At 31.7% G+C, this 67,956-nt stretch overlaps 8 protein-coding genes and 1 pseudogene across 8 annotated transcripts; 5 read left to right on the top strand and 4 right to left on the bottom strand.

The window, feature by feature from the left end:
- Positions 1-9,658: 9,658 nt before the first annotated feature.
- LOC111010558 (indole-3-acetate O-methyltransferase 1) lies at positions 9,659-13,744 on the top strand. The gene is made up of 4 exons (XM_022284018.2): positions 9,659-9,885; positions 10,433-10,855; positions 11,497-11,772; positions 12,982-13,744. The coding sequence occupies exons 1-4, from the start codon at positions 9,775-9,777 to the stop codon at positions 13,333-13,335; spliced, it is 1,164 nt and encodes a 387-aa protein (XP_022139710.1). The 5' UTR covers positions 9,659-9,774; the 3' UTR covers positions 13,336-13,744.
- Positions 13,745-14,576: 832 nt separating this feature from the next.
- LOC111010600 (uncharacterized) lies at positions 14,577-16,705 on the top strand. Its single transcript, XM_022284083.2, has 3 exons — positions 14,577-15,000; positions 15,266-15,424; positions 16,337-16,705. The coding sequence occupies exons 1-3, from the start codon at positions 14,722-14,724 to the stop codon at positions 16,448-16,450; spliced, it is 552 nt and encodes a 183-aa protein (XP_022139775.1). The 5' UTR covers positions 14,577-14,721; the 3' UTR covers positions 16,451-16,705.
- A 1,180-nt stretch (positions 16,706-17,885) lies between these two features.
- Positions 17,886-20,600, bottom strand: LOC111010351 (grpE protein homolog 2, mitochondrial). Its single transcript, XM_022283722.2, has 5 exons — positions 20,442-20,600; positions 19,052-19,531; positions 18,762-18,929; positions 18,524-18,652; positions 17,886-18,256 (listed from the first exon to the last, which is right to left on the bottom strand). The coding sequence occupies exons 1-5, from the start codon at positions 20,547-20,549 to the stop codon at positions 18,167-18,169; spliced, it is 975 nt and encodes a 324-aa protein (XP_022139414.1). The 5' UTR covers positions 20,550-20,600; the 3' UTR covers positions 17,886-18,166.
- A 2,754-nt stretch (positions 20,601-23,354) lies between these two features.
- LOC148208073 (indole-3-acetate O-methyltransferase 1 pseudogene) lies at positions 23,355-24,383 on the top strand (annotated as a pseudogene).
- A 3,477-nt stretch (positions 24,384-27,860) lies between these two features.
- On the top strand, positions 27,861-30,465 carry LOC111010498 (indole-3-acetate O-methyltransferase 1-like). Its single transcript, XM_022283954.2, has 3 exons — positions 27,861-27,974; positions 29,023-29,679; positions 29,888-30,465. The coding sequence occupies exons 1-3, from the start codon at positions 27,861-27,863 to the stop codon at positions 30,239-30,241; spliced, it is 1,125 nt and encodes a 374-aa protein (XP_022139646.1). The 3' UTR covers positions 30,242-30,465.
- A 2,162-nt stretch (positions 30,466-32,627) lies between these two features.
- LOC111010479 (GDSL esterase/lipase At4g26790-like) lies at positions 32,628-35,129 on the top strand. The gene is made up of 3 exons (XM_022283930.2): positions 32,628-33,165; positions 34,039-34,528; positions 34,815-35,129. Exons 1-3 carry the CDS (start codon positions 32,773-32,775, stop codon positions 35,006-35,008), a joined length of 1,077 nt encoding a protein of 358 aa, XP_022139622.1. The 5' UTR covers positions 32,628-32,772; the 3' UTR covers positions 35,009-35,129.
- A 3,109-nt stretch (positions 35,130-38,238) lies between these two features.
- On the bottom strand, positions 38,239-42,570 carry LOC111010361 (extracellular ligand-gated ion channel protein (DUF3537)). Its single transcript, XM_088120249.1, has 4 exons — positions 41,911-42,570; positions 40,440-40,889; positions 39,150-39,471; positions 38,239-38,589 (listed from the first exon to the last, which is right to left on the bottom strand). The coding sequence occupies exons 1-4, from the start codon at positions 42,301-42,303 to the stop codon at positions 38,453-38,455; spliced, it is 1,302 nt and encodes a 433-aa protein (XP_087976375.1). The 5' UTR covers positions 42,304-42,570; the 3' UTR covers positions 38,239-38,452.
- A 3,991-nt stretch (positions 42,571-46,561) lies between these two features.
- On the bottom strand, positions 46,562-48,276 carry LOC111010504 (uncharacterized). The gene is made up of 2 exons (XM_022283963.2): positions 47,930-48,276; positions 46,562-47,085 (listed from the first exon to the last, which is right to left on the bottom strand). The coding sequence occupies exons 1-2, from the start codon at positions 48,065-48,067 to the stop codon at positions 46,687-46,689; spliced, it is 537 nt and encodes a 178-aa protein (XP_022139655.1). The 5' UTR covers positions 48,068-48,276; the 3' UTR covers positions 46,562-46,686.
- A 7,579-nt stretch (positions 48,277-55,855) lies between these two features.
- LOC111010571 (GDP-L-galactose phosphorylase 1) lies at positions 55,856-58,788 on the bottom strand. Its single transcript, XM_022284032.2, has 7 exons — positions 58,038-58,788; positions 57,616-57,740; positions 57,478-57,537; positions 57,131-57,373; positions 56,857-57,042; positions 56,509-56,757; positions 55,856-56,426 (listed from the first exon to the last, which is right to left on the bottom strand). The coding sequence occupies exons 1-7, from the start codon at positions 58,153-58,155 to the stop codon at positions 56,067-56,069; spliced, it is 1,341 nt and encodes a 446-aa protein (XP_022139724.1). The 5' UTR covers positions 58,156-58,788; the 3' UTR covers positions 55,856-56,066.
- Between the last annotated feature and the right edge of the window lie 9,168 nt (positions 58,789-67,956).

The raw sequence follows: 67,956 nt of genomic DNA, 5'->3' as shown, positions 1-67,956 counted from the left end.
TGGTAGGTACAAATGGATTTTGTTCTTTTTGTGTGTTTATTTTATGTTAATTTATAATGTATTGATTCAAACAAGACGTTGTTTAGTAAAGTCATAAAATATATGATACTGTAGTAGTTTAATACACATATAAATTAGAAGAATATATAACAATATTGATTCTTATCAATCTCAGGAACGAGATTCAAGAATGGAATTAGTTGGTGGAAGGAGAGGAATATGTCTGGGGATCCACTGGTAGGGAGAAAAGAGATCACTTGTTTCTTGAACCCTTATTTAAAAAAATAAATCTATCTGATTGATGAGTCATAAGATAATTTATGATTCCGGTGGTTATTAAGACTATGAAGGAATAACCGAATTGAGTTCATAATATTGACCTAGGTCAGGTTTTGTTTCAGTCTCATTTGATAACAATTTTAATTTTTAAGGGAAAAAATGTTATTTATTAACCATTTCTTCTTTGTTCGGTTTTCTACTCCTTAACAAGAATGCACTTTTTAAATCTTATAACATGTGTCTTGGAGCGTCAGAGACGACCAGGTTATTAGACACATAATTTAAAATTCAAGAACTTGCTAAACACTTTTTAAAATCTAGGTATATCAACTAGACATTCTTTTAAAGTTCATCAACTTAGTCTAGAAACCAAACGTTAATTTAAACTTTAAAATCAAAATCGTAATCAAGCCTCCTTTGATTTTCAAAATTCGACTAAAAAATTAGAAGAAGTAGGATAACAAAATAAAGAAATTGCTATAAAAAACTACCTTAATTATGTTTTTAGAGTAAAAACAAAATAGTCATCAAAACGAGACTGGCCGATACGATCAAGGAGGGTATAATGGTAAATCCTTAGGGCATGGAGTTTGAAAGCCATAGGTTATTGTTATTGTTTTGTTTATATCTTTGTCATATCAAGTTAAAGCACCATAAATAAAATTACCAATTAGGCCATGTTTGGGAGTTTGGCATGGAAAATTTTATAATATATGTATGAGGTGAAGGAATTAAGGAAGGTTGTTCCTCAAAAGGATGCATGGGATTTTGAAGTGTCATAAATTGAATTTATTACTTGTTAATTTCCAAACATAGCCTTAGTTTTGAAGAGGATTTAGGGATCCTGTCTACTAGATATTAGTACATGATAATGCCAAAGCTATTACCCATTCAAATTAAATGCACTAATAAATAATATATAGGGATCTCTTTTGGCACCTAAAAAAGTTTTTTTTTTTTTTTTTTTACAAAAAGAAAATAATAATAAATGAATAAATTTATGGATGGGGTTACGAATTAAAGACACCCCATGCACTCAAATATGTCCAAAGGGGAATAAATATATATAATATATTCTAGTTTTTCAATATTTGTTGTTGGGATTAAAAAATCTGACTTATTAAATTGCTATATTAAAGTTTTGGTAAGTTTTTTTTTTTTTATGGAAATATTTATTAATTAAATTGAAACTACACTGTTGTTTTTTTTTTTTTTTTTTTTTTTAAAAACTAAGTTAATAAAAGATACCTTGATATCTTCTCATGCATGGTCATCATTAATTTCATTAATGAATTTTACAATTTAGAGACAATTAGAACTTAATTGAAAAAACTAAACCCTTAACAAAGAGAAATTGAAATTTTTAAATGAACCTTAGGGATAGTCTCTTGAGATGGCTTCGTGGCAAATACCATATAGTCTCGTGCTATCATTTACCATGAAATCTGGTATTGGAGTCCTATTATATCATATATCGCTATGAGTTCAATTAACATTCCATGTGAACATTTAAGATACGCGAATTTTAAACGACGAAAATTTACTAGAATCGACAACGAAAGTGAAATAGAATGCTGTTTTGTGAAACATTTTGGGAGTTGTGTGTGTATGTATGTAAGAGATGGCTACACTTTGTCCCCTCCATTTTTCCATCACCTTTTGTGAGGAAGGTTTTATTTTAAGCCCTAAAAAGCAAACCCACCAGAAAACAACCACTCATTATTCCATTAACCTTTTTTTTTTCCTCTCTGTCTCTGAAAATCTGCCATGAAACGCAGAGATTGAAAAACGCCATGCAAAAGAAAGAGAAAGAAGAACAAACTGATCTTTTTCTGTTATTCTTTTGACCGTTTTTTCCACCATTTTTGCTTCCCTTTTTCTGCCAACTTTGTCCCGTTTTGAAAATCACAATAATAAAGAGAGACATTTCTCATTTCCCCAAATTTTACATTTTAACTTTTTTCTTTTTATATTTTAAAAATTGAGAGATTTTCTCCATTATTTCGTTTTTAGTATTCTATTTTTCAAAATTATATTTGTCTCGCAATTTATTTACTATATATTTTTTAACCCTTCTATAACAAAGCAAAGAAATTCAAAGCTTAGGATTTGTTTGATAAAGGAAAATACTTGGTTCTTTGACGGCGATGACCAAATCTTATTCTCACTACAATTGAAAATTTGACAACTCATTAATTTTTATAGAAAATCTATATTTTTGTATTTGTTTTTCTTAGTTGTCAAACATTATTAAACATTATTTAATAGAGGTGAGGACAAGATTGCTCCTCACGATTAAGGAGCCAAGTATTTTACTTTGATAAACATTTTGTAAACAAAATTTCTTTGATATATTTTCACATTTCTCATCCACACATTTGAATTCTTATAGTTAAATTTTAAAAAATAAAAATTTATAGTTAAATTTTAAAAAACAAAAACAAGTTTGTGAAAACCATAAATTTTTTTTAGTTTTCAAAAGTTAGTGAAGATTTTTGAAAACCTTCTTAAAAGGTAGATATCAAAACAAAGAAATACATAGGTGAAAGTAAGAAAAATTAAAAAATCCAAAATCGAAAACTAAAACTCAAATAGTTATCAAACTGCACCAAGAAAATGATTATCAAACAAGCTCTTTAATTAACGGCACTTTCGTGACAATACCAAATTCAGCTTGAATAAGACAGTAGATTTATCACAAGATAAAAAAATTATAAAAATAACGTGTACGTAAAAACTTATATATATCAGTGATATACTTCATCAATGATAAAAAAAATTAATATCGACGAGGTACGAGAAAAAAATCGATATATTTTAAACTTTAAAGCTCATTGGGAGAGGTACGTAAGTTTGCATGGGCAAAGAACTTTTTTGAAAGTGGCGAAAAAAAAATTCTAAAGCTCATAGGGTTAGTTAATTAGGCGGTTAAAAAGTGTTAAAATTAGGAGAGAGAAAGAGAAAAAGACAAAAGGGCCGACCAACCACCGCCTTGTATCTCGTGCTCCGGCGACCATCACGGCGGCGATGACTTGAGGACAAGATTCCATGTCTTTGGATCAACCAATAAAGGGTTTTCTTAGTTATATTTTATTGATATTTTATCCATTTTTTTACGATATTATAGAAATGTCAATTCAGCTCTCGTGTAGATATCGAACTCGTAGACATATAAAAATGTCTGACATGTTGATAGAAACTTAATGCACTAGTCAAAAGGCAGACAAAAACAAAACTTAATGTGCCTTTTCTTCCCACTCATGAGTTGGATAGCGTGCAATTTCAACTAATTTTGACTACACCACCCCAACACATGCACACCATTTATATATATATAAATAAATAAATGTTAAATTATAAATTTGGTGAAGATAAAGAAAAGTTTAATAGGTATATATAATCTTTCGTGTGGATATATTTTATGCTTTAAGGAAAGATTCTAATAAGTTTATTTTTGTCTATACATGTTAACCTAATTTTCTAAATTATTTAGTCCATAGGGTGTTTAAAAAGATTTATTTACCGTTCTTAATTATTTTCTAAGTTAAAGATTACAAAGGTATATTTTTATTAGTGAAGAGTAAGAAAAGTTAATGAGAAATATAATTAAACTTTATTATGTAACACTATTCTTCGATGGCTGACATCATTGGAAGTGTGATACGTCACATTTATTCAAAACATAGGTAAGGTTTAATAAATAAATAAAATATTCAAAACGAACATAGTTCAGCGATAATTGACATATATCTCCAACCAAAAAGTTGTGAGTTCGATCTCCTACCTCACAAATTTATATATATATATATATATATATATATATAGAAGTCAATTGAATTGTAACACTTAAATAATTAAACGAATGTAAGGAATAAGGTTGACTTTATATGCTAAATTCACTGATTGGGAAAATCTTATGAAATGTTAATAATTTTGTTTTAGTTTATCCAAATAATAGCTAGCATAGAAACACTTGAAAATAAATAATTTCAATCTTCAATAATAGTTTTAGTACATGTGTCTAAATCCTCAATTGATCTGATGTCAAATCAGAATCTATATTGTAACATGTTTTAGGGTTCAAATCCAGTGATCCATGATGTCAACTATATGCTAAATTTCATTAATAATAAAAATCCCATGAAATTAATGTTCATAATTTCTTTTTGTTCAAATTTACAAGTTGAGTCAATAAAGTTTTAGAATTGTGTTTTATTTTTAAAATTTTCTTAGATCGTTTATATTATTAGCATTTGTACTTAAAAAAATTATAATGAGTATTTTAAGCTTTTAAGAATTATTACCATCGTGATCACCTAATTTAAAATAAGTTTAAACATTTAGAATTGTAATTGTTAAACTAACAGCATTAACACGTACATGAGGAACCTATTAGATACAATAAACTAAAAATTCGAGAACCTATTATAATCTTTTTCTAGTACATGAATAAAATATATATACACTATTGAAAATTTAGAGACAAACTTATAATTTGACCTTTTATTTTTAAAGCTGATTTCCCAAATACATATATATATATATAGAAATATTGTTTTTATAACACATCGTTTTAGTTTATGTCCTGATCAACAATTGATTCAGATATCACATCAAAATCTATAGATCTCGTAAGCATGACATGTTTTAGGTTCATATCACATCGCTAATAGAAACCAAGAAATTTGGAAATTCAATGAACATAGTGTAGAAAGGTGATAAAATCCTCTTTTTTCAATGAATGGTTGTATATTATAGAGGTTTAGTTTTGATATGATGCATGTATTAGGAGAACAAAAAGAGGGCCATGTCCTCTTAATTAAGGAAAAAATTGCCCTTTGGCTCTAGCCCTACCTTTTGTAGGTTTTGATTTTTTTCCACCAAAAAGTTAGCCAATAAACAAAGCCTATAACCCTAATTAATGATTATTAAATTTTGTTAGGTTCAAAATATGAACCTTGATTTCTGGAAGTAAGATTGAGATTGGTTGAAAATGTAAGTAATCACTAGTTTATTTTCTTTTGCCTTTTTTAAATTAGTGGAGTCACTTTTTATATTTGTCATTTATCTCACATAGAAGACTTTTTTTTCTTTTTTTTTTTACGAGAAATTATTGACTGTGACGGTGTTATCAGGGTATCCATCAATATTTTCATATATTCATGGATTCGACATGAACATGAGAGGTGAATGGACAATTTCATAGTATTTCGAAAAAATTGACCTAAATATATAAGATATCAACAAAATATTATTAATATAGACATAATATTAATATTAATAAATTTTAACTTATTTTAAAATAGTGAAATGCTTATTTTTTATTTTAAAAAGTTGTTATAAATTCTTTTTAATTTTATAATTTTTCAAAAAAATATGATATCGACATTTTATCGATTTTTTTTCTTGATATTTCCATCATCATTTAATTAAAATCTTGATTAAAAAATTTTGAATTCCAAGCACATATATATAGTGACAATTAATAACATAAATACTAAAATTAAAAATTGTTCTAAAAACATTCCGCAAACAAGTCCTAACTCTTTCTAAATTATGAAAAAAAAGAGATATATTTCAAGAAAAGGAAAAAAATAATGATTAGTTAAATATATTTTTCAAATCTTTTTATTTTTTTTTTTAAAATAAATGAGAAGTATAAAGTGATTGTAATCTTCATTGTTGTACATTTGAAGACATCAAAGAAGAAAAAGAACAAGAAATGTGACAACATTATATACTTACCTTTTAAGAAACATATATACAAAATTATTGTTATCTAATTTGTTTGCTAATAATCTTAATTACATATCAATTAAGTAATGTATTTTGACACATTATAATTAATCTTGCAATTATCCATTAATAATTTAATTGTTTGGGTAGGAGGAGAGAAATTAATTAATAATGCAAAGTTAAGTAATTAAAAACTATAGAATATATAAGAATTTTGGATACAAATTACACTTTTATTCATTACATCTCATAATGTTGTCAACCATATTGCATGCCAAGGTTTATCATTCTATGTATTTAAGATGAAGGTGAGAGAGAGAATACTCTATTGTTTCCCTATTTGGAATGTAGTTATAATGCTCTTTGGTTGGTGGGTGTTTTTTTTTTCTCTTTTTTTGGTCTATTTTTCAAATAATTTTATCTCTTGACGTACTTGTGATGACACAACGGGTAAAATTTTTTGTCGATGTTGTTAGGTTTCGATCTAGAGTTTGAATCTTTCTACACTACAAGAATCAAGCTTCTAGCAACGAAAAAACGGTCGTTGAAAGTGGAAAAGCGTCACTGGAAAATTTAGACGACAAAAAACAGTTTCATATTGTTGTGTGCCACATTGCTGAAAAGCAGTCGCTAAAACTCTTCAACAACAAAAAGGTGCAACGTAACGTTGCTAAAACTCATCAGCGACGAAGTCGATTTTCACCACAAATATTGCAACGAAAATTAAATTCGCCGCTTATTTTGGATTTGTTTTTTAAATACTTCTTAGTTATTGTTATACATTTGTGTTACAAATTGTAAAACTTTTTTAAACATTTGTTACTTAATGTCTCATTTTTTCATTGCATAAGGTTCATTTCTTTTTTTTTTTTTTAATAAACCTTCTACTTTAGTTACAATTAAAAACAGACGAGAAGAAAGTTTATTTTTATCCATGTACCTAAACTCAAATGAGTTAATTTTGTTAAATTCATAGGAATTACTCTAAACTTGAGTAAAGTGATGAAATTGATCTCATCATGCCAAGATGTTCACAAATCAATCAACATATTGCATAAAGTTCAATTTAATCAAGTCCTAAAAATGTTTAATTTCACTATCATTCAAATTTAGGGTTCTTAAGTTAAAATCAACCGTGGTAAATATATGGGCTAATTCAGAGAAAGAGAGAATTTAAAAACTTTTCCAAAAAATTTATCATTAATAGATTTTGAGATTATGTTTCCATTGGAAGTTCAAATCTCTACTACCTCTTCTTCATTTGTTAAAAAAAAAAAAAAACAAAAAACAAATAAAGAATTTTCATATCCATACTAATTAATTCGAATCCTCTCCAAATAAAAACTCACATTTTAAGATTTCATCCTCCATTATTTACCTCCACTTGTATTTATCGATAAATAAAATTTCCTAAGTCATAGTATTTTCATCCGCAATTCAAATCTTCGTACCTCCACGTTTGTCGTTCGAAAAAAACCTCAAATCCTTATATTTGTCAAATAAAAAAAAATTCTCTCTCCTCTCTTTTTGGTGTGAGAGTACATAATTAATTAAGAGGGTAATTTTACTCAAAACCCTCAATCATTTGTACACCAATTATTATAGAATTGCTGTTGATTGTCAGGCTAACACTTTAAATTTGTTAATTAATCCCTCTCTTTAGGTACATAATTACACCAGAACCCTCTCAATGAGCTAACACAATGATTTTTGTTAAAATTACTATTTGTAATTAATGACTGTTCTTGAGTATGGCTTCAACAGGGATTTTAATCAGTGTGCAACTAATTAATTAGTTAATTAATTAAACTATCCAATCCACTTAACTTAAATCTTATTGGGAAAAATTAAACACACCCATTATCCCCAAAATATATTCTTTCATTTCCATTATTATCAACTTCATTACCTCAATACCATAATTTATGTTCATATTTTTGTAAAAGTTAACCCCAATCTATCAAAGTTTGGATTATTAATGTCATATTTACACCATTATACCCCTTTTATAATTGGTAACTTTTAAAATTACTTTATAAAGTGCCAACGTAACCCTCTTTTGTAAGCCATTTATATAATTAAAGTGTCTTTGCATAATTACAACAATATTTTAATATAATAATTATGTTTAATCACTGTACTTTAATCTTAGCCATCATATAAAATGATTTTGAATTAACTTTTGAGGTTGAAAATCCTTCCTATAATAGAGTTTATATACACACCTCAACTAATCTCATGAAACTCATAAAATTTTAATATATTAAGTAGATATGGATATGGCTGCCGCAAGATTGAATATTATGTTATTCCAAAGTCGCTTTATTTTTGTCTGAATGACTAGCTATTGCATAGATTCTTTCTCAATCAAATATTTAACCAGCTAATTAAGGAATTTTCTTTTTTCCTTTAAATGAGAAGACTTTGTATTAAGAAAAGTTTTTACAAAAACTATCATAGACGATTCATTGGTTCAAAGGGAATAGGATATTAAGAGGGAACAAGTTCAAATTTTGTGATGATATCGCACTGCTTCTATACAAGTTTTCTCTGGAATCAATCATATGAGATTTTTGAATTGTCCTCGACGCCCCATAGCATATTGATTTCTTTATCCAATAATTTATGCTTATGCTTCTCCCTCTCACAACTCAAAAAACATTTTGTGGTGTAATGTTTTGGGCTCTCTTATATGTAACATGTCTCGTTGGAGCAGAATAATCGACTTTTTTCAGATTCATACAGATCCTCTTCCAACCTTTGGGAAGATGTAAAAGTCTCTGCATCTCAGTGGACGTCAAAGTCTCCCCTCTTTTGTAATTATGATTTAACTACTATTTCTCTTAACTTGAGAGCTTTCTTCTAAAGCCTTTCTTTTTTATGTTACTCACATACTCTAATGCAATGGTTCTCATTTTTCAAAAAATTGAAGTACTAAATGAAATTGTAAGTTTATGGTAAAAAAAATTTCCATTATGGTCACTTACCTATAAATTAAAAAAAAAAATCCATCTCAACAAGGCTCAACAAATATCTTCGAGAATTGCCAACAACTCGACTAGTAAATGAGGGGCTTAATTTGGGATAGAGGCATGATCACTATTCATTCGAAACCCATGATTATCTCTCAATAAAGTCATGTAATTAATTATTAAACTCGTTCTTAATTAGTACTGTTTATCGACCCGAACATCATTTTTATTCGAAACACATGCTAGTACTCCCTAGTCCATTCATTTTGATTAACAACTAATTAAACCTACCCTATATATATACATAAATAATATTATGCTTAGAGAAACAGTTAAGTTGATGATTAGTTTCTGTTTATTTAGTTTGCATTAGCAGCCAAAACTAGGCTTAATCATATTAATTAAGAAGAGAAGATATACACAAATATCAAAATCCGGCGGAAATCTAGGACTTTTTTTCACTTATGCATGTGAGCCCCAATATTTATATAAATTTGTATTTCTGCTCCCAAAATGTAACCTTTTTTCTTTATTAATTAATAATATACATAAATGAAAAATAACCTTTAATTGTATTTTATTTTTATTAAAAAAAAGTCGACATATTAACGTCCAAATATTATGATTTCTAGCCCTTCTGTTCTTTATAAATATTCAACTCTCTTAGGCCAACCACTTTTCATCCCTTAACTCTCAGCTTCCCTCTCTCTGCAAAAAAAAAAAAGCTTTCTTGAAAAGCTCTCTTTTTCTCCTCTCCAAGCTTAGAGATAAAGCTCAACCCCTTCCCATGGCTCCCAAGGGAGACAACGTCGTCGTTCCGAACATGAAACTCGAGCGAATGCTCAGCATGAAAGGCGGCAAAGGCGAAGCAAGCTATGCCAACAACTCCCAAGCTCAGGTATCCAATTACGATTGTATTTTCACGAATCATATGTTTTTCAAAACATAATTTGGCAGCCACTCTTAATTCAACGCCAGACTTTCTGTGAATGATAAAAAATTATTCAAGTAGCCTAGTACAAACGTGGATAACAATTTTACACCGTTGGATGCAGAAGGTGAACCACCAACCACTCCCAAAGTTTTTGTTTTTCAATGAAAACGTAACCAAAATTGACAACTCTAAGACCACGTACTCATTATGTTTTCTATTTTCAAAAAATCATCCTATTTTTTCAACGATCGACCACTCCAAGTTCAAGTACTCATTTTGTCTGTGTTTCCTCAAATAGTCCAATTTTTTTTCAAAACAATCGAAAGAATTTTTTTTTTTTTTGCAAGTTTTCAATCTTCCTAATACACACGATAATCTGATTCATCTTTACACGTCATTAATCCAAAATTTGAAATAGAGCAAAATCCCGAGATATCGTAATTGGAATTATTATAGGAATATTTAACAGACGAAGTAGTAATCACAATAAAATTTTCGTTGAAAATCGCAGGCTCAACATGCGAGATCAATGCTTCATCTTCTGAAAGAAACGTTGGACGGAGTTCATCTGAACTCGCCGGAAGTGCCGTTCGTGGTGGTGGATCTGGGCTGCTCATGCGGCAGCAACACCATTTACATCGTCGACGTCATCATAAAGCACATAATAAAGCGCTACGAGGCCTTGGGCGCCGACTCGCCGGAGTTCACCGCCTTTTTCTCCGACCTCCCTGGAAATGACTTCAATACCCTTTTCCAGCTCCTCCCCCCCTTCGCCACCTACGGCGACGGCGGCAGCATGGAGGAGTGCCTCGCCGCCGACAACCACCGCTCCTACTTCGCCGCCGGCGTCCCCGGCTCCTTCTACCGCCGCCTCTTCCCGGCCAGCTCCATCGACGTCTTCCACTCCGCCTTCTCCTTGCATTGGCTCTCTCAGGTAATTTCCCATTCTTTTTTTTTAGTACCAAAATTTTGGAATTTTGTTTTATATATGCATGGCGATTGACATTTGAAAAAAAAATTACAATTTTTTTTGGGGTTTAATATTCCCGAGGAGTATTGAATAAAGCTTTTAATTATTAGAATCTTTAAAAGGTAATTGCATGAAACGGCAATTAAGATAATTTTTCTTTTGTTTCCTTGTTGACAACATTTTTCATTTTTTATTTTAAAAAATTATTTAATGGTTTTATTTTTTTATATAAAAATATATTTTAGTTCTCATCATCAATTTTCATCAATTATTTAACAAAAATTCAAATATACGAAGCCCTAATCTATTACATATAAAATTGCAGCAATAAGTTAAGATTTAAATATTTTTTTTCTAATTTTCTCGCGATCTAAATCTTCAAAATTAAGAGATGAGTTAAAGATATAAGATTTTGCCACCGATAAAAAAAATTTCTAGTTCTATACTTCAAATATTTGTCTTATATCTATTTATATTCAAGTGAAAAAAAAAATTCCCTATATTAAATTGTTGTTAAAGAACTTGTAAAAAGAAAAAAAATAGTTTGATTTTTGTTTGGATGTGTAATTTTGAGAGTTTGGTGTGGGGCCCACTGTGGAGGGCAGGTACCGGAGAGCGTGGTGGAGGGGAGATCGCCGGCGTACAACAAAGGGAGAGTGTTCATCCATGGCGCAGAGGAGGCGACGGCGGTGGCGTACCGGAAGCAGTTTCAGACGGACCTGGCCGGATTCCTCCGAGCCAGGGCTCAGGAGCTGAAGAGGGGTGGGTCCATGTTTCTTGTCTGCTTGGGACGAACCTCCGTGGATCCCACCGATCAAGGTGGGGCCGGCCTCCTCTTCGGGACCCACTTTCAGGATGCTTGGGATGATCTTGTCCAAGAGGTAACCGTAACACAAATAAATATCAATTTGACTTTTCCAATATTAACCCCCAACCCCACTCCTTTTTCTAATTTTTACTACTATATGTTTGGAGTTTTGTGTCAATTTCATATTTTGAAAAGTAGCAAAGTTTTTATCAATTGGGTTGAAACTGTCTACGATTCCACCGACCAAATAAAAAGCACCAACTCATTATCATGTAAATTTAGATAGTTTCAGAAATATGACTAAATTATACGAACAAATTAAGACTGAACTATCATAATTTATTAGAAAATCATTTTTCTTTTTTCATAACATATTCACTTGAAAATTTAAAAAAAAAAATTCTTTTTAAATCGACGGATAAAATTTAGGTGCTTACCCAATAAATAGGATCCTTCATATCTATAACCATTTTAAAGTTGATAGCTATTTATTTTTAGTGGTGATAAGTATGAGACATCTATTCACTAATAAATACTTGAGTATTATTCTTAAATCGATAAACATGGACTACTGACCTCAAGTGGAGTAGTATATGTTCATGTCGATAAATCGACGAAATATTTAGTCAGTTTCTCTCTTTTTTTTTTTTTTCTAGAAGTGTTGGGATATGAAATTTGGAGGTACAAATGTCAAATTTATGGGGCAGAAATGTCAAATTTAGAGGGTAAAATGACAAGTATTGTGAACGTGAGGCATATTTTGCGTGCAAGAAATGGAAAACCCTAGACATAATGATCATAGCGGTTGATTTATTTTTGTTTCATTCTGAAAATTTTCTTACGTTAGAGGGAAGAAAAAAAAAGTATCTGCATAATTCCCCACCACTTGTTCATGTCAAATCCATCCTTTGGTAGACCAAAAAGCAAAAGCATATAGAAGAAAGTTATGATTGCGTGTTGCCGGTCTCACACTAAAACCTTATGATGGATATCTACTGGCCATGATTAAATCCCATCATTTCTGGCCGTCGATGCCCCCCCTTGACAAGTCCATCCAGCCGTCCGCTTGTCGGCAGGACAATGATTGTGTTGCTTGGTGGACCCCACAATATTGTATTATATGTCCGTGGAATTGCATGCATTTCAATACCAACATCATCATTTTCATTTCTTTTTTATTTCTTTATTTTTTATTTATTTCATCACATTTCAACTAAAATAATGGATTGATTATATACCTAGGGAGTTAGCAGAAATTTAAATTTGTGCTGGGATAATGCAGGGATTAATAAGTAATGAAAAACGAGACAGTTTCAACATTCCAGTGTATGCAGCAAGTCTTCAGGACTTCAAGGAGGTAGTAGAAGCAGATGGCTCATTTTCCATAAACAAGCTAGAAGTTTTCAAAGGAGGTAGTCCACTAGTGGTGAACCAGCCCAACAATTCAACGGAAGTTGGCAAAGCTTTGGTCAACACTTGCCGAAGCGTCGTGGGCGTGCTCATCGATGCCCACATCGGCGATCGGCTCAGCGAGGAGCTCTTCTCTCGAGTCGAACGTCGAGCCACAAGCCACGCCAAAGACCTTCTTGAGAAGCTCCAATTCTTCCATATTGTGGCATCACTTTCCCTTGCATAAACAAGGCCAAAAACTTGCCCATTTCTACCCTCTTTTGGTGTTTGCTTCAGCCTTTTGTGGATGATACATAGAAAAGAAAAGGGAATCAAACAGGCAAAAGAGAGAGGTCAAAGGGGCAGCTTTGCCATTATTTTTCTGGTCTCTTTTGAAGGTTTTTTTTTTTGTTCATTATATGACTTTGTAGTGTGATGTTATGAGTCATTTACTGACTTTTGTAGTTATATGTGTTTACAGTTGATGGGCTTTGGTTGTTGCCCTCTAATTGGCTTTGGAAACCCCCAAAAGAAATAGTAGAGACTAGAGAGAAAAAAGCCAAGTGTAACCCCATATATATCATGTCTATAAATGTCAAAAGTCTCTTTGAATGCAATAGAGAAGACTTATAAAGTAAATTACTTTTCAAATGGTCCATCACATTTCTCCTTTTTTTTTCCTCCTTGTTATCCCTTTTTCTTTCTACTTTTTGTCCCCCTCTTGACTTTCTTGTCGGATATTGTGGGAATTGTTTTCTTTGGTTTGGGCTCAAAGCCAAGGCCCATATATGCGGGACAATGTCGGCCCTCGAACCATTCCCTGAATTGGAAATCTCCATGGAATGGCTCCTCATTTCATTACTGATCTTGCGGAAGCTATTCACGCACCGCTCCACATTACTCAGATTACTGAAGTAGTTAAATCAGACAATTGGATTAACCCCGTAGAGAATGCTCCATAATCTTCTCCTTCAGGAGAGTCCCAACTATCCTATAATATCATAGAAAGTATTAGACATTTGAGATCGATATAGACTATGAGTACTTACATGATGTATAGATACAATTAGTTTTTACTTAAATTTTTTTCTTTTTAAATTTAATAATTGCAGGAGTAGGGAATCAAACTATCGATCTTATGGATAATGGATAATATTAAGTGTCTTATATATATTCGCAAATTGACTTTTTTACATAGATTAAATTGAAGTTTGTTAAGATAATTGATAAGGTGTTTTCGAGACTATCTGGTATGATCTTCCACCTTTATTGATCTTTTTTATGCATTGTTACAACAATATTTGGGTTATTTATTAAGGTTTATCGTCATATAAATTTTTATTTTATAAGAGTTTACTGGCATAAAATTGAATGATGTTAAATCTTAAAATATTCTTCTTTTTTTTTTTAATAATTAAAAAAATAAAATTCTTAGAAAATTTTCAAAACCAAATGAAGCTCCATAGGAAATGAATGCTTCTTCGTACGGTCACTTTCAAAGGTAAAGCAACCCAAAGTACGACGTCGTTTTGCATGGCGGTTCTCGAGCTCGCTCAATCTCCGAGTTGAAAGCTTCTCAGACTCGGCGACTGTGGCTGAAGATCGCAGCCAAATTATCGGGGTTTGATCGCCGATGGAGGGAATCGGATCCAGATTGGGCCGCGCCTCCTCCCGCTACGGTCCGGCCGCCACCGTCTTCAACGGCCCCGTTCGGAAGTGGAAGAAGAAGTGGGTCTTAGCTTCTTCTTCTTCCTCCGGCCTCTCCTACCAGCCCTCCTCTCACTCCCAATCCAACGCCCACAAGCTTCTTCTCTGCCGCTGGACGCCGATTCCTCCGCCTCCTTCCACGGAAACCGATGGACCCACCGCGCCGCCCGACGAGCCGCCCAGACGCAAGTTCCGTTACACTCCTGTAAGTTTAGAACGGTACCCAAATCAATTTATGCTCTCTGTGATTGTTGCATGTGAATTGATTTTGACCTAGGGAGTGTTGCGGACTTAATTGGGGGGTTTTCAGATTTTTGGTAGTGGTTATACACCAGTGATTTTGATTTCTAGTTACTGATTTTAGCATGCGCTGCCTTCTGGGAACAATTGATTCATCTCCTATTCTGTTCTTCTAGATTGGGATTTAACTACGGGGCAGACAATTTGGTTGTTTCGGTTGTGTTGTGCAGATTGCTGTGCTGGAGGAACAGAAGAATGCAGAATTGAGAAGTGTTAAGGATGAAGTTAGAATGAAAGAAATCGACCAGGCGGCGGTGTTCACCGCAACTGTGAGCAATGAGACTCATGGAGAGCTGAATGTCAATGAGGTTTTCAAGGAAGAAACTCAGGTGTCAATGTCAACTTGGCTCTTGTTTATTGTTTTCTTGTGAAGTTTCTTTGCTTTTGTTCATGCTTTCTCTCCATGGTTACCTTCTTAGTATTTCTAATTGTGTTGATTTTTGGGCTGAATTAAATTTTACCGGATTCGAAAGAGCAATATACAGATATCTAGATCTTTTCATCATTTTACTTTTCCTTACATCATGTATGAGAAGATACATATAACAATAACATGGTATTAGGGTTCTTTCTAATGTCCATTTAGATAGTTTCTTTCTCAATGAAAGTTGGTTCATTGAGATAGTTACATCTTCATGTTGTTTATCAATAGTCAAACAAGAAAATGAAATCTTACCTCATTTTTAGTGGCTCAATCATGAGTACTCCTAAGCATGCTTGACTTGGAGCAATAGGTTAGGTGACATCTTGGGGGATTTTTCTAGGAAGCATGTGTGTGAGGATAAAGTGTGTTGAAAGGACCCATGTTGGCTTTTAGGGACCGTTTTCACTCTTGCAAGCAACTCAAGTAAAGCATCTGGTGCAGCTTGTAGGGAATGTAGAGGAATACTGGGGCACCATGTGTCAAATCTGGATTCAAAATCCTTGTCTGAATCCTGGGTTTGGGGTGTTACAAAAAATACTTGGAAAGATTACAGGAGAGACGAATTTCTCTGTATCTTGCTGGTTTCAGGGAATCCTGAGCATTGAGCACTTGGTTGAGTTGAAGCCCTGTTTTGACCAATACGACAGACTCTTGGGACAAGATGTTGATTTTTATTCATATACTCAGTGAACTGGGACATAGTTTAGCAGATTAACATCATTACACTTATGGAAAAGTTTTCTAGTTCAGTACAAAATGGTAGAATCATCTCATTCTCAAGAACTTGATGAACCCCGAAACCATATTTTCTTTGCAGGAAACGAGCAAGATTCTGAACAGCCCACGCAATGCAAACAAGAACCGTTTAGATTTGGCATTGTGCTTGAATGGTGGGAACCAGAACCAAGAATCTGCTGGTAAGAGCTCTTAACATCTCAAAGAATACCGAGCTTAAGTCGGTTCTACCGCATGGACAATCGTATAACATGAATTATAGTCTCTAATGTAATAGTGTGTCATCCAGTAGCAGCTTGGAAGAACAAGTGCCTGTTTGTATATGATGTAGGGTTAGTGGGGGATGGATCAGTATATATATAATGTAGCAGAACCTTGTGGGAATTTGCTTGTTGTGGAAGGTGTAATATTCTCCCTGAAAAATGTGCAATCAGAATGCTGTTGGAAGAAACTGCCCAGATTTTTTTTGGGGATTTTCTTTCTTTTAAGGGAAGTATGTTCATAAAAATGTTCATATAAATGTTAAAATTGAAGATGCTAGAGGCCTTTGTGGACGATAAAGAGAAGCTGTCCAGTCTCATAAAAAGCTCAGAAGAAATTTGAAAATTGAAACTTGTAGACATGTTTGATGTCGTTTCTGTCTCTATTTCTTGTTATTTGGTAACCGTTTCTTGTTGTTTTGTTGTTTCTTATTTTATTAAGAAAAATAGAAATATGTTTAGTAAATATGCTTGTTTCTGGTTCCCTTAAATTTTATGTTAAAAAGTAAATTTTTGTATGAAAATTAATTTTTAAATTAAATATTCAAATTTGTTATGTTATATTTGCTTTTTTGAATTTTATAATGCATTGTATAGGTAAAAATTTGATATAGTGTTTTTATTTAGGTTTTTTTTAATTTAATTTGTATTTTATAAAATGTGACTTTTGTTGGTCCACACCTTTAAATTATATTTAAGTTTGAGTTTGATTTGGATTATATTCTTTTTTAAAATTTTAAATTTCTTTCAAAATACTATGCTTCAATTTAGCCTGTGAACTATTAAAATGCTTTATACTTTTATTTTAGTTCAAGTATTTTTAAAATCTTTTTAGAAGTTGTCATTTGGTCCATATTTATAAACTTTTAACATAAATTTTACATATAACGAAAATCCTTTAATATAAAATCATGATTACATTTTAAAAAACATATTAATCATGTGTTGTAAATAAATAAATCAAAATGATCTCTTTTTAAAAGTACAGAATATTTTTAAAATTAAAGAGACAAAGATGAACACTTTTGAAATATAAAAACTAAAATGAACATTGAAATTGTTTCAGTATTTAAATCTGGATTTCAGAATGATTTAATGGATTGTTGACTTTGTAAAATGCAAGATTGACGTGGAATGAACCGCGGTCTAAATTGGCTGGTAGAAGTCAGTTCGGTTAGCTAGGTTGGTTTTTCGAAAATAAATGTTCACCTCTAGTACCCATTATTATTGAAAATGTGTCGTGTTAGGCTTCATTCTGTATAGGACTAGATGGTGTCGTGCTCGAGGTATTAATTGAATCACTTGTTTAACTCCAAGATTGTCAAGGTATGAAATTACAAAGTTTAGGGTTAAAATTGACTCACTCGAGGATAAAATAATTAACCTTGCTCTATAATCTGCCATAGGTATGTTTCCTTATTATTATCAAACACATGGGAATTGGAAAATTAATTTCTTCTAAACTGTTATTAAGTAACTCAATGCTATTCTTTTATTCTCATTCTACTGGAAAGAGAGAATCATTGCTTCGTACCTCATGCAACATTTCCTGTCATAGAAATGGAAAGTTTTGAATAATCCAATCACAACCATAGCCATTTTCTTCATCAACATTTGACAGCCTTCCATGGTAGCTTAGCTTCTATGTAGACTTACACGTTATCACTTGGATTACTTTCCGCTGCTCGAGTCACACCAACTTCGGCTGGCCGAAGAACTCGATCGTATAGCATATATCCAGACTGTCATGAAAACATGAAAATCAAATCATCTCCACATCTAAAGCGTCTATATCAAACCCAAACTTCTAAAATAATCAGTGATGATCTCATGTTCTTGAAAAAAGTTGAAATAAAATACTTGTTTTCTAAAAAAAATACAAAATTTGTTTATAGCTCAGTCTAAAGGACAATTTTACCTTAGCATATCAACTAAATATCTCCAACTACCAGTCTACCACCCTGTTTTTATGAGAATAAGCAGAGTTGCAAATTGAGCTAAGCTAATACCTTTAGGACAATAGCAACAGTGCCATCTGGCTTAGACCCATCTGAGATTTGGAATACCGCGTTATGCCTATGTGGATCGAATGGCTCGCTCGTAGGGTCGAATTTCTCTACCCCGGACTTCTTAAATACCTGTTGAACAAGTGTCTCTAAGCATCACGACTATAGATTTAACTTGAGATTTCCTCTCGACATGTTGAGTAGCTCATGCTAGAAAATGGCAAGCAACATATAAATTTACCTGCACGAGTTGTTTCTCAGTCATATCGACCCCTTCTAGAAGGGTTTTTAGAAGAGGTACGGCGCCACTCGAGTCCTCAGATTCCTTAATTTTTGAAAAGCTGTCTTTAACCACAGACGAGGCTCTTCCCAAGTTGTCAGCAACATCCAGCAAACTCTTTGCAAAATTCTGTAGAGCAAATTCAAAGACATGTAAGTTCATGTTAAACGGACCGGTATCAGGAGGAAGGACAGAGTTTGAGGAAGGAAATGGAAAATTTAGAGCGTTCTAGAAAGGCCAACTCATGAAACCTGAATTGCAAACTTCTTTGAGTTCTCTGCTTCACGTCTTGTCCTGTCCTTAACATTCTCCATTTCTGCATAAGAACGGAGGACTTTGTCTTGCATTTTCTTAATCTCTTTGTGCTTAGACTTCAAAAGTTCTTCCTTCCGCGCCAGTGATTTTACCAGATCATCCATGGAAGGTTGCTCACAACCCTCGGAATCCGAATCAGAAAAGGCAGTTCGTATAGTGCGTCTTCTCCATTGTCTTGATTTCGATTTGGTGGAATGGGAGTTCGATGTAGAATTCAATTCTCCTGCTTGGTCAGAAACTTCAGAATTCTCATCTTTTGTAGGATCTTTAGTTGTAGAATAATTCTTACTTTGTTTGGCACTCCCCTCTTTATTTTCAGAAGATTCATGGGAAGTAGTAGAAGATATTCCAAATTTTTGGAAGGGGAATGGATTGAAGACTATATGATGTAATAGAGACACCTGAACTGGAGCAAACTGGAAGATGAAGCATATTAATCAGTAACAGGAACAGAAATCGTGTATCCTACAACTGTCAACTGAGAAGTATGGAGATGGACACGACACATAGACTCAACACGATACGGATACAAATACAGACATATTATTTTCTATACGGAAACCGAAGAGAATGTTGATTAAATATACATGTTTTATAATATATTATTTTTACGCATGAAGGAAATTTAAAGTCTATAGCTTATGCATTATGCTTACGGTTTGGATGTATTTTCTTTATGCGCGAGCATTCAATACGTGCCAATAAGTCTTGGACTCATATTCAATTGGCTATTGTCTAAACAGGTTTATTGTGTTAACCAGTATCTAATACGTGTTAGAGGGCCGGAGTATTTGACACATGTCGTACACGGACACATTACTCAAACTGACGTGTCCGTGCTTCTTAAACTGCCCAGCTAGGTAAAAAGAGAAAGATCAAGCTTCAACTTCAAACCATAAAAATAAACTGCTAAGGGTGAAATTTGAATGAAAGTACCTAAGCAGGGTAATGCAGGCTAAAACATGATGAAAAATGCAAAAACATGTTAAACAGGCAGCACTAAATCAACAACATTCATGCTAAAATTCACAAGTTCATAATGTTCAACCACACCCAGATCGAATCACCTCTCAATTTTTCTATAATGAAAATTCTTGGTTCTTATTTTGAAACCGAACTGAACAGGAAGCAATGATCACCCAAAGAGTAATGGTAGCTCAAGACCAAAGATTTCGCAACCAAATGAAAGAAGAGGCTTCATAAGGGCATATGATAACGAAGAAAACCAAAAATCTGAATCAGAGAGCATTTTCAAATGAAATCGCTAAAACCCTAACAAAACCCCAGAGAAGAGAACCTTTGAAAACACGGCTTTAGAACCTCAACCTTGCCGGAAGTCTCATGAACGAGACCGCGAAACTGCTTGGAGAGAATCGGCGAGCTCCGGCGCAGGCTCCTGGTGGAAGCTCGAAACAGAACCCTCGAAACGGACATTGGGAAGAAGAGATTGAAATGGCGGACGCTGAGTTGGGAAAACGAAATCGATTGTTTCAAAGCTGCAGAAATTCCAAGCCCTTTCCAACTTTTTTGGAAAATTTTGGGGAAAACGGAGGCGGCTGCTCGGAGAAACAGGGATCTACAGTGGCTGTTGTTTTGAGCTATTTTTGTTTGAAGCGGTTCTCTGACCTTTTTGGTTTTTCTTGTTTTTAATTTTTATTTTTTGGTTTTCTATTTTTAAAATATAAAAATTATATATATTTGATAACCATTTTTTGTTTTTTGTTTTAAAAAAAAAAGAAAACCAAAACATGTTTCCTAACCATTTTTTGTTTTTTTTGTTTTTAAAAAGTTAGAAAATTGAAAATATATATTAGAGAGAGAAAATTTTATGCAGGGTAGAGATGACAATGGTATAGGTGCGAGTGAGGATGCTCTCACTCATTCTCGTACTCATGAAAATTTTTAGTCTCCGTCTCCACTTCGTTTTTGGGTCTGAGAGATGTTCTGAAAAAAAATTATCGGTTTTATAATTCTTTTTAAGTATTTTTAGAATTTAAGTATAAAAAAAGTGTAATAAATATATATTAATTATTTAAAAAATGGAATCGGGGACGGGGACAGGGTCGGGACATGCATTTCCTATTTTTGGGACCTGACCCTATGTAAATTTTTGTCTTCCCCGAATGTAAGTACATGAAAATACAAGTTTAGAGATATGTAAATAAACTTTTGAAGGATAAATTTTAGAGAGATAAATAAAAAGATTTAGAAAAAAACCGTGAAAGAAAAGTTCAAGACAAAAAGAGGAAAATTGTAGAGAAAAAAATAAAATCGAGAGGAAAAGATATGTTAAAGAAAAAAAAGAAATTATAAAAAAAAAGAACATGAAAACAAATTTAGAGATAATAGCAAAATTCAAAATATAATTTTTAGAGAAAAAATAAATACAAAAATAAATAAAAGTTAAAAGAAAATTAAACGAGAAAATAAAATATAATTTTCAAATGAAAAAATACGAAGAGAGAAAAATTATAAAAGATGAAATTTTAGAGAGAAAAAAAGTTAGTAAAAATATTAAATTTTTAAAGAGAGAAATGAAACTGTTCTGTAAGAAAACAAATACAGAAAAATTTAGAGAGAGATAAATAATAATAATAAATATGAAAATTTTAGAGAGAGAAAAATAAAATTTGTAGAGAGAAATTTAGTAATAAAAAAATTTTAGAGTGAGAAATAAATTTTTTAAAGATAAATATGAGAAATGAAAGAAAAGTTGAGTATTAGAAAAAAAATCAGATTTTGAAAAACAAAAACTGTTTTTGAAAACTATATATTTTTTAATTTACATAAAATTTCAAAAATGATTTTGAAAAAAAAAATTGAATTGGTTATCAAACAATCCTATTTTTGAAAAACTAAAAACTAAAAATAAAATAGTTATCAAATGGGCCTAAGTTAATGGTTATTTATTAATTTAATAATTATTATGTATTTATTGACTTATAATTTTTTATAAATATTTATGACTTTTTTTCCGATATTTCCATAGGCATTTTTATTCTATTCACAATTTGATATTTGAGTTGACATCAACATTTTTATATATATTCATTTATGAAATTTTTTTTATACTATTGAAACTTTGACATTTTTGTTGACATCAACATTTAAATAAATCCTTACTTTGTTCTTCGATTCGATATCTTTGTACTGTTTCAAAAAGTTTGTACTCTTTCAAAAGGTTTAATTAAAAACTTGATGTTGGAGAGATTTTTAATTTGGTCCCTATAATTTTAAATATTTTAATTTGGTCTTTTATCATTTATAATTAATTTTAATTTGGTCTCTATGATTTTAAAGTTTAAATTTAGTTTTGTAGTTTAATCAAACATCATGTATCATCCTTGTTGTTATTATGTTGAACACATGACACATTTTTTATTAACATGGTAATGAGAATGTATTTTGCTAATCTGAATATAGCTTCACTAGTTAAAGTATCTGTCTCCATCTAAAATGTAGTGAGTTCTAGACAAGTTATTATAATATGTTCTTACTTTCATCTCCATTTCATATATATAAAAGGTTCATGGGTCGTTGTATGATTTTATCAACCATATTAGTTATACTTAAATGTTAATTATTGACAATAAATTAGATCACACATGCTTTTTTTTTTCCTGTTAATTCATAGCTCATATATTTCATCTTTTCCAAAGGGTGATACTTCTAAGTATTTGGTAGTGTTTCTAAAACTTTTCAAAATCACTCTTCATTATCTAATCAAATTTTGGAAAGAATTTTAAAAAGTACTTTTAATTGGCTAATACGTAGCAACATCATTATTCAAAAAGTCATCTCTCAAATTCACTTGTTTTTGGTTTTGGTGGATAAAAAAAATTAGATTAAATTATAAGTTTAGATTTTATAGTCTGACTTATTTGATACATATATTCGGTTTTAAGATTTTTACTTTGGTAGTTATTGTTAAATATATATCCTTGACCTTATAATATGTTACCTAATTTAAATACATGATATGCGTTCTTTACACGATATGATGTTAGTTGATTGTATGTGAACGATATGGTCTTAGTTGATTGTATGTCGAGATTTAAATTCGCGAGTTTTCGAGTGACCAAAATTAAAACTAGGATCCCATAATCTAAAAATGGATTTGAAACTATCCTCAATGTATGATTTAACAAATTATTTATAAAAATTTTCAACTCATTGCAAGAAGTTCAATTAGTCTTTTTTTTTTTTTTTTCAATTTGCAAAATTATATAAGCTCGCCATGCAAGAGCAATGCTTCATCTTCTAAAAGAAACCCTCGATATCGTCCATCTGAACCTGCCGGAACTGTTGTTTACAGTGGCGGACCTCGACTGCTCCTCCGGGAGGAACACCATCACCACTGTTGATTTCATCGTCCACCACATAACCAATCGCTACAAAGCTTTGGGTCAACAACCGCCAGAGTTTTCCGCCGTCTTCTCCGACCTCTCTAGCAATGACTTCAACACCCTTTTCTGGCTCCTCTCTTCAGCCACTGGCAATCGCCGGCCCTACTTCGCAGTCGGCGTACCTGGGTCATTCTACCATCGACTTTTTCCGGCGAGATCCATCAATGTCTTTCACTCTGTTTTCTCCTTGTTGGCTCCCTCAGGTGCCGGAAAGTGTGGTGGACTGCGGATCGGTGGCGTACAACAAAGGAAAGGTTTTCATTCACCGGGGAAATAAGGCGGCGGCCGCCGCCTACAAAAGGCAGTTTCAGGCGGACCTGGCCGGATTCCTCCAGTCAAGATCGAAGGAGCTGAAGAAGGCTGGGCCGGGGATCCTCTTTGGGACCCACTTTCAGGATGCTTGGGAAGATCTTGTCCAAGAGAGGTATGTAATTATATATATTATGAAATTTCACCATTTTTAATTAAATGCATGTGAAAGTTTTTAGGGTAAGAATCAAGATTAGATTTTCTTCTAGGAGAGTTCAGAGGAAAGCGATAAATCTTTTGAAGTATATATAACAAGGGCCTGTATTCATATATATATATATGTTTAAGGTAACGTAGGAGCTGATAACGAGTGAAAAAAGAGCATAGTTTCAACCTCCCAGTATATTCACCCAACTTACAAGATTTCAAAGAAGTGATTGAAGGAAATAATTCACTCTCCATAAACATGCTTGAGGTTTTCAAAGGAGGCAGCCTATTGGTGGTAAACCAGCCTGATGATGCAACTGAAGTTGATCGAGCTATGACCAACACATGTCGAAGTGTCTTGAGCGCTCAATTCTTTCACATTGTTGCATCACTCTCCTTTGCTTGAGAAAGTGATTTCCTTTCTTCTTGTAACTTTATAATTTTCTCCTTTCTTGCTTTCTTCCTTCTCTTCTATCTCTTATGTTGTGTGATTTTCGTTAATTAATCCCTAAAGGAAGGTAAATATGGGAAACCCTCTTATTTTCACCTCCCCTTTTTGTGGTTAAATAATATCTTTGTGTCTATACATATACGTATAAAACTTTGGAGAAGGACCTTAAAATGAATAAAGGGTTTTTATTTTTGTACTTACCCGTAACATCTTTTATATTAACAGCTTAGATAACATATATTTTCAAATCCAATGGAAAGTAGTAATGACATTTGAAGTGTGTTATGTGATAATAGCAGGTGGATTATATTTTTTTAATTATGATATAACAAGTTCAATTTTTTAAATAAGAAAGACATGCATGGTATAGGATATTAATCTAATATTCAAATTAACATGTTCAAACCATATAAAATACTATTTTTGAAAATGTTATGTCACCATTATGCTACACAATTTTAAGGGCATTATTAAGTAGACATGTTTTGATTGACAAAATTTTAAACACAGACATGTTTTGATGGGAAAATAGTGTACGTTGTTGTAGGCATGATTCTAAATATCCATCGATACGTCGATATTTTCATCGACATATTCATATTTTCATGAGTTCGACATTGACATTTCCATCGCAGTACAAGAAAATCGACAAAATATGAAAAATATCAATAAAATGTCACAAATACATATATATATATAATATTAATATTAATTATTTTTAACTAATTTAGAAATGGAAAAATGTTTATTTGTTAATTTAAATATTTTTTTAAGATTTTTTAATTTTTCTAACTTTTACAGAAATATCCATCGACATAGACATATTTCCATGAAATTGAGACCTCAACATTTCCATCGACATCAACTTTTAAAACCTTGACTATTGAGTTATGCTCGTTTTGCCACAAATATTTTAAAAAATGTCGATAAAGATAGATATAGACATCATGTCCATCTTACTTCTAAAAATTAATGTTATAAAAATAAAACAAATATATGTATATAATAAGTATTTAAATTGACAAATAAGTATTTCAGAATTTTATATAGGTTAAAAATTAATAATATATTTTATTCATATTAGTGATTTTTTTTTATATATTTTGATATTTTTATCGATGTTTTGCAATACTGTGAAAATGCAAATTTGCCTTTGATATAAGTCATCGACATATGAAAACATTGATTAAACTAATGTTGACTGAAATATAATACCAATACCATGAAATGGAAATAATATTAATTTTTATATACTAAGCTTTTTTCTTTCTCAAATTAAAAACTCTCAACAAACTTCATCTCTACTTTGTCTAGGTTTAAATATTATTTCAGTCTCTATATTTTATGTTTTTTAATCTTTTTCTGGTAGTTTGTAAATTTAAACTAAACATAAATTAGAGAGACCAAATTTATAACTTTACAACCATTGCAATATTAAATATAAAACATGATTCTTAATGCAGTGAACGTAGATCGAGCACGTGACTTCAAATTTTCAGTATAACGCTCTCCCACCCAAGCTATCTCTACTTTCATAAAATTAATAAAAATAAATAAATAAATAAAATTTCATAATAGGTGAATGAATTTTACCTTAAATTTTCAATTTCAATAAAATTGGATTTACATTTGGACAAATGTTGTATTTTGTTTGCAAATCTTACCTTTTTGTTATGTTTTAAGAATTTTTAAAAAGTACTAAAAAATAATAATAATTGTTATAAAAATATTTTCACTTGGGTGGATTACAAAGATAGGTATGGTGCAAAATTTATGGGGGCATCAAAGAAAAATAATAATAAAGTTGGGATTTTATTTGAATTTGTAGGTTTTGAAAGATTTTTACAAAGTAAAAATTGCAAGAGGTTTAATATATTATGTTTCATGGTTTAACTCTAATTGGATCAATTTATTCTCCTTCTAAAAGTTTCATTACCATCTTAAATACTTTGATTAAACTTTTCAAATGTGAGATTAAAAAAAATATCAAATATATAACAAGTTATTTTGTGATTGTAATATAAAAAGAAAAGTTACAAATTAAAATTAGACTAAAACTATTGATTGCTACAATTTAAACATAATTAATATCTTCAACTCTCTTTTACTTCTTAATCAAACACGCGGCATTGCTCGGGCTTTCGCTTGTGCCAAGGAAGATGTCTTTTTTTTTTTTAATTATCTCGTGAGCAACCTGGTCACGTTTGTCGAGCCCACTTTCTTCTCGATCCATAGAGACAATGGATTCGAGCCTCGTCAGTCCGCTCAAGGTTATGGAGCTGCTAAGACGTGGAGGACCGCTAAGTTCGGTGCTTTTCCCAGGTTGGAGAAGGGCTTAATCATCGCTTTTATTTGATATGTTTATTCACCACTAGACTTCTTCCTCCCTTTTGTGCTTCTACCTCGACGCAACTTATCAATTTATCTGTAAACTACGGGGAGCTCTTGTAGCCCATGCCAGATTTATCGATATTCATGGAGTTCTATCTCAAAACCAATTGGCAATGAGAGGAGTAGTCCATGTTTATTATAAACCTATGTAATTAAGGTCCCTTATTTTATCAATGTGGGATCCTTAACATGCCCCCTCAAGATCGTGGCTCTTTTGGCTCATCAATCTTGACCGGATCTCATTTTTGGACCGGATGCTCGATATCAATATTCATTGGGTTCATTCTCAAAACCAATTGACAATGAGAGGAGTAACTCAACATGATGTAAACCATGACTACCATCTCACCATTTCAAAATGGTATGATATGATATTGGTCTGCTTTGGACATAATTTTCACAACTCTAATAAACAGTTTCACCCAAAAGATCTCATAACAACAACGATGTTGTCACTTACTTATATATCGGTCATGATCTTCCTCTTATTTAGTCAACTGAGACTTTGATCTCATTCACAACAATAAGTTTCACCCTTTTCAACATACTCAAATCTTCGCTCATCACATCAGTTATTTTTTTAGACTATTTCAATTCAAATACATGAGTAGAACTACGTTCAAAACTTAACAATTACTAATTAATCTATACAGTTATTATGACTAGTTCAACAGTAAATATACCGCTTTCTTATTTTGAGGTCAAAGGTTTTATATAATCATATTTATTATACTAAAAGTAGACTTATTGTTATCTTATATTTAAAACCAATAATGGAATAAGCAACAAAAAGTTGACATATTTTAGCTTCTTTTGATAAACTAAGTTATGGGTAGTTTCTCATTAATGGCTCATATATAGAAATACAATATCAAAACTCCCCAAAACCAAAATTAGCACAATTTAATTTTTACAACTTACTTTTTCTTCTTTTTTTGGTTTCATTTTATAACTTATTTCAACTCTTGTATTGTAGGCCACTCTTTTCCATCCCACAGACCAATATATAAACTACACAAACACAAACTCTAATCTTCAACAATGGCTGCTAAGGAAGACAATCTTGTTTCTTCTCAACACACCAAGATTGAGAATGTGTTTTCTATGAAAGGAGGCAAGGGAGAAGGGAGCTATGCCAACAACTCCCAAGGCCAGGTTCGAGAAATTTTCGGGTTATAATATAGTTTTGGTCTCCTTCCTTATAAAGTGTAAAGGTCTTGTTTCTAAAGTTTAATGAGTCTTTAGATCGTCATTTGATTCTTTTTCATTAAACCGTTTAAAGGAAAAGTGATATTACTCCGTTTTTTTTTGTTGTCCGACATTTATGACTTTGATCCTCTAACATTCTTTATCTAGCTAATTTCTTCTTGATAACTATTGAGAATGCAAGTCATATATAATATCTTCATAAAATTAGGCATTGACCTGTTGAGCTTATAATATATATATATGAAATGGAAAGTATATTATTAATTGTTATACTTAAAATGTTAATCAACACAATAAATTAGATTACACATTCTCTTTTCTGTCAAATATTTCTAACTCATGTATTTCATTATTCAAAGGATGATAAGCATTTGTTAATGTTTCTAAAATTTCAGGAAAAAAAACACTATTAGTTATCTTTAAAAAATTTTAAAAAGTACTTTTAATTGATTATACCTCCTTTTGCCTTTTCAAAAAGTCATCTATCGGACTCATTATTAATCTCTGGCCACATTTGATTAATTCTTATTTGATCGAGATTTCAGTGTCTATAGATAAAATATTTAAGTTGAATTATAAGTTTGGTTCAAATAATTTGGACTTAATTTCAATTTCTCTTTGTAGTTTAAAAAGAATTAACTAAAATATAGTTTTAAAAATTTTAACTTAGTATTTATGGTTAAATATCATAAATAGTTGTCCTTGACCACCCTTATACAATTAAATACATGATATGTTTTTTACTAAAATAATAATAATAATGTCGATATGTTTTCTATTTATGTGACACCAGCTCGTTGATAATTCAAAATTTGTGAGTTTTCGAGTGGGTAAATATTGAATCTTTAAAACGAGAGGGACCAAAATTAAAACTATAATCTCATGTTCTATAAAGATGGATAGTGCTCAAACTATTTAACAAATTATTTTTAAAAATTTTCAACCCAATTAATTAAATTAGGTTTTTTTTTTCTTTTTTTGCAAAATTTTATAGGCCCGTCATGCAAGAGCAATGCTTCACCTTCTCAAAGAAACCCTCGACATCGTCCATCTGAACTCGCCGGAGCTGCCATTTACAGTGGCGGACCTCGGCTGCTCCTCCGGGAGGAACACCATCACCACCGTAGATTTCATCGTCGACCACATAACCAATCGCTACAAGGCTTTGGGTAATCGACTGCCGGAGTTTTCTGCCATCTTTTCCGACCTCCCCAGTAATGACTTCAACACCCTTTTCCAGCTCCTCCATCCGGCTGCTGGGAACCGCCGGTCCTACTTCGCCGCTGGCGTACCTGGGTCGTTCTACCACCGACTTTTTCCGGCAAGATCCATCAATGTTTTTCACTCTGTTTTCTCCTTGCATTGGCTCTCTCAGGTGCCGGAAAGTGTGGTGGACGGCGGATCGGTGGCGTACAACAAAGGAAAGGTTTTCATTCACCGGGGAAATAAGGCGGCGGCCGCCGCCTACAGACGGCAGTTTCAGGCGGACCTGGCCGGATTCCTCCAGTCAAGATCGGAGGAGCTGAAGAAGGGTGGGGCCATGTTTGTTGCTTGCTTGGGAAGAACCTCTGTGGACCCCACCGACCAAGGTGGGGCCGGAATCCTCTTTGGGACCCACTTTGAGGATGCTTGGGAAGATCTTGTCCAAGAGGTATATAAGTATATATATATTATAAAATTTCTCCATTTTTCAATGAATGTCATATGAAAATTTAAGGGTAAGAATTAAGATTAGAGTTTTTATGGAGAGTTTATAGGAAAAACAAAACATTTGAAAATATTAAGGTAAAAGAAAAGCATTAAATTCTAAAATATATAATAATGAGAGCTTGTTTGGTTATATTTTTGTGGTAATGTAGGGATGGATAACTAGTGAGAAACGGGATAGTTTCAACATTCCACTATATGCACCAAGCTTACAAGATTTTAAGGAAGTGATCGAAGCAAATAGTTCATTTTCCATAAACATGCTTGAGGTTTTCAAAGGAGGCAGCCCATTGGTGGTTAACCAGCCCGATGATGCAACTGAAGTCGGTCGAGCTATGGCCAACACATGTCGGAGTGTTTCGAGCGCCCTTGTCGATGCTCATATCGGGGATCGCCTTAGCAAGAAGCTCTTTACTCGAGTTGAACATAGAGCCACATGCCATGCCAAAGACCTATTTGAGAAACTCCAATTCTTTCACATTGTTGCATCACTTTCCCTTGCTTGAGAAAGTGATTCCCCTTCCTCTTGCACTTATAATTATCTCATCTCTTGCTTTCTTGTTTCTCTTGTTGTGTGGTTTTGTTAATTAATCCCTAAAGGATGGAAGATATGGGAAAACCCCATTATTTTCACCGTCCCTTTCGGTTGGTTAAATATATCTTGTGTCTGTACATACAATAATTGAAGGAACTTAAATGAATTAAAAAAATGATTTTGTTTGTCTACTTACACGTCATTATATTAATCTTTGTTAATTAGTATTAATATTTTACGCAACATTTTTTTTTCTGGATTTCCCAAGATGTCTTGTGACTTATGCACGGTGGATCTTAGATGATACTACAAGACTCAAAATCTTTGTCATTGTGCAATCCTCGAAGACCTTACACAACATATATATTTTCAAATTCAATGTAAATTAGTGATGACATTTTTGAAGTGTGTTGTGCGATAATATCTTATTTGGTGAATTTTTTTAATTATGTTAAAACAAGTTGGATTTTTAAAATAGAAATACATGTGGCAGTTATACATAATCTAATATTCAAAGCATGTTCAAATGATATAAAATATACTATTATTTTTAAAAATGTTACATCACACTTATGTTACAAAATTTCAAGTGTGTTATTGAGTAGACACTTTTGATTGAAAAATTTTAAATGGATAGACACAAGTTAAACTTTAAAAACATATAGAATAAAATTGAAAAATATTGTATACTATAGGGACCAAATAATATATTAATATATTTAATCAATTGTAAAGGTAGACAACACACAACATCCTCAAATAAAGACGTCTTTGATGTACTGACTCTTTCGAAAGGTACCACTTTTTCTAATGTGATTATTGTTCTCTACAAGTTTGTCGGGACAAACTGCAGTTTTGATACCAACTAACATTTTTCTTGTTGTTGGGACGAAATAGGGTTCTAAACTTTTTCAACAAATTTTGGCTTGTCCTTCATATAATGATGTTATGAAGCGAACTTAATTATTATTATTAAGCGAGTAAAGGGTTTTCTTCGCTTGTTGCTCGATTTTTTCTCACTTCCAAATGTGATCATAAGAGACTGGATTGTTTTCATTGCGTTGTACTAACTTTTCATAGATCCCAAACATCATCCCACCAATTAAACACAAATTGCATGAGCACAAACTTCTAAACTTCATTACTTCCTCTTCTTCTTTTCTTTTACGTATCATTAACTTCAACAAATACGAGAGTGGAGAACGAGAGACATTCAATATTAACCGAAAAAGATAATTAGTATTTTATCTACTAAATTATGCACAAATGAACCTTCATAAGAATTCAAACTTTGTACCAATCGTAGACTCCAAAATTTGAGAAAATAAAACGCTTACGAATAAACGAACCGTTATGGGTTGAAATTAGGGATAGAGTCACACGTAGCCTCGGGGCGCGTGAGAAAGAAGCCTCAGCTAGCGTAGGGCTGAGTACATTCCGTAAAAAACGTGAAAGCGTATAATAAATCCAACGCGTACTTTCCGCGCGTGAAGCAACGTTGCCGAAAGACAGAAAAAAAAGGGCATTTTTATTTATTAGGTTTGTTAAAACAGCACATATTATTTCGCAAGCTCAAGAAAAACAGGTAAATCACATAAATATCGCAATTCCATCCACGTATTAATTAAAATATTATAAAATTTAAAAATTCATAACAAGTATTTAAATGAAGGGACGTGCATTTTAGCTTTTTTTTTTATAATATTTTTGATATTTTGTAAATATTGAACCTATGAACATATAAAAATACAGCAGGTGGATGTAAATTTAACATCTTTTCCTAAGTCTCAACAAATTTCATTGTCTTTCATAGGTTAAACCTTATTTTACTTTTCATTTCTATATATATTTTGGTTATATATTTTCTCAAAAAGTTCACATTTTTAGAGAAGAGGTTCGTTTTCATCTCTATATTTTTAAATTTCTTTCTTACTTCGTTTTCTATGTTTTTTTTTAATGTTTATTTTGGTTCGTGTACTTTGACCGATGTCTACTTTAATTTTTTTTGTTACTATTTTCTAAATTAGAATAAAAGTATTATACGAATCATAAAAAAATTTTAAAGATTTATCAAGTGCATTATTTCGTTGAAATTGTGAATCTTTTTTAAATAATAGAAAAAGCAAAAAGAAACAACAAGTGGACTAAAACAGTCAAAATTGACATTTTTTAAACTATAAACCGAACATATACATTTTAAAACTATAAGAACTAAAATGAACATTTTAAAAATATATAGGTCAACTTGCCTAAGTTGAGTTGAAATAATTACATAGATCAAAAGTAGGTCTTTCAAAAGTATATATAATTAATGACCAAATGACCGAAACATATTAATTTAGGGACCAAAATCGATGTTTCGAAAGGCACCAAGAACTAAAATGGACAAAAGTTATAACACCGACATGAACCCTTCGTCTATATCAATCCTCTCCCTCCCCCTCTTTCAAACCATCCATAAAACTTCTCAAAAAATCACCTAAAAAAAACTTTTCAAGAACAATGCCAAAGACAGCCTTCTCCTCTTCCTCCATTTTTCTTCTACCTTTCTTTCTCCTACAAATACTCAACAACAATGAAGAAGTTGTTCATGGCAGAAAAGTTTCAGCCATCATAGTATTTGGAGATTCCTCAGTAGATTCAGGAAACAACAACCACATTTCTACAGTTCTAAGGAGCAATTTTCCACCCTACGGTCAAGATTTCGATGGTCGGAGACCCACGGGAAGATTCTCTAATGGCAGAATCGTTACCGACTTCATCTCAGAAGCTTTTGGGATCAAAAGGACCATTCCAGCATATTTGGATCCTACTTATAATATCACTCATTTTGCTACTGGAGTTTGCTTTGCCTCTGCTGGAACAGGCTATGATAATGCCACTTCTGATATTTTTGTAAGTTCTAAAATACTCGCTATGCTCATGTTGTCGATTCGAAAATTTGTACAATTGTGCCTATTTAGTTTTGATACTTAAAAAAATCACTCATAACTGTGTCTATTGAGTTCTTTATACCTTAAATTTTTTTTAATAAATCTCTAAACTTTCGTGGGTGTGATTATTGTTGTCAATGGTCTTTGTTTTAAAATTTTTTTAATAAGTCCTTTTAATGCTAGAATCACACCATAAATTAGGCCGACACAACTTTTTTAGAACAATATGTGGGTGGGAGGTTCTAACGACCTTTTAGTCGATGATACAGGTTGGTAAATCCAGGATTGCACATAATCCTTAAATAATACACAATTTAATTGTGTCATGTTACGTTGGTATTAAATAAGTTGACATCAAATCACTGATATCTTAGACATAAAATTGAAAAAGTTCAAAGTACTTTTGATAGCCATTTTATTTTATTTTATTTTATTGTTTTTAAGAATTAAACTTAAAAGCACTCCTTGGATTTTGATAGCCATTTTATTTTATTTTATTTTATTGTTTTTAAGAATTAAACTTAAAAGCACTACTTGGATTTGATGTGTTTCTTTAGGTTTGTTATCTACTTTTTAAAAACGATTTTAAAATCTAAGTCAAATTTTGAAAACTCAAACAAAAAAATATAACCTTTTAAACTTGTTTTTATTTTTTGAAATTAAACGTGTTTATACCAAAAACATATAAAAAAAAATTGAAAGATCAAGCATAATTTTGAAAAACATAAAACAAAAAGTGAAATGATTATCGCCTTATTATTAGATACGGGTCGTGATATCTTTGTCTAAAATTACCAAAATGACCCAAAAAAAAAATTTCAAACCTTGTTGGCAGTCAGTGATCCCTCTATGGAAGGAGCTACAATACTACAAAGAATACCAAAACAAACTGAGAGACCACCTCGGCCCTTCAAAAGGCAACCAAACCATAGCTCAATCGTTGCATCTCATCAGTTTAGGAACCAACGACTTCCTCGAAAACTACTTCCTCCTCCCGCGCTGGTCGGTGCAGTTTTCGGTGGAAGAGTACGAGAATTTCCTGGCCGGGGCGGCGGGGATGTTCGTGAGGGAGCTGCACGGGCTTGGCGCCCGAAAGATGTCCATCGGGGGGCTGCCGCCGATGGGGTGCCTGCCATTGGAGAGGAGCTCGAGAGTGGTGTTTGGAGGTGGATGTGTGGAGAAATACAACAGAGTTGCGAGGGATTTCAATGGGAAGTTGATGGAGTTGGTGGAGAAGATGGAGAAGGAATTGAGAGGGATTCAAATTGTGTTTTCCAATCCTTTTGACATTCTTTCAGATATGATTGATCATCCTAGTAAGTTTGGTGAGTTTATGCTTCAATTCTCTCTCGGATTCTTCCTCTAAATTTGTTGGTTTTTAAAACATCATATCAAGAAGAGCAGATCGGACGTTTAACTATTCATTGAGAATAGTTTTTCCTTTTCAAAAAAAGATGTCTTTAACTATTGATCTATGTTGGACTAATCTCGGAATTAGAGTTATGCTTGAACATAGTTTAGTAGTTTAGTAATTTTACCTCTTTTAAAGTTATAAATTTGAATCTCGATCGAGTCTCACTCTTTTTTTTTGTTTTTTTTGGTTGGTAACAGGGTTTAGCAATTCAGCAAGGGCATGTTGTGGAACAGGCAGGTTTGAGATGGGTTTCTTGTGCTCCAAGATTAACCCATTTACATGTTCTGATGCCAATAAGTATGTGTTTTGGGATGCCTTTCATCCCACACAAAAAGCTAATTCCATTATGGCAAAACATATTGTCCAAAATTATCTATCCATCTTTCTCTGAATACCCTTTTGAGATTAGAGATTGTATCTCATTTATATATGCCTACTGTAATTTTTGGTTTTATTTGATGTTATTGAAGATTTGATAAACTTTAGTAAAATGTGTGTACTCATCCATCAAATTATTAATTTCTAAAACCAAAATTTCAAGCAAAATTTCATGCCTAATTACATATATCTTTTGATGAGCTAAAAAAATATCATTTCACAAAGAATTAAAAGTTATTCCAAAACGACACACTTTTCGTCTTACAGAAGAGATTTTGACTTCAATAAGTATCGTAAAAAAAATTCTTGGTAAGAAATGGATTTGTTAAAATGAAAAAGAAAGAATGCATAGCATATATATCACTAACTTGGCAAACTAACAAACCACAAAAATTTCCCTTTAGAAACTTTATTAATCATATGGCTTACATTTGCATACAAATATATGCTTTTTGTAGAAAGGAGAAATGAAAAATGGCCAAAAACACTCTCTAAGAAATATTAAGAGAGAGACACCAGATCTCATGACCCACCAGATTGAAAAAGAAAAAACAGTCGAGGACCACAATCGATCAAGACATTACTTACCTCTCTAAATGTCGGAGATCCAAATCTCCATCCCTCGTGAAACTCAAAAAAGAAAAAAAAAATTGATATGAGCCCAACGAGTCAAAATATCACTTACGACGTCCCTAAATACCAGAGATTCAAATCTCCATCCTGCATTGAAAAAAAAAACTTATATAAGCACAACCAGTCGAAACATTACTTACCTCTCTCCCTAAATGTCAGTGATTCAAATCTCCATCCCTCAATACACAACTCGAAAAGGAAAAAAGACCGACATAAGCACAATGAGTCAAGACATTACATAACATCCTTAATATTAGAGATTCAAATCTCCGTCCCTTCAAAAATGTTGCAATCTTTCAAGCTTCAAACTTTCATGGAACTTAGCAATAAACTCCTCAGCCCTTTCATCCACAGCAAGATCATCTTCAACAAACTCCCCATTTTCACCCCCTCGATCTTCTTCCCCCTCAACTTGCAACCCATTATTCAAAAAGCTCCGGTACACCTGCAGCCGGTGGCAGCTGCAGCGGCAGAGCCCGCGGTGGTCTCCGGCGGGGTCGGCGGTGCCGAGGCGGCCCAGAAGGCGGCGCGTGGTTCTGGTTATGGCCTCGGGCCTCGTAAAACGGCTCAGCTTCGATATCACTTTGGAGGCCAAACGGTTCCAAATTTTCTTGGGAGGTGGAAGCATATTTTCCCGAGAAACAAACAGAAAAATAAATGGATGGAGAGAAAAAAGGGTTTGTTGTGAAGATATAGGAGGAGGAGGGGAATTAGGGTTTTTGGGATTTTGAATGGGAATTGTTTGCTTATAATCAATTTTGAGATAAATTGAGATTTTGTTGTATATATGGCATGTCTGTGCGAAAATATTTTTTGAAGTAATATCTAGGATTGCGTTGGATTTTTTTTTATTATGAAGTATTATATTAGGTCATGCAAATATATACAACAATTTTTTAAATTTTATGTTAGATTGTAACTTAATTATATAAGTTTGGTTTTATTTTTCTTGAGTATATATTGTGATTTCTTACCATTGCCTTTTAATAACCATAATAAGACTTTTGTGGTATTTTTTTACGTGGTAAATTTGAATTTATAGGAAAGTAAGTAATATTTTGACCAATTAAATTATGTTCATGTCGGTAATAAAGTATTTTTCTTTAATATTTCATAAATACACTTCCCTCTATTTTCATTTTTTTTTTTACTTTAACAATTGTAGGAGGGTTCAAACCATGTAGAATGAAGTTTTGCGAGATTTTGCATATGACCCCCAAAAAGTCTAGGCTTAAGAAAGACATTTGAAAGAAATAAGATGGTATCTTTTTTCTTAGGCCAAAAATTGGCACCTATTTTTCTACTTATAATTATTACAGCATTAGGGTTTCTATATATATTTAATTTAGTGTTTGACTTAATTGTATAGTTAGAATATTACTTCCATATTTATAATTGGGAGTTGGGACAACGTTTTCCGGAGGGAAGGAAACCTTTTTAGGAAAATGAGCATAAAATTAAGCCGTATTAATGTAATTATCAACTTAAACATAGTTTTAAAAATCATTTTGTGATCCTAAAATATATATATATGTTCATGTCATCTATATACAAGATTTTAGCTATAAGATGGGTTATCTAAAATAATTCTTAATTTGTAAACTAAGTCGTCAAACTAAACAAATTTACCTTTTAATTATTAAAAAAAAAACAAAATAGATTTGCCTAATTTAAGTAAATATATTAAAGAGATATGTTAGGAACATTTTGTACTTTCGCAAGGGTTCTTTTCCTCCTTTTCAAACCATCGAGAAAAAGGGTTATTCCTGATGGTAACGAAAAAATCAGGCAAAACTCCCTTGGCCCGATTTTTTCGAACCGTCGGGCTAAGAGATTTCTTCCAACGGTTTGTGAACCATCGAGACAAATGTCTTTTTCTCGACGGTTTTTGAAAACCCGTCAGGAGTATCATTCCTCGACGGACTTTTTTCAATGTAAATATTACGTCGGACAAAGTTGCTCTGTACGATTTCTGGGTAAAAATCTTATTTCTTATAATGGAAAGAGGTGTTGTATGCGCGTGAAAAGATAGAATGTATAGAAGGTGTTAATATTTTTTTTCAATAAAAACAAAACAATCATTTTTTTTTTCCTCAAAACTAGTTATTTAGAATAGGTTTTTTTTCTTCAAATTCTCACTTTTTCTTCCTACTTTATTTGGTTCTCTCTCTTAAGATTTTTCATTTATCTCTAACTATTCTCTAATATTTTTTTCTCTATATAGAATATTTTCCCGTTCTCTAACTTCTTTCTCTTTTTGTTTTTTAAATATCTCTCTATAAATTTATATTATACTTTTTTTTTTATCTCTTGATGACTTAACTTTCACTTTGCATAAATAAATTATCTTTCTCTACTCTAACATATCTTCTTTCAAACTTTTCTTGTTTTTTAAATTATATAACTTTTTTCTCCTCAACATTTCTCTCTCTTATAACTTTGTTTCCTTCTTTCCTTCTTGAAAATATCTCCTCATTTTCTCTCTTGTTTTATCCCACTTTATAAATAAAACAAGTAATAATAATAATAAAACAAATAATAATTAAAAAGAAAACATTATCCAAACACACTGAGGAAAAATGGAAACTGCAAAACGGAAAGAAAAGAAAAAGAGAAAAAAAGACAGTAAATTTTATAATATTAACAGAAACATGGAGCAAACTTAACAAAAAAAAATACACAAAAGGGTAAAAGTAAAAAATAAAAAATAAAAACCGAGGAGGGGACCAATAATAGAATACAATGCAAATTACAATACAAGGGATGGAAATGAATAATTACAATAATGGGAAAATATAATATATTAATATGATGTAATTAATGTCTAAGAAAAACCGATGGTTTTACCAAGCAACCAAAGAACCAAGGATAACTCTATTCCAAAGATGGTGTGGAGCGTACTCCTGTCCAGCGTAAACCCGTATATCGTTATCCCCGCTCTGTTGTTCTCGAAATACGTCACTGCATGACATCATCAATTTCAAACCTCAACCCCTCTATCATTTTTCAAAACTATTTGCTACATTTTTAACTTTCGTCCCTGTTCTCCAGTTAAATTTACTTATTATTCATTCTCTTTTTGCCTCGTAATCATTTCGATAGGGCAATTAATGGTCGACTCAATTTCACATTTATTGAAAGTCACCTTATGATCAATTAGAATTAGGGAGGTTCATTTTCTCCTCGAGGACCTGTCTAGACGAGATGAAAAATTCCTGTTTAAATTTATCGTAGGACAGGGGATGGGAAAAGCTTTTTCCGTCACCTAAACAGGGCATCCCTGTCCCCTGCCCGTCCCGCCTCGTCCATCCCTAGTTAATCTGAACCAAACTCAAATCTAATTTTAATGGACCAAATATGTCATTTTTTAAATTTAAGAATAAAAAAAAAAGACCAGACTTATATCTCATAGATCAAAAATGATGATTTTTTAAGCTCCAAAGACCAATCGAAACCTATTGCAGCTAAAGATGAGAATTTAGTTGAGAAAGAAGTAATTAGGATTAGGAATTTAGGGTTACCTAAGGCCTGTCTCTTTTGGAAGGAGATGGTGCTGTAAGCGTAGGCCGGGATCAACTTGGTGTTGTCCAGATCATCTTCTTCGTCGCAGCCTTCATCGCTGTCCGTTTCTGCTGCTCCGCCGTGGCTGGGGGTCACCGGAAACACCACTTGCCCTCCACCCGCCGCCATGGGTGTCTCGCCGTCTGTAACGTCGAAGGAATCCAACGTCGCGCACACGTGCCACTTGGCAGCAAGCGACGTCACTGATTGCGCTTTGTGGGTAATTTTTGTAGCACTTCGTAGCAGTATCATCAGACTTGTAAGAAGCGTCATCGAACACAACTGCACCCAAATAAACAACAAAATAATAATAACTATTTTTTTTCTTTTTACCTTTTATATCTTAAATTTTGGGTTTTAAAAAAGTTGTTTTAGTTTAATTTTTATAAATCCTAACATATTGTTAGACCTCAAATAATAATAATAGTAATAAATATAATTCAAACCATATAAGGTTTAGAACCCATTACTATCTTTATACACTTTAAAAAATATTCTATTTTGGTTTCAGTTTCAAAAGCTTTATTTTGGTCTCTGGAATTTCAGGTTTAAAATTAGTTAATTTTTTTTAAATATCGAATAGTTTGGAGATCTATCATGTACAAATTGAAAGTCCATGGGATTATTAATATTTTTAAAAGTTTAGAGATATATTAAACACAAAATTAAAAGTTTAAGAATCTATTAAACACAAATTTAACATTTATGTTTGCATTGCAAACATAGCAAAAATTCAACAACTAATTGCAAATATAACGACTATTTTTTTATTTGCAAATATAGAAAAAATTGGAAGCTCAACCCAAACCGAAAAAATTAAAAAGTAACACCCTTAAAATAGGCGGTTTTATGAAAATGATAAAAACTCTCGATCTACCTAATATTAAGTATATTAGTGATACTCTTGATATTAGGCAGAGATCAATTAATAGTAGTTATATTAGTGATATACATAAAATGATGTACGACACTGATATTCTTGTTATGTCAATAAAAAAAAACTACAATTTTATTTAAACCAAAATATTCAACTCAAAAATATTTATCGATAATGTAAAATATATTATTTATATATATTTAGTGTGACTGATATTCTTGATATTAAGCGTATTAGTTATATCATTGGTACACCTAAAATAAAGTATATCATTGATATATGAGATATATCAATAAAAAACCTCGAATGATTATAAAAAAATTTGTGAATGATATACGTATAATAAACAAAGTAATCGACGGGGTAATATTACCGCAAGTTCGCCGGCGATGTAAATGTTGAGGTTGGAAGAGGACTTGGTGGTGATGAGGAGGGAGGCGAATTGGCTGCCTGTGACGAGGACCAGGGTTAGTAGTATGAAGGCGCGGTACCTGTGGCTGATGATCCGGAGATGCCGCCGGATCCTCAGGTGCTCCGACAGCACCGACCCCACGTCCGAGTCCACCTGGAACACGCTCGCGAAGTCCTGCAGCCGTAGGATCTGCAGGTCGCAGATCAGACGGAACAGAATGCATACCAGGAAGATCACCGTCGTCCTGTACAGCCACGACAGCAGCTCCATCGCGCACGCTACTACGTCGCTCACTATAACATTCCCCAGGAATGGGATCTGCGACGCGCCCGACGCGTACCACCATATTTTGTACGCGCTCTCCGCCGCGAAGCATGGGATCACGAACGTTGACAGCACCCTCAGCGATCTCTGCCAGTCCAAAACAAAAATTTTCCAATTTTTTTAAAATTATTTGTTTTTATTTATTTTTATTTTTGGTTTTGAATTAAATTAGAAATTTGATCCTCATATGCCACATAAATCAAATATACCTCAGGTACTTAATATATGAGGATGGCTCAATTAAATTTAACTCAAATAATTGCACTAAACTCATAATTTAACGATCATATAGTTTTTTCTAACTAAATATTAGATGTAGTTAAGTTGATTAACCCATCTATTTTGATTAAAGAATCGTGAGTTTAAATTTTCAGAAATATCTTGTTAAAAAAATATATTTTATGAAATTTTAGAATTATGATAAAAATAAAAGACTTTTAAAGAGAAAATATATATCTTTTATGAAATTACCAAGAAAAAAAGTTAAAAGAAAACAACTTTTAGAAAACATGGTTTCTTTCTCTTTATCAATGATATTACATTACAAATGATGGAGCATGATACAAACTTACAGCTAATATAGGGAACATAATGATATCTAAATCATTATTTTCATTTAACTTGTGTTCAGATCATAAAAAATATATATAATTTGGTTAAGATTTTTAAATTTGTTTTGTATAATACAAAAGGAAATTAGTAAATAATTATTATTTTCAAAAGTATATTTTGCAAAATAAAAATTAATTAAACTCTAAAATAACATCTAAACCCTTGTACTCGATTTTTTTTTCTTTTTCTTTTTTTTTTTTTTTTTTTGAGGATATAGCATCTGAATCTTTTTAATTTTTTTATCTGAAAAAGGAAAAAGGGAAAAAGGGAAAATACCGCAATCAAATACAAAATTCCCAATGAAGTTAGACAAACATTCGAATTGACAGAAAAATAAACTAAACCAGTAGATTTGTCCAAACGCCAATAATTAATCCCCAAAATCATCAGAAATTCAACCTCTAAAAATCAAATTCCAGAAACCACAATCCAGAAACCGAACGAATAAACTCAACAATCAAAATCCAGATCCGAGAGCGATGAATCGAGAACTTACATTGAGCTTGATCGTGTATCCTCTCCTCACAGTTTCGCTTTCATCGCAGAGCTTATCAAAGAACAAAAACCGCCTGAGGCCGTACCTCCGGATGAAATTGGAAAGGCAGAGGAAGGAAACCGTGGCCACACAGCTGAGCGACAATTGAACAACGCGATCGAACGGCCTGGCGTGATTGCTGTCGCAGGAGGCGCAGGCCAGGAGGAAATGCGACGTCGCCGGAACGATTACCGCGAACAGGAAGAACATCGACCACGACAATCCGGCCGTCCAGATGTCCGATTGATCCACGCACATCCACCGGAGGTACGATCTGAAGCTTCGCAATTCGTCATGAGCGTGAGACGCCGACCGCTTGTATCTGTTCATCAACGCCTCTCCGTTGTCTCCCATGGCGACTCGATTCTGTTCTTCCTCCGCCTTCCGATTCTTCGATTTTTGTAGATGAGGATTGCTTGATCGAAGATGATGATAGGGAATTTGGATTTTCTTTTACTTCACTTTTTTTTTTTTTCTTTTTTGGTTGGTTCTGTGGGAATTCTTGAAGCTTGATTGAAGAGAAGAATGAAGAAACTGTGACATTAGAAGAACCCTTCTGGCTTTGGGGTTTTTTTTTTAATTTTGTTTGGGATACAAAAAAGAGGGTGAGTGGCCTAAAGCTGGGAGACGAGTGAACAAGGAGCACAGCCAAGGAATGAACGACACGTGGTGTTATTTAATTGGTTTCTTTTTTCTTTTCATAATTGTTTATTGTTGAAGTCTCCTAAATTATTATAATATCCAATCGAATTAATACGCCCTCATTTAATTTCTATTTCTGTGTAGATTTACACATGAATTTTTAATTTGATTAATTATTTTTGAACATGCAAAATTATTTCATTAAATCTAACCTTTATAACTCTATTAGCCATACATTATTGGAAATTACACAAACAACTCCTAAACTATAAAATTTGATATAATCAAACCTTCCAACTATAGAATTATTATAATTTAGCTCAAATTCGAAAATTATAGTAACTTTAAAAGTATTATCCTAAACGTAATAACTACAATATTAATTAGTACATAACTTCGAGTAGGGATTTATTTTTTAACTATGGTGTGAGTGGTTCGATTTCTAACAAATTTTTTGACCAAAACCGATGTCAAACGAACATATCAATTTTAGTGAGGGAAAAAAAAAAGAAAAAAAAGACCGTTAAAACCAAAATAGACTAAAAATCAACAAAATACACCAACAAACAAACTATCAATTTTGGGTGGGTGGTTGATTCAATTTGCATCAAATCAATTTTAACATTAATATTTTATTTTCTAAAATTGATAAGTGTGATTAATGCAATTTCTCCTCAATTTATTTTTATTACTGGTTGGTCTTTATTTTATTATTCCGCTAGTCTGTCTTCTTATACTACAGTTATATTGTGTCAAATTATCACTCATTCGTCCAATCAACTCATCTCACTAGATTTAAACAACATTGTTTGAAAAACTTAGAGATATAATTAAAATAGTATTCAATTTCTGAGATTAATACAAGTTCACAGATTAAATTTATAATATTTATTTGAATAGAACTGATGGATGATCCATCATATGTTGAAGTTTATTAACATTCTAGAAAAATAAAATAAAAATGGTGGGTATGAGTAATGAGTAATACTATAGTTTTATTACACTAATTTTCCATTATTTAAAATAAAACTTGTAAAAAAAAAGGAAAAAAGAAAACCTAAATAATTTATTTTAAAAAGAATCAAAGAATCATAAAGCAAATTATGTCCAAAATCTTTTTATAATTAGTAATGATATGGTATAATATAACATTATTCGCTGTGATTAATTTTAATGATGCTTTAAACCATGGACTTCCACATGGGCATGTTGGTTTACAATAGAAAATTTCATGTAAAGCAAGAACTAATATAAAATTATAAATTATAATACGCAATTAGACAGCTGGTTGAGCGCCCAATAAAAAGCCACCACGTGGGATGCCACGAGATCGATCGACCGGTCGAATTTTTCTTCGTATTATTTATTTTTCTAATTTTAATATAAACAAAAATGTCGGATCCGTTCACGTGGCGCCTTTTCATTGGACCACTAACTAATTTTGGTGATCTCAGAGGGGCTGATTCGGTGGGTCAATGCGCAGTTTTGTTGACTATTGAGGAATTGTCGTGGGAATTCTTTATTGGTTGTTTATTTCTTTCCTTTTTTTGGCTCCAATAATTTTAAATCAAACTTTTTCTTTAATGAATTCAAATATTCATTTGATTTCAGAAATATAGAAATTATGATGTTTTGTAACCTCCCACAAACAATGATAAAGGTTATAATTAAGTAGAGAGTTCTGATTCAACTTTTGAGGTATATGAAACTATTCTCTCTGAGTAATAGATTATTAAATTGTGACTAACTTGAACGTTGGAGCCTTTTTTTTTTTGTGCATGTTATGTGCATTTATCGATTGTCCTGGTCTAAGCTGCCGAGTTGGTCAATTAAATTTTGATGTTTATTGATATTTCTAGAAAAATTATAAAAATAAAAAATTTATAACAAATATTTAAAAACAAATAAATACTTCACCTCTTTTTAAATATCCACTGGTGTTAAAATTATTTTTTAAATACCAATATTTACAAAATTGGATATGATTTATGAAATAGGCAAATCATAAGGGGTGGAGATTTCGAATTTAAAATATATATATAAAATTTTGAATTTCAAAGTGATATCCAATGTACCTAAAGAAATTATATTTAAATAGAGATAGTTAGTAATTATAATTAATTAAAATTTACAAAATATAATGTAAAAAAAAAAAAAACTAAATATGATAGCTAGCTGCATAATTTATGGAGACCTTATTTAAGAATTAGGCACTTTAAAATAAGAAGGTAGTAGACAAGGTTCAACAAATTAAATTAGGGTCTATCTTCTAACTTAAAAGTCTTTACTATAAAATATTTTGGTTAATTTACAAATTTGGTCCCTAAGTTTTGAGGCTTTTATCTATCTTGTACTTTAAATAGTGTGTAATAGATTTCTAAATTGTTAATGTCGTGTCTAATAAGTCTGAGTTGATAAGTTTTCGAATTTTCAATTTGTCTAATAATTCATCAAACTTTAAAAAGTAGTCTAATTAGTCAAAGATCTATCACACACAAAATTGAAAATTTAAGAACTTAAAATTTATAATTGAATGTTGATGGACGTATTAATTAAAGACACATTTTAAAGTTTTAAGAACTTATTATGTTTGTACTAAAAAAAAATTATTATTTTTTAGGAAGGAAAACCTAACTGCCACGTGGAGGACAACGATTCGCTATTGGGAAAAAGAACTAAAGGAACATATTATGGAAGTCTATCTCGGAACCCTCCGAGGTGAGAGATTTCATCATTCTTCATCATTTCCTCCAAGGATTAACTTACTATTGCAGGGAACGTGTCCGAGTTCGATCTGCTCGAACCCGACACGTCCGACCTCTAATCCAACCAAGGTAACCGCCTGTCGTAAACCGTATCAGAGTCTAAACCTATAAATACAGGGCCTCATTTCACCATCAAGTATTGAATTTCTCCTGAACTTAATATTGAGTCTGAACTGTTTATTGACTTGAACGTGGGAGATTTTGCCCTTTTGTGCAGGTCTTCCCTTAGAGCTTCAGGTCAGAGCGAGCGCCGAGTTCGAGCTTGACTCAATTTGACGCATGCAAACTCTTGCACAACCCTATTAGATAGACAATATTGAAAGTTTAAAAACCTTATTAAATACCATTTTTAACCTAAAAATTTTAAGTTATAGATAGATATGAAAATAAAAAATTAATAGATGATGAAAGACACAATTGCAATTAATTAAGCCCACAAGGCATAAAAAAATCTATGTCCCATTTTTATTTACCATTTATAAATAAATCTAACTATTTTAGTTTTTGATGTGACCGTCTTTACGACATTTACTATATTTCATACATTTTAGATATAACACTGTTCTTTTTTTATTTTGTTGAATAGTTATGAAAAGTTGAGGTGACAATACCATATGGTGTGACACATCAATTTCTATATATATATAGAGGTGGGTAATAGATATTATAGGTGTTACATCAACTTTCTTGTATAACTAAAAAATAAACATATATATACCTTTTCTCAAAAAATAAAAAAAACACATATATTGACCTAGGGCTAGTTCACTTCCTGTTTTGTGTGTTTTCAGTTATGGGCCAATGGGCCATCTCATATGGGCTTTGTTTTTACTACAAAAATTAGTTTTAGTAGATCATATTACATTTCACAAATATTCTTTTAAATATTTATAAATCTAGATTTTCAAGATTTAAATAAAATTTTTTATTTCTAAATTTACCCTCAATAAGTATTATTCAATTACATATATTATTATATTTTAAAATATATTCTTTCTCGGTTGAAATTTGATGGTTATTTAATGGAGATATCTACATCAATGGTTAAATGATAATATTTTAATAAATAATTAAACAAATATATAATAACCATTCAGTGCATTTATTTACTTAAATTTCCATCCTAAGATTTAAAGTTTAGGGTATAGGTGGCTTAATAATTTTAACATGGGCAACTAAATCAAAAAAATTTAAACAACAAGACCAAATCCAAAAATAACATATATTATGGTTTTTTTTAATATCATATTCACTCATAAATCAAACAAATAACATAACTATAACCACAAAACAATTGTATTGGTGACCGTTCCATGTTAAGCAAAAAGAGCTAGCTGCTCCGGCGATACAGCGGCGGTAGCCGGTGACGATCCTTGGGCCGATGCGGCGGCTTCCACCGGCTCTCCGACGGCCGCCGTGGATCCTGGCCATATCCACACATGCCATAGATGCAGCGGATGCGGAAAGGACATTTATGGCCACATTTTCCACAGTTAAACTTGCTCTTGTTTGTGTTCACACACAGCCCTCGGCAGCACTGCCGTGGAAACGAGCACCGTCGGCCGCAGAAACCGCAGTTGTTGACATCGGAGCCGACGTCGACGCATCGGTTTTTGCAGCACTTCATCTTCTTCTTGCGCTCCGGCCGCCCATCTTCTCCTCCTTTCCGGCAACTCTTGTGGGAACAACCATGCTTTGGAAACCAATTCTTGTAATCCTCTTCAATAACCTTGTGAAATGTTCATCGGAGAGAGGTGAAATCTTTAGGATTTTGAAAATTTAGGAAAAGGGTATTAGTGAGTAAATTTGTTTAAAAGAATAATAGTTAGGTGTTCACGTACCAACTACGATTAAACGTTTTAAGAGATAAATTGAGAAATGAGAGAATTTTTTGGACAGGCTTAATATTCATTTTTTTTCATGAACTTTCAAAATCTATGCTTTTAATTCCTAAAGTTTAAAAAATGGTTCTAAATCGTTGGCTCTGTCGAACTTTGTCCGTGCCGCCATCTGGATGACGCTACTGTCTTCTTGAAACTCCGCCCTCTTTGTTCTTTCCCCCTTTTCTTACATGGTTAATTGTCTGGAAAACAACTTTGTCGACCTTGTCTATTTCCAAATTGAAATGAATGAGAGCTCCCTCTTCATTACAGGATTGGAGAGCTCTCCTCTTCCCTCGTTTCATATCAGAGACTATTTAAGAACCATTTTCCAAACAATAAAGATTAAAAATGTACCTCTTTTAAAATTTGAATAACAAAAGAGACACTAAGCTCAAACCACATAGAACCGTAATTTTTTGTTTTCCTAAAAATCAAAGAGTCGGCGGTCAAATTTGAGTGGTACTAGAGTAGAGGTATATATATCAACATCTAAATAGGACTTGCTTCATCTCTATAAGTGATTAATATTATTTTCTCCCCAATTATTATCGTTAATCACTTGTCGGGCTTTGCACCCAACTTCCAAACGCACAAACGAGGAAAACTTTTAAAACAACATGAACAAAAGATTAAAATTTACCATAGCCCTATCCACGCTAGCATTTAAGTTTAGTAGTGATTTAAACAAACCTTCTTCCTCAACCACGGCGAGGGCGCAAGTACAGTGGCATTATTTCCAAACCTCCATCCATCGAACCCTTCTGCTCGAACGAGAAACGAGAGCTCGACGAGAACCAAAACAACACCAACGGCGACGAATGGATGCATTTAAAATGGAGGGTGTTTTGGGGAATGGCAAGAAGGAGAGGTTGAAAAGAGATTTTATAGATTGGGTAGAAGATTGCTTGTAAAATGGTAGAGCCATCACCGAGTACGTGATGAAAAGGAGTGTTTTTTGTTGGGTTGAAGACGCGTTTTCATTGCCCTTTTTTTTTTATTCAGTAACGGCCATGGCACAAGAGCTTGTGAAGAACACTCTCTTGTGTGTGAAAAAAGGGGGAAAATAGTTGTGTTCTTGGCTTTTATCTTTTTGTTTTCACAATCTTATGATATGGGGTTTTGGTATTGGAGGTGAAAGTTTACTTTTTGTTAAATTTGTTTGAGTTGCAAGTATGTTGTCCAAATTTAGAAACAATATGTAGGGGTTTTTTTGGCCAAATGATCCAAAAAATTCAAGCTATAGTTTGATGAGATTTAACTCAATTTTGAGCAAGTTTTTCTAATCAATTTTTTATTGGGTTTGATGAAAATTTAATAAGATGATATAATATGATGTTGTTGAGTGATTTTATTTAATCTTTTCAACCATATTTCATAATTGATGAGGATCTAACAAGATGTAGGGGAAAAAGACAAACTTTTGCAGTACTTTGAGATTAAAAAAAGGAAAAAAAAAAGAGTACGAGATTAAAAAGAGCTGAGGAGAAAAAAAGATGAAGAAACAAAGATGAAGAGAAAAAGAAAACGAGAAAGTGAGAATGAGTGAAAGAAAGAAGAGAGTGAAACGGGAAAAGGAAAAAAAAGCGACATCTAGAAGTGAGAAGCTCAACCAATCGAAAAGCAAAGAACGAGAACAAAAACGAAGCTGGAGCAAGAAACATAGAGAATGAAAAGAAAATGAAGACAGTAAGCATACTCCAAGTATAGGGACAAAAAGATCAAAGAGTCCTCGACTCCTGGATAATAAAAACAAAAGAGATGAGAATTAGAGAGTGAAAAAAAAAAGAAGCAAAATGTTGGAAATAGTGAAAAAAAAACAGCGGAGCAAGAGCGAGAAACGTGCACGGAGGGAGAGGAAGGATTATAAAAGATACGAGAAAAGTAAAGAGTGTGGGAGAAGAAGGATCTAAAGAAGAGATGAAAGAAGTACTTACCGTGTTACCTCGTTGGAGGTGATTTTTAGCTCACTCGTGGTACATCTTGATTGGACAATAAAAGTCACACGTGGCCTTGATCGATAAAGCTCATTTTTTTACCTTGGTCCTATTACTTATGACCGATGGACAGAATGACCGAGCCGACCAAGTTTCCTTGAGATTTCATTCTCATTTATTGGTCAAACCGATCAACTTTACTTCGGCTCTACGCTAGTCTCCAACAGACTCAATGATAACATGTTGCGATTCACGATTACCTTAAAAAGCTGTTGAGGTCTTGTCGGGGACATTGTCGAATATTTCGCCTATAAATAGAACCCATTTACCTCATTTTCAGGTATGCGAACAATACATTTCTCTCTGAAATTTGGTTCGGACTCTCCCTGACTTGGTCGTTAGAGTGTTTTTTGTTTTGTTCAGTAAGTTCCAACTTGTCCATCAGATCAACCTACCTTCCAAGCCGAGGTTCGTGGCTTGGTCAATTCATTGATCAAAGTCTTTAAAAATCACAGGTGCTTCAAGTGAGGAGGGAGAATGATAGAGAATGAATAAAGAGGAAGAACTAAAAAAACTTGAAGCAGAGGAGTTTGAAGGGATAATGAATTACCAATTTAGTCCTTAAATTTTGAAGTATTGTCTAATAAGTCCCTAAATTTTTTTAAAGTGTTTAATATGTTCATAAACTTTCTATTTTGTTTCAAATAGGTCATTAACTTAAAGTTTTTGTATTTAATAGATTATTGTCCTAATTGATTTTTTTTTAATTCTCGAACTTATTACACAAATTTGAAAATTTAAGGTACTATTAGATGCAAAATGTAATTTTATGTCTAAATATTTGAGTGACTTATTAGATACAACTTGAATGTTCTTAAATTTATTAGACGTTTTTAAAGTTCATCAACCTATTAAACACAAATACCACTCCTACATGAACATATAATTAAACTAAAGGTGAAACTTCAATAGTAAGATGGCGCTTTTCTTTTTTTTTTTTTAAATGGATAAAAAAAATTACAGTGAGTAGCAGAAATATTTTATGTATTTCAAGATACGTCACGTGTTTTTTAAATTTTCAAGGGTAAACTGCACAAACTAACCTAAAGTATGGTAGTTGTTGCAATTACAACCTTAAACTTTCAATTGTAAAAATTAAACCCTCGAGATTTAATAAGTGAAAAAATTAGACCCTTGAATATTTAGTAGTAAAATAAACTCTCAAATTTTCATAAAAGATAAAATTGCACCCTTAAACTTTAAAAATTATGTATGTTAAACTCTTACTTCGTTCAGATCTCTACTTTCTCTCATGCTCCCCCAACATTCACTGATTTTGGTCATTTAATTCCGGTCGAAATGGAAATTGTGGAGCAAATATATCCTTCTTCTCAATGGGTTTTAATCCAATTAATTGATTTCATCGGACGACCATAAGAGTTGGAGGGTTTATTTTTTACTACTGAATGTTCAAGGGTCTAATTTTTTCACTTATCAAAGTTTAAGGTTTAATTTTTACAATTGAAAGTTTAAGGGTGTAGTTGCAAAAATCACCATACTTTAGGGGAGGTTTGTGCAATTTACCCAATTTTCAATTATAGTAAATATTTTCACTTATATCATTAGTATATCAAATATTTATATCTGTAGTGTATCATTAGTATATCAATAGTATATATATCAAACACTCATATTAGTAGTATATTAGATGTATATCACATACATATTATACAGACACTCATATCAGTAGTATATCAGATTTATATCACGTATATAGTACAAATATATCAGACATTCGTATTAGTAGTATATCATAGGTATATTGCATATATATATCAGTAGTCATATATATTACAAATGTAAATTATTTGGATAAAGTTATCATTTTAATATTGGACCTCCATTTTTTTAAGTAATATATTTGAAAAAACCAAATGCAATTGTTATTTTGTTAATTTTACTGAATGTTTATGACATATTTGGAACCGGAGGAAAAAGAAAAAAAAAAAGCTCATTGATACTTTTACACTGTCTATACTAGTCAGCATTAATTGTTTCTCTTAGTTTCTTAAATACGGTAACTAAATTCAAATTCCTACCCTTCATGTTCTTTTTTACAAGCCTACCCTTCATATTTGAGTAGTTGAAAATTATTATTATTATTATTATTATTATTATTATTATTATTGTTCGACGAGAAATTCAAGGAAGAGAAAACTCGAATTAATGAACTTGTATTTGTATTTATGTATGTGGGTGTTACAATCTCAAATATATAATCCTCTGATTAATTCTCTCAAATGTAAACTTTAATTCAATGGCTCGTGAGCTTGTTCTTGAATCAATGGTTGATGTCTTCAGCTTCTTACTTGTCGAAGGATCTTTGAAGTCTTCGGCTGTGAAGCTTGACGCTTGGCGAGGTTTGTTGGCTTGATGAAGTCTTTGGCTCGCTTGACGAAATCTGCAGCTTGATGAAGTACTTCAGTTTTGCAGCGTGTTGAAGTGCTTCGGCTTTGCAGCTTGTTGAAGTTGTTCGGCTTTTGCAGCGTGTTGAGTTCTTTGGTCGGTCGCTTGGCGAAGAGAGGGTTCAAAATTCTTGGAGTCTCGTCGTCTTCAAGTCTTCAGTTCTTCGAGTCTTCTTAGTTTTGGATGCTCCGCACTCTAAGCGGTTGTAAATGACTCTGCTCTGAATCTCCAATGCTTCTGGATCTTTTTCTTCTTCCTTTTCAAATGGAGGTGACTCACTCTATTTATAGAGCTTGGTGGGTCTTGTATGGGCCATGGGCTTTAATGCGCCGTGGGCTTGAGAGCCCAATCTCTTTATGGGTTTTAATCCAATTAATTGATTTCATCGGACGACCATAAGAGAGATACGTGGCACAATTTGATTTGCTGATTTAAAATTAATTTAGGACATGTGTAATTTTATGATTGGTTCCAAAATATAATTTTAAATTATGATGTGACATTTAGTAATTTGTCAAAATTTCTCATTCAACAATTATTATTATTTTGAAATTACAAGTCTAAATTTTCAAGTTTGTAAATAATAAGCCTATGAACATTAAAAAAAACTATCCAATACTTCTTTGAATTTTTAATTTTGTGTCTAATAAATTTCAGATGTTTAAAAGTGTCTAATACGTTATTACACTTTTCATGTTGTACCTAATAGATCTCTAACATCTTCGAAATTGTTAAAATTAATAGTTTTATTGGAACATAAAATTAGATTTCGTATTTAATTGAATAAAAAATTAATAGTTTAGGGATTTATTAGACACGAATCATTCAACATTATATTTGTGGTAATATACAGAAGTTATATGAATTTTAAAATTTTCAGAAAATAAAGTTGTTATAAATGTGAGACCTAAATTCTTGGCCCAACTCCACAATGGTTTTTTTTCTTTTTCTTTTTTTTTTAACGTAAAATGTGTGTTCTTTACATATTTTTTCTGTTTGTCCTCTATTATTATTAAATTTTTAAAAGAAAAAAGAGAGCAATTACATTAAACAAATAAATTCAATACGTTTAATACACGAACTTTAGTGAATTAGCCTAGAAAATTCGAACATACCGATATTAAAATCAAATGGTACAATTTTTCATTTTTTCTTCTCAATTATAGCATAAATGTGACTTTTTTTCATTTTTATATTCTAAGTTGGATTGAATTATATTATTTTTAAAAAAATTCAAACTATCTCCTATATTTGAAATAATGTATTTATTTTATGCTATATAAAATGCCTAACAAATCTTTAGATGACCTAGATTCATTATTTGGGGACGTATGTGTATTTTTCAAATTAGTCTTTTCATTGATTTTCTATTTTTTTCTAATTTGAAAAAGATGTTTGGGAATTATTTTGAGAGAGAAATCCAAGAGGATGAGTATGAATTTTTTTTAATATGAATTATATTAAATAATGAAGTCCTCTCCTAATAAGGCCAAATTGTCCATTATTCACTCCCTAAAATAAAATATTCTAAATATGGTAGACAATAATTAAACAATTAGTGTAATTAAGAAATGAATAAAGAATAACTATAATCTTTTTAGATTTTGATGGAATATTTTAGATTAATTGTTCATAAATTATAGCGCCATTTTTTTAAATACTCATAAATAATTTATACCAACTCTAAAATCTAAAGGATTAAAATACTATTTTGGTCGGTGTAGTTTCGATTTTTGTTTATTTTAGTCTTTGTACTTAGTCTCAGTACTTTCAAAATGTTGGTTTCGATCTTTGGATTTTTTTAAAGTGACTATTTTGATATTTTTATTTTATTTTTAATCTTTTTTTTCTATCACAATTTCAACACGATACTACATTTAATATTTTTTTTAAAATGTAATCATGATTTTATACTAAAGCGTTTCCTTTAGGGGTAGAATTTGCGTTAAAATACAGGGATCAAAACAAATATTTTTAAAGTACATAGACTAAAATGACCTAATGATTAATATACATTAACCAAAATTAACATTTTGAAAGTAGGTTAAAATGAACCAAAATTGAAAGTAGAATGACCAAAATAGTATTTTAACCCATTTTTTATCATACTAATTGGTGACGATAAATTTCAAAATTAAAGTTAGAGAAATTCTTTACATCAACCAAAAAAAAAAGATTGAAAATTGAAAATTTGATTTTCTTTTAAGTAAACACATTCTAAATAATCCTTTATCAGGCTTAATTAATTAGATTTATAACCCATAAAAAAAGGGTATCCATTCAAATACTTCACTTCTAAAAAAATCTTATAGCCCACCATATTTGATCAACTAATTTGACACGTTGATTTAAATAATTATATAATATAATTATTAAAACATATCCCCAATTTAACAAGAATTAAAAGTTCCAGGTTTATATACTATTTGTCATTGTAATTTTAAAAAAGGGGTCATTTTGGTCCTTCTATTTTTTCTTAATTTTTTTCTATCACAATTTCAACTGGTACTTTTTTTTAAATGTATCCATAATTTGTACTAAAATGTCTCAATTGTAATAAAAACTGGATAATAACTAAAATGATCATTTTTCAAAAATATATGAATTAAAATTGACATTTTAAAAGTATGAGACTAAAATGAACCATAATAAAAAAAATACGAGTATCAAAATGAATATTTTAAAAGTTTAATAACTAAAATGAAATATTAGTGAAAATAAAGATACTGAAATATATTTAAATCAAAGTCCCATGCAGATTTTTTTTTTTAGGGGAATAATCCCTTTTTAGATATTTGATTAGTCTTTTTGTTTCTTTATTATAATTATTGAAGTTGAGGGTCAAATAAATGCTCCCATTTTATATCATCTCAATTTGTGGCGGCTGGGTTAATTTAATAATAATATTTTTGGTTGATAGTTTAGGGTTACTTTAATTAATAAAACTTTTCAAAATAGTGAAAATTGTTTGAAGTCAAACTAAAAATATTTTTTTTCTTCAAAATTCTCATGATGTTTGGTATTTAATTAAATTGTTTCTAAAATGCTAATTACGTTTTAAAATTAAAGAAGGTGCTTAATTTGAACTCGTTATTTCATTGGAACACCCTTTTCCTTGATCGAGAATGAATCATGTGGTCATATACCTTATAGGGTGATGCTACATCATGAATCATATTGTACTCGGAGCACCATACCTTTCACATATTAGGTAGAAATCATGTTGGCTTGTGTCTTTCTAGTGATGTGATCACGAGAGATGGCAAAGGACGCATCTATTTATGTACTAATAATTTATGAGATTTTTTAACACTCCCGAAACTTTATACTTGGAGATTTATCCTCATTCTAGATCCCATAAAGAATTTCAATAATTTTACTTGCCTTCTCTAATTTTGAAGAATTTGAGTGATTGGAAAATTCTTCCCATAGGGTTAAAATTCTAAGAAAAATTGTCATTTCTACTATTCTCCTGTAATCAATGTGGAACTTTGTTTGTACTTCTTGTAACCCCAACAATCTTTCCTTCGAATAAAGTATGCAACATGTATCTTGCTTGAATAGTCATTCATCCGTCCACAATCCTCCCCTCAATCAAAGTCCAATTGGGTCTTTCCTTAAAGAGTCATCCTTCCGTCCAACTCTTATCCAAGCCAAGAACACCATCTAATAGATTTCATGAGGCTTGTCAAACTTTTTTGTTTGGCACCCGAGGATTCTTAACCACAAATCACATAGTGGGAATGTGGAGTCGATCACTATTGCACCCTCATCCCTCATCCACAATTCTATAAGACTTTAAGAATCAGTTTTTTTAACCATAGCTTTGATACCACTTCTTGAAGACAACAGTACCCCAAATATCTCTACATTGGAAACTGTTAAACTATACGATTAAAGTATCTTTTACTCACAACAATATCATCTTATATCTTGTACATCTTGGACAAAAGTTCAAATATACCATTTTAAAGATCTCCAATCTATCTTATCCCATTAAACTATGCTCAGATAGACCACTTTGTACCGGTTGAAACCAGGTGATCTATCCATTACTTTTCTAACAATCATCTAGCTTTGTTTAGAGAAACGTTGATTCCACCATTTATCTAAATTTCAAAATATTAGCAACTTTCTGTTCCATCATATCCATGATCTTCCCCTTGAATGAACTAAAAAGAAACTATTATAGGATAGAATAAAAAGTGCAAGCACAAGGACAAACTGCAGACACTATTATTTCACATGATGTAACAAAAATACATATGAAACACAAGGTCAAGGTCCCTCTTCCTAACAAAATAGTAGAGCCAAACTTGCAAATAAACATTCATAACAACACTTCAACCACACACACAAAGCTTCCAACATAGACCATACACTTAGTTTTTACTAAAAGCATCAAACCCTTACAGCAGTAGTAGTAGTCACTGCAGAACTAAGCATTCCTGCGTCCCGGTCACCTGGGGCGGGCGGGAGGCATTGCCTTCCACTTCCTCAAGACTAGCATCACCGTGCTCCTCAGGCATGCTGGAGCTATCTTCAGCATTTTCTTCGGCACCGGCTGTATCAATGACTTCAAAGATGAGAGCACACACTTCTTGAAACCTCTCCTCCGATAGGGAAACCTCGGCGAGGAGCCTCCATGCATTTTCCTCCGACGCTTCTTCATAATCCTTCTTCCTCTTCAACACCATGTGACCGCTTATTTCCCAAACTGCTGGGTTCACTTGGGTGTCGAGGAGCTCTGCACTCACTTCCCCAAGTGCTTGTTTCTCAGCATAACACTGTTCATTGTGATTGGTGAGGTCGGAGCTATAACACGATTAACAGAAAATTATGAGTAATCAGCATTTCAAAACAGCTTACCTGTGGGAGAAGAAAGACACGTTGCCCACAATCAGCAATTAAGATATTGTAAGGAATGTTGTTTTCTTGAAGGCATATGCAGGCATCAGAGACCGAGTCGGATAGATCTTGCAGAGTATTTCCACCCTCAAAGACGAGTCCTCTGACAGGATATTTTAGTAGTTCAGAAATAACTACTCCTTCATTCAAAGTGATTATTTTCTTTGTCGGAGCCTTCTCGATAGGAAAAGGGACCGCCAAGTAATATGCCTGATCCATTATTTAGTTGTTAGTTCACCTGTTCTTCAATCAGACTATTTTCAAAGTGCACTTGGATCCGAAATACATATAGAAGATAGGTGTAGATACCTGAAAGTGAAGGTGGTTGATGGTGGCAAATGCACCCAAGCTGTTGTACCCGAGTCGGAAGTATGAATTCCCGGCCTCCACTGCCATGTGTAGTGCTAGCAAGAAGCTTTCTTTATCGATCCTTTGCGGCAAGCACTCGAGAACACGTGGGATCAGGAGCACGTGGCCATATTCAATAGGACTGACCTGTTCATGCATAATGGAAACGATCTCAACACAAGCATCCACAAGAACTTGATCTAAAGACACGGAAAACAAAGATACAAGCACCCACATTAATGGCAACCACACTTGGAGAAGTTTCGACATCAACGGGGGCATTTGGAATAAACTGTGTATCCCCATCTTCATCTGTTTCAAACCGAAAGAGGACCTCTTCTTGCCCAACCTTGGTGAAGTTGAATTTGTTACCATCAAAGGGCTGAAGAACCTTATCAACTCGAAACTCAGTAGGCCTCTTCTTCAAATGGCGCCCCTCATTCAGCTGGGCAATGAAACCATACTTCCCAGGAATCACCTACACGAAAGTTAACCAAAGATATTGAGTCTGTATCCACATCTCAAATAACAAATTACATTCCTTAGCAACCTCTGTTCCACAATTTAATGTAAAACTCAGACCTTAGTTTCACAAGCAGTGACATCGTAGCGAAAAAGCCCCTGCTGCATCCGGTCCTCCCACTACAACAACAGCATATCCTTTACAGATATTGAAAGATAAAAGGATGATTTATAACCAAAGTTTGTCAACAAACTGACCTCCCCAAGAAGGAGTGAGTCAAGAAAAGCAACAGGAGGCACCCTGTTCCCATATTCGCAGCACAAGCCTTTTGAACCGGTTATCTTGTCAAGCTTCTTGACAGCATACAATGGAATCTTGGCTCCTAAAACCAAATAGACATGATCCAAATTTTCACAATAGGCATCATCAAAAGACAGAAAAACTAACTCAAAATAAGCCAGGCACATTATCAAACACATTGCTCTATAAGATCTCAGAAGCAGACAAAAACAACTATCATCACAAGGACAGATATCAAAATCAGAGAGTCTTGAAAGCATTTCAAGCCCAAAATTTACTTCCAAACAGCCACCTAAGAGAATCAAGAACTCAACAAGAGAGAGTTGGAAAAAAAATAAATAAATACCCAAGTTTTCTAGCTAAGAATTTTAACAAATACCTTCAATGCAACACTTGTTGAGACAGTTGCGTCCGCACCCTCCTCTGCGAGCGACATCCTCGGCCTCGTCCTTTTGGTAATTAGATACCACCGTAGGAACCCGCTTAATCCTCAACATATTGACTCTCTCTTATTCAATTAAAATTGAACACCAAAAGCCAAAGGCCAAAAGCCCCCAATAACAAAGAAACGAGCAGGAAACTTTTTTCAGAGGTCAAATTTCTAATCGGTAGAACTAAAAAGAACTAACAACAGCGACGACCGTAAAAGCTAATACGAAGAGGAGAAGCAAAATCCACCGCCCGCAAGAAAGAGGAGATCGGAAGGACTACCTCCTTCTGAAGGCAGAGCACCACGCCCGCCGTGCGGCGAAGGGTTGGTCGGAGTCACACAAACCTTTCGTCGTACAGCCCGGACATGAATGATCGGCCGGGAAACTACGTGTTTAGCCGTGATGTCTACAACTTGACGAACCCGGGTATTACCCCACCGGAAATTTCCTCGAGATTCCTGTGTTATCTGCGATCTCCCTCCTCCGGAAACTCAATCCAGACCCCCAATTCCTCAAAACCGAACCGGGGAATTCGAATTGTTTCGATTCAGATTTCGAAGGAACAACCCAGAAGGGGAAGCGAGAGAGAAGGGGGCAGAGGAAGAAGCGTGGCCAAGTGGGTGAAATTGGTTGAAGGGTTGATTGAATGAAATGCGATGGGATGGAATTTATAGAAGATAAGAGAAGAGGAAAAGGGAAATTTCTGTGGTGGGAAGAATGGCGGTCGCTGTGGCTATGGCTGTGCCATGAATCTGTACGGCGACCCTATCAATCATCAATGGCTTCTCTTCATCGCCCTATTTTAATTTTTAGATTCTAGTAATTAAATTCTATGTTTTAATATTTATAAATATAAATAAATAGCTTTTTGTTTGAAAAATGAAATACAATTCACATTCAAGAAATTCGAATAAATAAATAAATAAGGTATGCCAAAAAGAAAAAATGCTAAATATATAATTTAATTTTAATATTTTGTTTTTGGCCTTTTTTTTGGTTTTTTTTGTTTTTTTTTCTTTGCCAATTTGGTCTATAAATCTTTTAAAAGTTTAAATTTCATCTCTGTATATTGGAGGTTAATTGTTTAGTCAAATCTTTATTTCCACCGAACCTTAAAATTATTTGACGTAGTTATGACGAAACTTAGATTGTTCAACTAGTTAAATCATTTTTACCTTCTAAAAATTGGAGATTTGAATTCTTCCGCAGTTAATTAATCTTTTAGTTTGAAGTATATGTCAATTACCGCTGAACTATGCTCACTCTGACTAAAATACACTCTATTAATAGAATTGAAGTATTTTTAATTTAATGAAATTAATACACCGCTTACTTATTTCAATTTTGTATATAATAGATCTCTATCATTAAATTATTTAATACTTATCTAATACTCTAAACATGCATTATTAGGTCACGTGGGGGAGTTGTCGCGTAAATATTAAACCAATAAGTTAACAATATAGATTTATTAAATACAAAATTTCAAACTCATGCTCGAAATAGATACAACTTCAAAAAGTTTTGGACAAGACTTATCATTTAACCTACATCGAATTACAAATTAACTAGATGATATTGTACAAATATTTTTTTTTTTATTATTAAATGAAGTTGTCTTAGAGTCTAATTAATTAGTCTAAATATATATATTTTAGTCTTGAGGTATTTTTCAATTCGGTCTCTGATTTTTTAAAAGTTTAATTCCAATCATGTATATATTGATATTTTTTCAATTAATTTCAACTATTAAATTTTAAAATAATAACAATAGGTTGTCTTGTTAGTATATCAACATTTAAAATTTTAATAAGTCAATTTTGTATAAGTACAAACAAGTTTGATCCGAATAACATACCACACCAGACCATATGAAATGAACAAGATTTGATATGTCTATTTCATCATGTTAAATATAAAGTATTTAACTCAACTATTAAGTATATTTTGCTATTGCATCATTTTTTTATCTCATGATTTTGACGTTCCGTGACAATGATAACTTAATTAAAAAAGATGGCAAAATACATTTTTTGTCTTGAAGTTTGACGTAGGTGTCTACTTGGTCTCTAAAGTTTCAAAATGAACATTTTTGTCCCCGAGGTTTGAAATAAGTATCTAATTGGTTCCTGAAGTTTCAAAATGAACACTTCTGATCCTTGAGGTTTAAAGTAGGTATCAACTTGGTCCTTGAAATTTTAAAATAAACATTTTTTATTCCTGAAATTTGAGAAATAATTCTAAATGGTCCATTTTTTTACTATTAATTAACTAATATTAAAATGACGTGGTAAATTGCAATTAAATTGTTTATTGTAGTTGTTGATGTGGTAAATTATATTATATTGTAGTTGTACTTATATTATTTAATTAATATAATTTGTCATATCAACCACTACAATAAACAATTTAACTGTAATTTGTCACGTTATTTTAATATTAGTTAATTAAAAGTAAAAAAAAATCAATGGCCGTCTAGAAAAAACTTCAGGGACTAAGTTGACACCTAGTTTAAATATCAAGGACCAAAAATGTTTATTTTGAAACTTTAGAGATCAAGTAGATATCTACCTCGAATCGACCAAAAATGTATTTTGCCAAAAAAAAAAAATACAGTACACACGGATAAAATTGAATTTAACAAAAGATTAGAGACCCAATGGAAAAAAATACTCAAACTTAGGAACTAAAATCGTAGCCAATTTTGAATATTCAACCTTCAAAGATTACTTTAATATTTGTTTTTCTTTTCCAAAAAAATAATAATAAAAGACAACACTTTTAACCAATTATTTTCATAGTACAAAAAAATTTCTGAAAATATAGGAGTCACTATTTTTCATTAGCTTCTTTGAAGGGAGCTGGTTAAAATATTATTTTAATCTTTTTATTTATTTTGGTCTCTATATTTTTAAAATATTTATTTTTTATCCTATATTATTAACTTTAATTCATTTAAATCATTATACTTAATGTTTATTTTAGTCTCTGTAGTTTTAAAAAGTAACCATTTTAATAAATAAAATTAAAAAGAAAATTTTCTCTTCTAAAACTACTTGCCACCACTAAAAATTTGTCAGTTATTTACGTTTTGTTAAAAATAATAGATCTATCTTCCCTTTCGTTTTATGTTCTTCTCTCTGGTTTGTCAAAAATTTAATGGTAATCAATGAAAAAGAAACCGGAGAAATATTTTTCAAAATTAAATTGATAATTCAAACAAAGTTGAAAGTTGAAACTTAATAATAATAAAAATATGTCCGAGAAAGCCTCCTTTTGAGACTACAAATAGGGTCCCCTCATTTCTGATGGAGACAGACAGGTACGTGGAAAGTTTTCCCTTTTTATTTGTCCATATCTAATTGTGATTATATTACCATGTAAAATTTCAAAAATTTTCCTTTTCAATTTCTTATTTTAAAAGGAACAATATTTAAGTGATTATCAACCGCGTGTGTATATATATATATATATATATATATATATAATATCTATTACTACATTTTTCAGGGAAAAAAAAAGAAGAAAGAAGAAAAGATATATGTATGTTTTTTGAAAAATTAAAGAATTGTGATCAAATTTTTTGTGGTGAGCAGAAAAATGGATATTGACTGGTAGTTGTATCTTTCTTTTGAAAATCTAATCGAAGGATAGTAAAACTATTCATCCTCGTCTGATTGGTGACCGCAAATGAATTTGAAATCAATGTTCAATGGGATTTCCAATTCAACCCAATTCATACATTGTAATGATTAGGGGTTTTTAAGCACATATACCATAGTGAGTAAATATTTACAAAGGTGTTCAATAGAAATACACGAAGAGAAAGATATTTAATGGTGGTCGGTATAAAAGGGGACTCCCATGTTATTATTATTTCCAAAATTGCATGTGGCCCTTGAAACATATATCGGTTAAAGTTCGAGTTTGATCGATGAATTATCGATGTTGAGTAATAGGTTCCCAAACTTTAAAAAGTGTCTAATATGTCCTTAAATCTTTAATGTCTAATAAATCTCTAAACTTTTAATTTTGTACATGATAAATATAGGTTATTAACATTTTTTTTAAGGCAATTATTTTAAAATTTATAGATTTATTAGGTACAAATTTGATTTTTGTGTTTGATAGGTTCTTGACATTTTAATTCTGTGTCTAATGCATTATAGAACTATTAAACACAAAATTGAAAGGTTTGTGATCTAATAAACGCTTTTTAAAGTTTGAGTTTATTAAACTTAGTATTAAAAACATTTTTTTTTAATTTTAATCTACAAAACATAACTCTAAAAGTTCAAATGTTAAACTTAAACTTACCGTTACAAAAAAACACACACACAATGTGTGAAAAATTGACACAAAACTTATAGAAATGAGAGGAAAATTCAGCAAAACAATTTTTTATGAAAAAAAAAAAAAGAAAAGAAGGTGAAAGAAAAATATATTTAAGCGAGATAAAAAAAAAGTAACGGACAAATTGAAAAACAACCAGGAAGGAAAAAAAAACATAAAATAAAAGACAAAATGAGAGAGACAAATTCTTGCCCCACCCCTAAAATGCAAAAGCAAAAGTTGGATAAATAGAATGAAAAAATAATGGAAAAGAAATAAGGAATATGAGAATCAAAAAATAGCAATGAATCAATCAAATAGATATTAATAACAAAAATGGAAAAGTTGGTGATTTTTTCAGAATCTAAAATAATTCAAAAATTAAATTCTTCCACCATTTACAAAACAAATAAAGGGCAAATAAGAGAGAAAATATTTTAAAAAATGAATAAAACAAAGGTACGATATAGAGTTGTAAATATTTATGATCGATTACGCATTTGTAAATGTTTTCCAACAATGGTATGTCTGTCTCAATTTTTGTTGATTTAAATATATATTATATATTTCTTTTATTTAAATCATTAAAAAAAAAATTGGGTTGACATGGAAATAAAGTTTAACAATTTAACTCTCTCTTTAAAAAAAATACAATTTTACTTTTTACAATTAATTTATAAGTTTAACAACTTTATTGTGGAAAATGTAAATAAAAAAAATATATATTAACATTTAAGTGAAAATACCAACTTTATAGGTTTTAAACGAAGTTTTGGTTTAAATTCCATTTTTATTGACTTCTATAGTGTTAAATTTTGGTCCCTCAATTTTCAAAATAAAATTTTAAATTAAATCATTGTTTTTATTGTTATATATTTTTTAATATTTATTATGTATTTATGCTTACGGTTCATTTGACAACATTCCTATTTTTGGTTCTCGTTTTTCATTTCTCATTTTTTTATGAAATAGACATGTTTGGTAACCTATCTCATTTCTCGTTTCTAAACTTTCAAAAATGTTTAAAAAAATGACTAAATTTTGAAAGCTACAAAAAGTAGTTTCGTTATTGCTATTTTCATTTCTATGTTTTAGATTAGATACCATATATTGGGCAATAATAGTCATGTGTACCCTCAACTGGTGCAGGCACATGCTTAGTTGAGAGGTCTCGAGTTTTTGTGTTGCCAAATATTTTTTTTCATATTTTTTTATTTTTTTAATTCCTTTTTCTAAAGATAAAAAAAATAAAAAAAAGGAAAGAGTTATCAAACTTTTTTTTTCATTCCTTTCTTTTCAAAAACAACGAGAAAACATAAATGGTTATCAAACGCATATCTTTTTCTACTTTTAAAAAAATTAGAAACAGTAAATAGGAAGAAGAAAACATTAAACGAGAACATTACCAACATGCCCTTGATTTTCTTGTTTCCAAAATTAAAAGAAAATAAAAACAAGAAACAAAAAATGGGAAGCGAAAAACAAGAAGTGAGAATGTTACCAAACAAACCATTGATTTTCTACTCTCCAAAATTTCTAAACAATTTAAAAGAAAAAAACTGTTTATTAACAATGAGAAAAAATCAGTTACCAAAAGCTTATGTTTCTTAAAAAAAAAAACGAAAACATTAGCAAACCGATCCTTAATAAACAATTTAGCAAGGTGAATTTATTTTGATCATTTTATTTGAGGAAAAAAAAACAAACAAACAACTTATAAGTGTGGGGTTTTTGTAATGCAATCACTTTTACACAAGTAGTACAAGACATGTGAGCATAATCCCTTATTTACCCATTAAAATTACCTTCTAGTCTAAAAATAAATAGGTATCCAAATTCAAAGTTAGAAACAAATTGTTCCTCCATTAGGGTTTTTGGCAACTTTTTTTAGTGGAAAAGTACATGACTTAACTATTACTTTCCATTTATGTTTTTAATAAGTTCAATATCATAAATTAAGTTAGGTACAATTTTGATCGGTTTGGTAGCCGATTTTAATCAGATAGTTAGGATGTGTCTGGTGGTGATTTTGATCTTTTGTCATTGTCAAAATTACTTCTCTTCCCATTGATATAAATTAAAATTTGAATTTTAGGAAAGTATCATCTTAAATTTATTTTTAAGATATCACTGACAGTGATTTTGAAAAATCAATTATAAAGGTCTCTTTTTCTCAAAATGACTCATTTTACTATTACTCTCAAACACACCTTTAATTTTGTCAATTATTAATTTCAATCTTTGGTCTTTTAATTTTATTTAATAGAAATGTTCGACTCTAATTTTGAACCAAAATTGATTCTAATGCTTACATCTTGAAGAGTATGTTTTAAAATAAATAAATAAAACGTCACAAATGTACGAGTGTGGATTTGAACTTGAACTTCTATCGAAGATTAAACCGTGTCTAGATTCAAATGTTTTTATGGTCAAATTTGGACAATATTAATTTTGGATGTATATTTCGAGAGATTTAAATATATGACCGACCTTGAATGCATGCATATTCCTCAAGGTTTTAAATATCGAAGTCTTAATTACTTTCATGAAAATGTCAATGAAAACATTGATAAAATACCGATGCAAATATTTCTAAAAATGTTATAAAAATAAAAAAAATTTGTAAAAAGATAAATGAGTATTTCACAATATTTTAATAAATTAAAAATTGTATTATAAAAAATTTTAAAATGATTAATATCAATATTATGTCTGTATTAAAGATATTTTGTTGATATCATTTCAAAAGGCGATTATTGCATCATCGACTTCCAAATTTATTGAACTAAAAAAATAATATATAGTTTATAAAATAAAATTTCACTCAATTTTAACTTAAAAATATAAAGTCTTATACATTTGTTAACATTTTAATTATTCTGAACTATATTAAAAAATAATAATAATAATATAATACAAGCCGGGAATTTAATTCTTCAACCTACTCCCATTCCCCAAAATTGGGTCAAGTTAACAGCAAACCTAAATTCACAATTTCCAAAAGTCTTCATTTTTGGGAAAGCATTTGACATTTTCCAAAGAGACTTCATTTTTACAACAAATAACATTACTCTACCTGCTTGTCATAGAATATCTAATATATATAATCTTTTTTTCTTCAAAATGAATTATTTATAAAGAATCAAATGCCACGTGTGGACTACATTTGAAGACTAGTTGTCAATCAAAGTTTCGAGAAGCCACAAAGGAAAATGACTTATCCCATAAAATAGAGGAACGAGAAAATAATGCTTATTTTGCTATTCAATCTGTAGCTATATTATATAAATCACGCTTCACATGAAAAACTTTCAGATCATAACTCACCCCTTTTAAATGTGCCCAAATGACCCACTGTAATATTTAATTGATTTTAAAAGGTAACAAAATTACAGTACTACCATTTTGTTCAGAAAACCAAACCATTTGCTTTACCTTTCCCCCTTCCTCGCTGTTTTCAGCCTAAATTCGTCTTCTCGATTTTTCTTCGCAGCCCCTTCGAATTTCTTCTTAATTTTTGTTTCTCTTGGCGATTGGCTTCGATTTTATGTGTGTTGAGGAGTTGAATGGTGGTTTATTTGCGTTGATTCAGTTTTTCGATGTTTAGATGAACGAATACATGTATAATATTGCATCAATTTAGGTTTTTTTCTGTTTATTTTGTTTTCTGGTGTTCTTCTTTGTTTTGTTCCCTGTTTTCTTCGATTTTTCGTTTATGTTGGAACTGAGGTCTGTGGCTGTGGGAGTTTGATTTGAAATGTTTGAAGTGGTGTGGTGGGAGGTTGAAGATGAAGAAGTATTTTCGATGAAGTGGGATGGACCTCGAGCGAGGTTGAAGAGATTTGAAACGTTGCTCAAGGTTTAGTAAGCCTCTATCATTTTTCTCAAGTTCGACCTCGGGCGAGGTTGAGCCCGAGGCAATTAAAAGAGGCTGAACCTCGAGAAACCTCACTCGAGGTTGAGCCTCTTTCAATTACCTTGGCTCAACCTCGCCCGAGATCGAACCCGAGAAAAATGACAAAGGCTTAGAAACCTTGAGGTTGCGTCAACTTCTTCTATCACCAACCGTTGACCTCGGGCGAAACCTCGCCCGAGGTTCATCGTTTCTTATGAAACTCGGTCGGGAAACCATAACTCCCGCCCGAGGTTCATAGTCAACTGTAGCAGAATCATGCCGAAATACGAAACTAAATTTAAAATGACAACATGTTTCAAAATCAAAGCAAACAAAAGAGCAAAATTGCTTTTCAAATGTAGTCCAATCTTAAGAAGAAATCAAAAACAGCAAAATTAAAGGCAATGGTTGTTGTGAATTAAATGATTCCCGGGCGGGACTTAATATGACCCCGGCCGAGGTTTTTTCCAGCGGTCATGTCTTATAATTAAGGATATTTTGGTCATTTAATCTCATCATTAATGCTTAAAGTAGGTCATTTTGGCATATTTAAAAAAGGTGGGTCATTTGAGTATTCCATAAACTTTTGAAGATCATTTGAGTCAATTTCCCAATCTTCCCCGACTTAATGATAGCAGCTTCGCTTTTATTTATCTCCTCCCCATTTAATAACCGAGTTGCATTGAGATTGGAAATCTCAAAAAAATTGATATTTGACATCAATACGGCCGAGAGTTAATTCATATTTAACTTAAATGATTAAATATGGTTAAATTTCATATTTAGTTCTTTTGTTTATTTAGTCCATAAACCTTGAAAATATTTAATTTCTTTTAGAGTTTTCAAATTTAGTTCTAATAAATTTTGTTAGTAGTATTATTTAAATATTGGTGTGACATGTTGATTAAACTAAAGACTGATAATTTGCCACAATGTAGTAGTACATGACACATGGGAGTTGACTAGTTAGATGGACGAATTACTTGAGCTATCTTTATACTTTCAAAATGTATATTTTGTCACTTGAACTTTCATCTATTATAGTATTTGTATTTTTGAAATATCTATTTTGATCTCTATGCATTTAAAAAATATTATTTTTGTCTTTCATTTTCTCTATTATCTCATTTTTTTAATAAAAGATCACCTCTATATATATATATATATTATGCCTTAGAGAAAGACACGTATTAATAATTAAGGCTTTTAAATTTTTTTTTTCACGATACTAAACAAATAAGGGGAGAAAATATAAACCTAGCTAAGACTTAGGTAGAAATACTAATGTCTAATCACTTCAACAATATTTATGTATTAATCTAAGAATAAGTTTTAGTTTATAGCATCAATTTAATAGGCAAATTTAAATACGATTTTGATCTGATTACTTTCGACTTTGATTCATTTTGGTTACTGAACTTTTCAGTTTATTTTATCCTATATTTTCAATTTATATTTATTTTAATTTATGTACTTTCAAAACCTCAACATTTTGATTTATGACTTTTTAAAAGTAAACATTTTGGTCACTGTTTGCAAAATTTTAACACAAATTTTATACACAATACAAACGCTTAAATACAAATTTATTGCTACATTTTAAAATTTTAGTAGGTGAAACGTTATGCTAAAATTTTGAT

This window comes from Momordica charantia (assembly GCF_013281855.1).
Source record: "Momordica charantia cultivar OHB3-1 chromosome 11 unlocalized genomic scaffold, Mcharantia_2.0 BLBB01000011.1, whole genome shotgun sequence".
Classification (NCBI taxonomy): domain Eukaryota; kingdom Viridiplantae; phylum Streptophyta; class Magnoliopsida; order Cucurbitales; family Cucurbitaceae; genus Momordica; species Momordica charantia.
Note: the sequence above shows the minus strand (reverse complement) of the source record. Positions and strands in the feature narration are given on the sequence as shown.

Bases quoted from the DNA above. Each gene is read 5' to 3' on its own strand.
- LOC111010558 (XM_022284018.2), top strand. From the start codon at position 9,775: ATGGCTCCCAAGGGAGACAACGTCGTCGTTCCGAACATGAAACTCGAG. The intron at 10,856-11,496 runs GTAATTTCCCAT...TGTGGAGGGCAG, and splicing joins CCTTGCATTGGCTCTCTCAG to GTACCGGAGAGCGTGGTGGA. The intron at 11,773-12,981 runs GTAACCGTAACA...GGGATAATGCAG, and splicing joins GGGATGATCTTGTCCAAGAG to GGATTAATAAGTAATGAAAA.
- LOC111010600 (XM_022284083.2), top strand. From the start codon at position 14,722: ATGGAGGGAATCGGATCCAGATTGGGCCGCGCCTCCTCCCGCTACGGT. The intron at 15,001-15,265 runs GTAAGTTTAGAA...TGTGTTGTGCAG, and splicing joins GCAAGTTCCGTTACACTCCT to ATTGCTGTGCTGGAGGAACA. The intron at 15,425-16,336 runs GTGTCAATGTCA...TTTTCTTTGCAG, and splicing joins TTTTCAAGGAAGAAACTCAG to GAAACGAGCAAGATTCTGAA.
- LOC111010351 (XM_022283722.2), bottom strand. From the start codon at position 20,549: ATGTCCGTTTCGAGGGTTCTGTTTCGAGCTTCCACCAGGAGCCTGCGC. The intron at 18,930-19,051 runs GTTTCATGAGTT...TTTGCTCTACAG, and splicing joins CAAAGAAGTTTGCAATTCAG to AATTTTGCAAAGAGTTTGCT. The intron at 18,653-18,761 runs GTAAATTTATAT...CTTGTTCAACAG, and splicing joins CTGAGAAACAACTCGTGCAG to GTATTTAAGAAGTCCGGGGT.
- LOC111010498 (XM_022283954.2), top strand. From the start codon at position 27,861: ATGGCTGCTAAGGAAGACAATCTTGTTTCTTCTCAACACACCAAGATT. The intron at 27,975-29,022 runs GTTCGAGAAATT...AAAATTTTATAG, and splicing joins CCAACAACTCCCAAGGCCAG to GCCCGTCATGCAAGAGCAAT. The intron at 29,680-29,887 runs GTATATAAGTAT...GTGGTAATGTAG, and splicing joins GGGAAGATCTTGTCCAAGAG to GGATGGATAACTAGTGAGAA.
- LOC111010479 (XM_022283930.2), top strand. From the start codon at position 32,773: ATGCCAAAGACAGCCTTCTCCTCTTCCTCCATTTTTCTTCTACCTTTC. The intron at 33,166-34,038 runs GTAAGTTCTAAA...CCTTGTTGGCAG, and splicing joins ATGCCACTTCTGATATTTTT to TCAGTGATCCCTCTATGGAA. The intron at 34,529-34,814 runs GTGAGTTTATGC...GGTTGGTAACAG, and splicing joins TGATCATCCTAGTAAGTTTG to GGTTTAGCAATTCAGCAAGG.
- LOC111010361 (XM_088120249.1), bottom strand. From the start codon at position 42,303: ATGGGAGACAACGGAGAGGCGTTGATGAACAGATACAAGCGGTCGGCG. The intron at 40,890-41,910 runs GTAAGTTCTCGA...TTGGACTGGCAG, and splicing joins GATACACGATCAAGCTCAAT to AGATCGCTGAGGGTGCTGTC. The intron at 38,590-39,149 runs GTAACCCTAAAT...GATGTCATGCAG, and splicing joins CCAAAAGAGACAGGCCTTAG to TGACGTATTTCGAGAACAAC.
- LOC111010504 (XM_022283963.2), bottom strand. From the start codon at position 48,067: ATGCATCCATTCGTCGCCGTTGGTGTTGTTTTGGTTCTCGTCGAGCTC. The intron at 47,086-47,929 runs GTTTGTTTAAAT...ACATTTCACAAG, and splicing joins CGCCGTGGTTGAGGAAGAAG to GTTATTGAAGAGGATTACAA.
- LOC111010571 (XM_022284032.2), bottom strand. From the start codon at position 58,155: ATGTTGAGGATTAAGCGGGTTCCTACGGTGGTATCTAATTACCAAAAG. The intron at 57,538-57,615 runs GTCAGTTTGTTG...CTGTTGTTGTAG, and splicing joins ACTCACTCCTTCTTGGGGAG to TGGGAGGACCGGATGCAGCA. The intron at 56,758-56,856 runs GTATCTACACCT...ATAATGGATCAG, and splicing joins TCAACCACCTTCACTTTCAG to GCATATTACTTGGCGGTCCC.